The sequence below is a fragment of the Vicia villosa genome, linkage group LG4 (genome assembly GCF_029867415.1).
Source record: "Vicia villosa cultivar HV-30 ecotype Madison, WI linkage group LG4, Vvil1.0, whole genome shotgun sequence".
In the NCBI taxonomy this organism is placed as follows: domain Eukaryota; kingdom Viridiplantae; phylum Streptophyta; class Magnoliopsida; order Fabales; family Fabaceae; genus Vicia; species Vicia villosa.
In genome coordinates, this window is record NC_081183.1 from 145,868,510 (window position 1) to 145,934,918 (window position 66,409).

The 66,409-nt window shown below is 35.8% G+C and overlaps 2 protein-coding genes, 1 long non-coding RNA gene and 1 other non-coding gene across 5 annotated transcripts; 2 read left to right on the plus strand and 2 right to left on the minus strand.

Moving 5' to 3' along the window:
* The first annotated feature begins 8,544 nt into the window (after positions 1 to 8,544).
* Positions 8,545 to 9,836, plus strand: LOC131598023 (uncharacterized). Its single transcript, XM_058870672.1, has 2 exons — positions 8,545 to 8,944; positions 9,060 to 9,836. The coding sequence occupies exons 1-2, from the start codon at positions 8,545 to 8,547 to the stop codon at positions 9,446 to 9,448; spliced, it is 789 nt and encodes a 262-aa protein (XP_058726655.1). The 3' UTR covers positions 9,449 to 9,836.
* An 8,124-nt stretch (positions 9,837 to 17,960) lies between these two features.
* On the minus strand, positions 17,961 to 18,060 carry LOC131600920 (small nucleolar RNA snoR109). The gene has a single exon (XR_009283522.1). It is a non-coding gene; the product is annotated as a small nucleolar RNA snoR109 (small nucleolar RNA).
* Positions 18,061 to 32,835: 14,775 nt separating this feature from the next.
* Positions 32,836 to 39,316, minus strand: LOC131595406 (putative disease resistance RPP13-like protein 1). Of its 2 annotated transcripts, none has more exons than XM_058867748.1 (4): positions 35,380 to 39,316; positions 34,543 to 34,657; positions 33,471 to 33,788; positions 32,836 to 33,360 (listed from the first exon to the last, which is right to left on the minus strand). In XM_058867748.1, exon 1 carries the CDS (start codon positions 39,138 to 39,140, stop codon positions 35,391 to 35,393), a length of 3,750 nt encoding a protein of 1,249 aa, XP_058723731.1. In that variant the 5' UTR covers positions 39,141 to 39,316; the 3' UTR covers positions 32,836 to 33,360; positions 33,471 to 33,788; positions 34,543 to 34,657; positions 35,380 to 35,390. The 2 variants fall into 2 exon arrangements, with proteins under 2 accessions (XP_058723731.1, XP_058723732.1); XM_058867749.1 differs by having other exon boundaries at positions 33,471 to 33,872.
* A 25,086-nt stretch (positions 39,317 to 64,402) lies between these two features.
* Positions 64,403 to 65,433, plus strand: LOC131599870 (uncharacterized). Its single transcript, XR_009282939.1, has 3 exons — positions 64,403 to 64,542; positions 64,993 to 65,039; positions 65,139 to 65,433. It is a non-coding gene; the product is annotated as an uncharacterized LOC131599870 (long non-coding RNA).
* The last annotated feature ends 976 nt before the right edge of the window (positions 65,434 to 66,409 follow it).

The following is a 66,409-nucleotide window of genomic DNA, read 5'->3' on the forward strand; positions in this document are numbered from 1 at the left end:
GATGATGGAAGCGATTTTTGTTGTGGCCTCAATCCCATGGTGATGGATCGGGTGCGAGTAGCTAATTCCCATGGTGAGAGATTGGAAAAGTGTTACCTATGGTGATGACAAAAAATTTGGTGTGCTCCGGTTCCAAGAGGAAATCGATCCTATGGTGGGGATCATGAAGGGAAATGAACATGTGTGTTCAACTTGGTACCACATGCATTAAGTCAGTTGTTGAGTGCATAACATTTTTGTGGCATTGCAGAATTTTGTTGGTGCTATGTCGTGTGTTGATTTATGATAGTATGTGGCTTTCATGTTGATTATTTTGAAGAATAGTTGTATTTGATGTTGATGATGTTTTGGGGTGTGAGAATTGTGATATGTTGATGTTGTGATTGATTGTATATAATTGTATCAATCTAACTTTTTCTTATGTCTTTTATAATTGATTATGATTAATCACTTATTTTGTTTGAATGTTTCATTTGCACATGTAGCGCGCAGATACTCAGGAGTAGATCCCGCAAAAGTAAGTGGAAGCTAGGCATTGAAGTTATTCATAGTTTATCGTTTTGTGTAGTGGATTATGCTCTGATCATGTAACATCGGGTTGGGAAGACGTTTGATTTTCAAAACTATTATGTTGTTATGTTAGAATCAAATTGTAATTATGTTGTTCATATGCTATATGATGTTTTGAGTTGATTATCGATAATACTTTCTTTGATATTATTAAAGTTGGAGCTTAAGACTCATTGTTAAGTGTTGTGTTACCTTTTATGATTATTTGATGATGATTTCGCTGTAAATGTTTTCAGATGAGTTTTGATGTCGTGTAAACATCACAGGTATAAATATTAGTTAATTGAAATACTTTGTGTAACTCGTGTTACGGAGCAAGATGTGTGTATGTTTTGATAACGTGTGACACTCTTGTGTCATGTTTTTAATTAATATATTCATTAATTTCATGTGGGGTTTAGAAAGGTGTTATAATCCTTAACTAGATTTAGAATCTTTATTCAAAGTATTAATTGCAAATTATGGAAAACAATAATCAACATACCGTTTAACCCTACTCACCTAATAGATCGAGAAGTAGTTGATAAACCCGTTTCTCTTTGGACCATAGAAGAAAAGAAAAAAATCAAAATATATTTCAAAGCCAAGAACTTTATAGAAACTAATTTAGTTGGTAGTAAACTTCGTTATATCTACACTTGTAAAATCGCAAAAATATGTGAGATACTCTTGAAATAATATATGAAGTTTCTCCAAGTATCAAACAAAAGGAGATGAACGCACGAGGCGAGAAAGATGAATATCAATAATAGTGATCAAAGCAAGAGTTCTTTAAGGATATCTCAAAATTTATGATATGTAATTATTAGTTAACCTCATAGTAGGTTGAGCGGATATGTCTGTGATGGACTTACCCATCTTGTTGTTTGAACTAACTGATGCATCCAATGATACATAGAGAAGGAAACACTGTAATGTGTTAGTGTTTCCTTTAATGGAAGTTTTATCAAGCCCTTTTGCTAATTGAGGTAGTACATTATTTTAAAGTTGAAATGATCAGAAAAATATGATTAATCATTTAAAATAGTGGATTTAGTTTGGTTCATCTCAATAAATTATGTTTACTAACAAAAAAAAAGTAGAGTTTCTAAGTCGTTTGTAGAAAGGAGGTGTAAATAAAGCCAATGAGAGGTGCAAAAGAAAAGGTAAATCCAGCAGAAGAACTCAAAACCAAACATGTTGAAAATGGGTTAGCTAATTGATTGGAATTATGACCCAATCGATTGGATTATCTCAAAATTAAAAAATTTTGAAATTTGGCACACACTACAATAGCTAGCTAGTTATGAAAATAATGCAACGGTTATGGGCAACAACTAACTCTAAATAATTGAAGCTTTCAATAGATAGGCACATTCATCCAAATTATTGGACATTGGCTATAAGTTGAGGTAACTATCTCTTCTTTTTCACCCCATCCTATCTTCACTTATGCATTGCATTATAAGTATTTTAGATCTCTTAAATCATCCATCATCATGTCAAATGGCTGATATGAGAACTTGATCGTCTCAATCATCGCCATCATATTTCTATAATGATTTCTTCAATCAAGAGCAGGAGAACGCTTTAAATCAGTACTTTGTTGATAAAGAAGTATGCATCTCTCACTAATTGGATGAATAACTCTTCAAATATTGCCTCTTTATAGAAGCCTTCAACTCTAGAGGCCTAAGAAACTTCATCATTAAAAAACCTCAAGAAAGGTATCCCAAATTGGTAAGAATTTTCTATTTAAACCTTCAATACTCAAATTGTGTTATTAGCGTCAAAGTCAAGAAGCCTCCCATAGCTCTATCTCTGGAAATTTTGCACAGGCATGAAACCTACCTTTCATCAATCAAGATTATGATCAAAACGAAAATGAAGGTAATGAATTCAACTTTTACCTTTATCTTCAATCCCTTCTAATTAATCTATCTTATAGGATTCCATCTCTATTCACAGTCTACATTTTAAGCACGGATAATAGATTGATTCATTATACAATGAATCATGTTCTTTCCCCCGAGGAAAAGTAACTCCAGCACCATCGAAAAACCGGATGTTCCTGCAGTTTGCTTTTTGAAAAATTAAGTTAAGAAAATGTGGGTAGATTCTACGCTTCATCACATGTTGGATAGAAAAAAGAAGAACACCATTTTACCCTATGTTGAATTAATCACAAAAATCCTATAATACATTGGCTTTGATTTAGAAGAAAAAGTACAAAAAATATGCACTCAAGAATAGGTAAACGCATCTTGAGCAAAATAGGATATACCATTCTAGGAAGAGAAATTGTTGTACTACCTCCAAAAAGGACAAGACAACAAACAAATAATGACCTCCTTCCATCCTCTTTAAACATTCTTAATGATATTTAGGATGATCAAAGAGCAATGCACTCAAATACCAACATGCTTATCAAGAAAATAAAGAAAACAAACCCCATATCTTAAATAGTGTCAATCAATGATGATGATGATGATGATGATGATGATGATGAGATGCACTAATTGCTTGTTATATGCTTTTATTACTTGTTCTTGTTTTGCTGCAATTACCCTATTGTACTTTCCCTTGAATTTAATAAAATCATGTGTTTCCCTTTCCTGGATGTTTATTTTCCAATATGTTTGCATATTTAAATTTGTTTGCAAATGCATCTTTACCCGCCTTTTGAGTGTTGTAAAACACAAGGAATAATGTCACACACACTAAAACAAGTATTAAAACTTATTTCCATTAAGAAAATATTTCTAAAAATGTGTTGGAATCGTCCCAGTTGAATTGGGAGTTGTTAGAAAAATCAGGACAATTTTTCATATTGGTCAATCGACTGGCACTTATATCCAATAGACTAGGTTAGTGCAAAAAAAAGTGCCATAAACATTTTGGACAGTGTCTTAATGAACACCCATGACTCTATATATTTTTATTTCCTTTTAAAACCTTCTAAACATTTATTTTAAGCCAACCAACCGATTGGAACAGGATGCCAACTGATTGGCTCATTAATTTTGGCCCAAATTTTTTTCCTTTTTCCTGCCACCCTCTAGCCTATAAATAGAGGTCCTTTCCCCATTTTTTAACATCCAGAATCGTGAGTTGTCATATCTCACTACTCACTCTCTCACTAAAAATATTTACCCACATTCTCGCACTTAGAAGTTAGTCGTAATGCTTTCGAAAAAGGTCTTTTGTGTGGTGATGAATTATGTATTCTAGAAGGGTATAATTTTAAATTCACCAAGGATCATTATCTTGATTGAATAATTCATCCATTAGGGACTGTTTGTTTGGTTTCAAAAGTAAATATGTGAAAAAGGTTTAGTTTTGGGGATTTAGATTTTGAGTCCTAGGTTCGTAATCCCAACCCAATTTAAAAGCTTACTTTGAGTCGAGATCAGCTTTGATTAAAATCTCAAGTTGGTTTGTGGTTATCCTGTGTAAAACCTCGGTTCAGTTTGTTAGCTTAGCCAGATCAAAAGCTTTCATCCGTTCGAGATCGATCGGATTAAAATCTCACGGGTTCGAGGTCAACCTATTCAAAACCCTGGTTCGGATCGAGAGCTCGTCGCGGGGTCTAGTGTAAAATCTTTTTTTTATCATTGATAAGTTTTCTTTGTTTAGAAGGAAGACTTATCACTTTTCTCCCGTGTTCATTCTTTGGCTGAAAGTTAGCTTGGAACTTCATTTTATTTGTATAAGGGAGTTTGAGAGTTCAACCTACTAAAAGCTTTTAATATTTAATAGATACTCTCAAGATCAAATCTTCGGGACAAAACTAAGTCTTCTTAACTTAACTTGTATGATTCATGGTGTCTTCTTTCTTCCCTTAACTTTTACTATATACAAATGTGTCATTTAAATGTTTGCTGCTTATTTAAAAAATGTCTTACAAAATATTTTAAAAATCAAATAATGTTAAAGAAAGTTTTTCAAACCAAAGTTTTTCTTAAACACACAATTCACCCCCTCTTGTATGTGGATTCACATGCCCAACAAATTTGACAAGGGCTATAGGTACGAATTTAGTTGTAATAAGGAAAAATACAATGATTCTTGAAGAATTGAATGACGTCATTTGTAACATTTTTGCCAATGATGTCCCAATAGAGTTGGAAGAAGATTACACCAAATCCATTAGGGCCAATTGCACTATCCCTTTTAAGGTTCATCACAGCTTCCTTAATCTCAATAGGAAGAGGAATTAAGGTAAGAAGGATGTTATAATGCTTAGAGATCAAAGTGGGGATTGTTTCCTCCACTAAGAAATTCCCCTACAAAATAATAAATTTTAAAAAAATATTTTTGTAGTGGTTAACCACTCGAGTTTCTATTATGGATGCATCAATTGTGTCAGTATACTAAATTGTTATATATGTGATCATGTTGGTTTAATTTTTTTAATTTTTGCATGTTTATGGAAGAATTTAGTGTTCCTATCTCCATTAATACACAAGCTAATTATGGCTTTTCCCGCCAAAATGCCTATTTTAGATTTAAAGCCTCGTCCAGTTTTAGTAGAGCTTTTTTTTTTGCCTTGAGGTAGGAGCATCTCCAATAGGGAGAACTTATTTCGATTGATTGAGTTATTTATGTGGGACCAAATTGCTACATTGCATTTAAGCAACATCTAAGCAATTTAAACTAATTTTACTCCAATGGTGATTTCAATAAGCAATCTATATGTGGTCCAATCAATTTATACTTGGTCCTACAAAGTATCAAGATTAATATTATTAAATGATAAGTAACACACTTTTTGGATTGCTTCATGAAGCAATCTACACATATATTTAAGCAACGAGAACGCCACGTGTATCGGCTCTAATGGTAAAAATGCTAAGTTCTGGAACTTATAAATCCTAGTGTGCATTAAGCAACCTCCATTGGAGATCGTCTAAGTCTGTGTATCCTTGATCTCTTATACATTTTTGGATGTTGGCAACATTCTTCTCAACTATTTTGACTTTTTCATTAACATTACCAAAGCAATTCTTGTTCCATTCTTTGAGTTTAAATTTAAGCAGCTTCAAGCCTTCAACATCGTTATAAGGATGTAAATGGAATAACCATAAATCTTGGTATTCCAAGTTTGAGCAATGATGTCTTGAGCAATGATGTAAATGGAATAACCATAGATCTTGGTATTCCAAGTTTGAATTGAGAGACATAATGGACCTTATTAACTATAAAAGCTAGAAGAATGGGATAGTGGTCAGATTTGCTTTTCTTAAGAGTATTACAAGAAAAATAGAAGAAGGTGTCGATCCACTTGAAGTTATAAACCATTGTATCAAGTCTTTTTTCAGTTAGGACCCTACCACTTCTAACATTACTCCAAATGAAGTGGTTTCCCAAAGTAGGAAGATGAATGAAGTGATTTGAGTCAGACCAATTGTGGAATTCCTCCATTGAAACTTTGATAGGACAACGGGCTTCATGGTATTCATTTGCTTCAATGACTATATTGAAGTCCCCAATGAAGCACAGGGGAATATCAGGGATGATTGGAATAACATTTGTCCAAAGGTTCCTTCTTATGATATAATTTGTAGAAGCATAAATTGCATTAAACCAAAAATGTTATCACTGTAAGCAATCATAAAGGATACATGTTGGTCATCACACCTAAGGACAGTTGGATTGAGATCCACTTTACAAAGACACTAAATATTTGGAAGAAGATTGTGTCTCTAATTCATTGCAAACAACTTTAGGTTTAGATTCTTTAATCACTTTTTTAGGGAATTTATTGGAATTCATCCATGGTTTAGCTAGGAGTGTCGCATCTGGTTTTTTTTTTTGACAAAAATGAGCCTTTTAGGGCTAGTTTGTAAGAGACATTAGAAATGCCTCTAATGTTCCAAAAGAGACACTTCATAGGAAAGGATTTACAGGACTAGGTAAAGACCTAGTGATGAGTTTTCCTTTAGAAGCTTGCTTCTTTGTTTTCTTCCTTGATGCAACCAATTTGAACCCTTCAATATTATGCTCTTCTTAATGATTTGCCAAATTAGTCCAGGAGTTTTTCAAAAATTCTTGGACCATAGATGGTTCTAATTTTATATGGGTTTCTAAGATTCTTTCATCTTAAATGGTAGCATCCACAAACTCAAATTATGAGCTGCTAGGGGAGTCTAACTTCGCAGTCTCTTGAATAAGAGGTAGAAGTTGCTTGTCTAATTCACTTATTTACCCTACAGTGCCACCAACCTGTTTCTTGCTAGACAAGTCAACTACATGATCCTTACTTGATAAACCCTAAACCAACACCTAACATAGTGACAAAAACCCTATCAATGATTGTTTATTAGAAGTTGACTCAATGCATATTGAAGTGCCATGTTACTTGCTATAGCAAAATAGTATCTTCGGTCTCCAATATTCCTAGGACAAACCATATATGTGAATCCATACATGTGTTGAAGTTGGGTTTATGGTTGATGGGATGAAATCATTTGTCCATGGAAAAAAGCTTTAGAATTCATGGATTGACATTCCATTAGTTGACTGACCTAACTCATATGACGTCTTCTAGGAATGAAAAGGAGAACTCAAATAAGCCCTTTCCTAAATATGTTTTCCCCACTTTCCAGTGGAGGTCCATGGGTAACTTGACACACAAGTTAACAATAGTTGGGGGAGTGGACCCCTTGGGCCATATGATTCTTCCATTAAGGCTGTGTTTGCAAACTTCAAAACCAAACTAATACTCATCCTCATAAATGAAAATGGTTATGCGATCACCTTTGACATATGATATCGGCAACTAGCTCACTAGGATGTTGCAAAATGCAAATGTTATTCACAACTTGAGCGAAGGTTTTGGTGCTTTGAGTTTTCTTGACATCTTTGTTGATTGCGATGACTAGAGCAACGATTGTTTCATAGAACAAGAAGTGAAAATGTGAATATGGTATGATGGAATCAATGAAGAAAGATGAAGAACAGGTAGATCAATAATGTGTTTCGTTTCTTCTTTTTTGTCTGAGCATATTTTTTCGACAAATTTATTTTTCATTAATAGTCTAAAATAAAAAACTAAAAAATGAAAGAAAGTGAAGTAATAAGTACCTAAAAGTTTACTAAAATTCTACTTTTGTTCCAAATTATATGTTTTTGGCATTTCACGGGAATTAAGAAACACAATTATTATTTTATGAAAAGGTGAAAAGAGGTACGACTTTATAAAAATGTCCTTCAACATATTGAAAAACGAAATTAAAAGAATTGAAAGAAGAAAGATAAATAAATAAAAGAGAGTATATTAGGCAAAAAGTCATTAATGATCTATTGAGATTGTAACGTAACTTATAATTTAGGATAAATATTTTTAGCAAAATGACTTATAGAGAAAGTATAACATAAATATTTTATTGATGTTATAAAATTATTTATAATGTAAAATTATTTTTTAAAAACAACTTATATTATTTTAAACAGAGGTAACAATATTTAAATGATTGTTAAATGAGGGGATGTGTGTGGGCAGGAATTGGAAACCACAAGAGCATGCATTGCAGCTCTAGTTTAATGTAAGTTCTCAATTCTTCACTGTTAACGTCATGGTTTTCTAAGTTTTCTCATAATGTAAATAACATGTCCACATGCTTTCCAAAAAAAAAAAAAAAACATGTCCACGTAATGTCAAAAAAGAAAAATAAATAAAGAAAGCAAAAGAGAGTAAGAAAAGCGTGAAAATTTTCTTTATCGGTTTAATAATATTAGACACGTTGAACCTGGACGCTTTTTGAGGTCAGGTGCATTCAAAAAGTTCCTAACTAAGCCTACATTCATGTTACACTACTTTGGAGCTGAAAAAAATCCTCCATCGTTCCCTATCTCAACCGTAGTATAAATATGACAACACTATATCCCATTAGAACTATACAAATAAATAAATTTATTATATTCATCGTTTGTATATTCTTAGTGGTGTGGTTTTTGAATATGATAAATCTTCCAGTGAGGTTTCAAAAAATGATGGATGCATTTGATGCTGATATGGCACTTTCAGGTGTGAAGCGCTGCAGCGAGAGTAGCGGAAGCGAGCACTCGCCAGAGAGCTTGCCAGAATTGTCTGATCTCGTGTTGTCTTTTATGGAAGACAGCGAGAGATCAGGAGGAGGAGGAGGAGGAGGAGGAGGAAAAGAAAAAATTGTTCGTGATGAGACCGGTGATGAGGAAGATCTTGAGAAAATTGAAATGTTGAAGAACTTTCTTGATGGAAATGAAGATGTTGAAGAGGATGAAAGGGATGATAAAGAAAGGATTAGGAGAGAAGTTGAGGTTGCAATTGGAGGACTTGTTGGAAGTGATACTTCATTTCCTGGATTCAAACGTTGGTTGATGTCTCAATTAAGGGAGAAAGGTTTTGATGCTGGTGAGTAATTAATGCTATTCTAATCCTTCTAGTAACTTAATTAACGTGTTTTATACTAGTTAATTAACTCTTGATTATTTATTTTAATTCTTGATTTGTTTCTCTTTGTATATAGGACTATGCAAAACCAAGTGGGAGAAAAAAGGAAAATTAACAGCAGGTGATTATGAGTACATTGATGTAAATCTTTCCGGAAAACGTTACATAGTTGAAGTTTCTTTAGCTTCTGAATTCGAAATAGCTCGTCCAACAAATCAATATTCTTCTTTACTAGAGAGTTTTCCACAGATTTATGTTGGTAAAGTGGAAGATTTCAAACGAATTGTGAGATTGATGAGCTCTGCAATTAAAGGATCAATGAAGAGAATGGATCTACATGTAGCACCATGGAGGAGAAATTTGTACATGCAAACCAAGTGGTTTGGTTCTTACAAAAGAACAACTAATGCAGTTGGAACAAGAAAAGAGTTGTCACATTTTTCAGCTGAAACTTTTTTTCCTTAAAAGTTGATGGGATTTGAAGCAAGACATGTGAAAGTATATAATTGTAGAGATGATTATGTGAGGATTAATAATGAGTTTAGAGTTGGACACTTGACTGCAGCGTTAAATTCTGATAATTTTGGATTGTGATTATAGATATGTTTGTTCTATTTTGTATAGAAGTGCTTTTTTTGTGGGTTGAAGAGTACTATTAAGTGATTTTGTCATGTGCTTTGCAAAGAGAAGGACATAAATTGTGCTAGAGAATAAATTTCTCTCATGTATAGGTATTATTTATTTTTTTTTGAATTTTGGGTAGATATACCAAGCAATTGAGGTTCTTATTTTTAGTAATTTTTTGTTTGTATAAGATAAATTTTGTGTAAACCATTATATAGCTCATGATTGGTTTCTTGAGGACAAATATAAATTTAATAATGAAATATCCAATTGTTAAAGAAAATTGGCAAGTCCACACGTTACTCGCTTTCGCAATGTAACGCATTTGTTTGGAAACCATTTTAAAAGAAAAGTTGTTACTCAGTTGACTCTGAGGCACTTTCGTCATCTCAAAATCAGATGTCCAAATTTTTAAATCTGACATCGATTATATTCTTTTAGTGTTTAAGCAATGTCTATGTTTTCCTACTTTCGTAGTGAACGTTTTGCACTAAAAAATAGAAATATTGAAACTAAAAAAAAAATCTCGTTATTTATCATTGAAAAACTTGCATGAAGTTTGTCGAATTGGCAGTCCTTAGTTCCCGAATACTATGATAATTTATCCAAAAATATTCAATACATACTCATTATAACAATAAATATATATAAATATAGAACTTGAAAATTGCAATGAATATACAACTAATCTTGCTCTAGGAGATTTTAAGTACATTAGTGCAAGAAAGTAAAAGGCAGAAAACATATAACAAAAAGCTGAAATCTACAAAGTGGAATTGTGTTTTTTCAAGATTACAAGAGTATTTATTAATCTAATTACAAAAATATCGGAGTATATTTGTGCAAATGGCCTTAGATGTTTCTTTTGCAACTATTGTAACAGCTGAGATTTAAAAGGTAAGAGAAAGCAACAAGAAAAGTGAATCAAATATTGTCTTCTGGTGCGTTACAACCAATAATCGCCATTACGACCTAACCATAGTTCCCTCTAGTCATCATTATGGCGCTATAAAAAGAAAAGGAAGGGGGCACCCACTACATCCAGTAACGGCCATTACGGCTTGGTCGTAGTGGGCTCTAGTTTTTTCTCAAATTTGTCATAGTTTGTTCTTTTTATCTGAAATCCAAAAGCAAACAAAAAACACAAATATAGAAGTAAAAATGCAACAACAAAAAATAAACAAAGTTTAACTATTTAAAAAACTTTGAATAAAACACACAAAAACATGGTAAAGAATGCTACTGATCAAATCTTCACATACTTAATCCATTGTTTGTCCTCACTCCTCAAGCAATTTTCTCAAATAAAAAGGATTCGAGACAAGATATTTTTGCAAAATAGCTTTTAGAAAGAACTTGTATGTGTACCCGTATTGAAATTCATGGTCCACTAAATCAAAAACTAATTATTTCAATATTTGTTTGATTCTAAGGGTATTATGAAAATACATTATAGAGTCTCCCTCAAAGAAAATAGTTCCACCATAGACTTGACCTTAAATCTATGTACCTAATTTTGTCGCTTTTCAAACACATAATTGATCATATTAATGCATTTCTGGTTTTTACATAGAATTTATCACACACGTGTACTTACTTGAATTAAGAAATATTTATTTTTTCGGTCTTAGGAATGAGCTAACTTTTGGGAAGGGAATTTGATTTAGGATTGCCCGACTTACTTCTATTAGACATCATTTATTCATTATATACACATACAAATTTTTATTTTTATTTTCGGGCATTAGGATCAACCAATATTGGGCTGAATAACTATGCGAGGGTTACACAACTTAGCAGGTGTAATTGCCTTTTACTATATTTATTTATCTTTCACATTTTTTTGTTTTATTTTTCCTCACTGAAACAATACATGGTGTGTAGAAATTACATGTCAGGCCAATTTGTATGAACTAAGAAAAAATTTCATCATGCTAACAAGGCAACGAGTCAAGTTAAATTAAACTGAAATGAAGTCGGGAGGCTCTAGCTATTAGAACAAGACTGGTTTATCAACTTTCCTAAAGTCCTTAGCTTCAAACTTAATTTTTCAGAAATTTCAAACTTTCTTAGTGCAATAAAATAACAAAATTTTTTAATATATTCAAATGATTTAACTTAGGGAAGAAATAGATCAGAAACATAAACATACAGACAAACAAACACAAGGTACAAACTATGATAAACAAAAAACAAAGTAAAAAGCTAAGATAACCCCCCCCCCCCCCCCCCCCCCAAAAAAACACGCACGCTTAAACTAAACATTATTCCTAATGTTTTAGAAAGTAAGAAGTTCAAAGTATTCACAAGATCATGGTGAATATGGGAAGTGACCCTAAGACAAATGCCACTAATAGATTGCCTGAATCATTTGATTTTACCTCTACTACTTTTCGACTTGTCTTTGTTGCTCCCACCCTTGTCTTAATAATTCTGCCTCAATTCTCTACTTCCAAACCTGATTTTTATTTGTAGATTTTGGTTCATGTTTGGTAGGTAAAGGAGGATATGGCACAGTGAAGGCTTCTTGCATTGGGACATTTGTTAGGGGCTCTTCTAGAATGGAAACATTTTCTTTTGATTGATCTTTGGAGAACCAGATGCCATGTGCATACAACTAATTATTTTTATTGCTCACTTTCACCCTCCTTGGGTTAGGAAGCTCAATCATATTTTCTTCACATCCCGCACTATTTATAGTCAACAAAGTGTGAAATTCTGGTACTTACAATACAAATGTCAATACTGATGTCTCAACACAAAACACAATGTCATAACACATGTTATAACATCACCTGCTGACAGAAAATAGTGCTAAAAACAGAAGATTATGCAGAAAGTAAGTTGCAGAAAAGTAACAACACAATCAATTGTTAACCCAGTTCGGTGCAATGTCACCTACTTTGAAGGATACCAAGCCAGGAAGGAAATCCACTATGATTATATTAGTTTAAAGCCTAAACAATCTCAATTTACAACTTCTCGCATAATCACTACCTTGTGTGACTTCTACCTAGAACCCTCTACCTAGTACCAGTTTACAGTTGCTTGCCTTTCCACCTTGATAACTTTGTTCTGGCTTGATCTATAAGGTAATGATAATCCTTGATTCTAGGATTCCTCACTGTGAGAGGAACAACTAGATATTTGTGTAGATCATTAGTTTTCTTGAAACCAGGTAACTGGATAAGATGTCTTCTAGTATGGGTTGTTTTGTTTCTGAAAAATAATATATAAGACTTTTCATAGTTGATCTTTTAACCTGAAACTGAACAAAATCTCTTAAAAACCTCAATAATACGGTTTATTTGTTTTTTGTGGCTCTACCAAACAACTATAAGTCATCAACAGGCCTTAAATGATAAATGAGAGGGCCTTTTTTCACATCTTTCATCATTTCCCATCTGACAACTACCATTCCTTCCATTATCACATACGACAATTTATATATACAAAGAAAAAAAAGGTAAGGTGAGATGGGGTCTCCCTGCCTCAAGCCCGTATGATGTTTAAATTGTTTACACTACTCCCCATTCCAAACAACACACATTCTGATATACATGATTTAAAACATAATCACTTCATTGAGCTTATCTGGTATACCTACTTCAGACAAAGTTTTTCAATAAAGCTCTAGCTTAGCATATAATAAGCTTTTACTAGGTCTACTTTAATAGCAAAGAAAATCTTGAGAATTTCTTTGGCCACCTCCCAACCTTCTAGCTCACCTCTAGTGAAAAACCCAGAATACCCCTGACTTCGGAAATAAACTTCCGAAATGCAGGAAAAAGGTGTTTTCGGAGATGCATCTCCGAAAGCGCCTTTTTTTTAAAAAAATTTGACTTATTTCGGAAATGCACTTCCGAAAACACCATTTCGGAAGTTCATTTCCGAAATACTGCGCGTTTTGCAGATTAAGCAAAACAGCCCCCTCCCCCTAATCATTTACCCTAATCTTCTTCCAAACTCACACCCCAAGAGATTTTTGTGCAAACCAGTTCCAAGCTACCTCAAAGGCTCCAACTACTTGCTCTATTACATTCAAAAGTCCTCAAATCCATTCAATCGGTAAGCATTTTGATTTTAAGATCTATGATTAAAATGTATATTAGGGTGTTTACAAATAGCAAAAAATGTATTAGGTTAGGTTTATACTGATATTTATGATGTTTAGAATGTGTAGACATAGGTTTGATGTTTGGTTTTGGGGTCTGCCATGGGAGTTGCAGAAAACTCCATCGCAGGGGTGTTTCGGAAGTTCATTTCCGAAAACACCTCCATCCCAGTTTTCGGAAATGAACTTCCGAACTGTATCAGAGTTTCAATTATTTTTGTTTCTTCTTTTGTCTCGCATATTAATCGATTTCAATTGTTTACAGGAACATGTCAGGCAACCAACCAGCACGCATCAGACAGGGGAGAGAGTCTCAAACTGCGTCGGCTAGACGCGAGCGGGCGGCGGCGCAGCTGGCGTCGACCCAGGGACGGGGGCAGGGCCGGGGACGCCGTGTGCGAGTTCCCGTGGACGTGGGAGAGGGTACATCTGCTTCAGGATCTAGGAGTCGGCTGGCTCGGGTATCTTCTTCCCGCCAGCGAGAGGAGGAGGAGGAGGTGCCAGTGCCATACTACGAGTCGGAGGGTGTACCGGAGGTTGACCCTCCAGCCGGGGAGGAGGATGAGCAGGAGGATGGCTATCCGGGAGGGCCCTTTGACACTTCCGTGCTGATTCACTACCACGATCACGTCGCTCGGCGGATCTGGGAGGGAGAGGTATTTTTTAATTTAACCGTTTATTTGTCACCATTTTTTATAATCTAACCGTTTATTTGTCGCTTATTTAATATATGTCCGCTTATTTAATATATGTCGCTTATTTGTTTTTTTTTGTAACAGGAGAGAGAGCCGCTGAAAATGGTCAACCACGCCCGCAAGATTTTCGGTCTGTTTAAACCAGCAGCTGAGTGGTTTAACGACCATGTGCGAGGTTCAGGGCTCAGCGGGCTCTGCATGACGGGGTACACCACGATCAACACCGGCATGCAGGGGGCATTTGTGGAGCGCTGGCACAAGGAGACGTCCTCTTTCCACTTGTCGGTTGGGGAGATGACGATCACCTTGCACGACGTGCAGTGTCTTCTCCACCTGCCGATTAGGGGGCCGCTGTTGACCCACTCCAAGATCCAGAGGGTGGAGGCCATTGAGTGGATGATGCTCTACTTGGGCATGGAGCACGAGGTTGCTCACTATGAGTGTGCCACGACTTCTGGGCCTCATGTCCGGTTCACCACACTGAGCACTTATTTTGAGCATCATCTGGACGCGGCTGCCGAGGCTGAGGGTGCGGGTAACGAGCTATTCACAGAGTATCACCGCGGCTGCGCTCTCCGGTGCTGGTACATGCATGTGGTAGGCGCTGCATGCTTTGTGGACAAGAGTGCCAGGTACGTCGATGTGACCTACCTCCGCTACTTCATGGACCTGGATACCGTTCACCAGTGGAACTGGGGGGCAGCTACTCTAGCATACCTCTACCAGAAGCTGAATGAGGCCTCCAACTGGAGGACGAGGCAGTTGGTCGGATCCTGCACACTGCTTACGGTACGTTTTATTTTAATACATTATCGTATTTATTTATTTATTTATGTTTCGTATTTATTTTTAATACATTATCGTGTTTCTGTTTCAGAGCTGGATCATCTCCTACTTCTCCCGCATCCACGGCTTTCACATCGATCCTGCGTACGTGGACGTCATGCCCAGGGGCGCCAGATACGATCTCCAGAGGGGGAACGATGCGGTGGGACCATACCGTCTGTACTTGGACCGCACGATGCACGACGATGTCACCTGGAGGCCGTTCGTCGACTACGCTCAAATTGTCCCCTTTGACGGCATTGCTCTATATTCAGGCTGGTTGGCATGCGGGACCGGCATCATGGTCCGGTATCTCCCAGAGCGGTGCATGCGTCAGTTTGGATTCGTGCAGCGGATACCCAGGTCACCGTTTGAGGCTGCTCCCGACACAGTGACCCGAGTGCAGCTCACTGCCATATGGGCGGAGTGGCAGCATCATGTGGTACCGCAGGAGTACCGTCTCACTCGGGTCACACAGGACTGGCACAGTAAGGAGGGGTACGTCACATGGTTCTACCGGGTGTCCCATCCTCTACTGAGACCCGACGTTCCCGGCGCTCCTAGGTCAGCACATGAGGAGATCCTGGAGAACCAGCAGGCCGAGGATGACCACGCCATTGATCTCCTGCCGATCTGCCAGCGGATAGAGATGCTTGGGCGGGACGCCTTGGATCGGGGTGTCGTTCTTCAGGGCGGTCCAGACGCAGTCGCCGTGATGGAGGCGATCGTCACTGATGCGGGCCGTGCGGCGGGGTACAGGCGGCAGAGGAGGGCTCAGGGTGAGAGGGTTAGGCACATCCAGTAGTGGTCGGGTTTATTTATTTTTTGTTTTCGGATTGTATATTGCGCACACTATTACTATTTGGTTCGGCTTGTATATATTATTTGGATTTTATTTATCGTATTAGTATTTTCAGTTTATCTGTTGCTTATTTTATTTGGCGTTTGCGTTTAATTAAAATGCGAGACTATTTAAGAAAAAACATTAAAAAAAAAAACACAGTATCTGCATAATTCGGAAATGAACTTCCGAATTCACCCATGAGGTGTTTTCGGAAGTTCATCTCCGAAGACACCCCCCATGAGGTGTTTTCGGAGATGAACTTCCGAATTATGGAAATTTTTTTTAAAAAAAAGCGCTTCGGAAGTTCATTTCCGAAGTAGGGGTATTTTGGGATTTTCGCTGGGGTGACCCCCATAGGGAGGTGGCTAAAGAAATTTTCAAAATCTTTTTCCCTTTCAATTGATTCATAATATGCATCATGTCACATGCCACTACAATATTCTCATGTATGCACCTTTCAAGGATAAATCCTTTTTGATGAGGAGACACCAGTTTGTCTATGTAGTCTTTTAGCATATTCACTATAATCATATTCAAGATTTTGTTGATTGAGCTGCATAGAGAAATTGGTCAAAATTGATTAGGAACTTTAGGAATCAGACATAGGTTAGTACATTTCACTTGTGCATACCATCGAGTTTTCCCATAAGTTCTTGGTGAAGTTGCAGACACTACCTCCTGCCACATGCCACGAGTTTTGATAAAAACCAGTCGGGTGTCCATCGTGTCTTGAGCCTTCCAAGGGGCCATATCACACATTACTCTCTTGATTTCCTCATCCTTTAGATCTACATTTAGCTAATTGATCTTATTATCTTCTAATCTTAGGCAAGTAATATGCGTTTGAAACCATGCAAACGCATCAATTATGAGTAACTTCTTATATCCATCATTAAACATCTTTTTGATTCTATTAGCATCACCTACCCAATCTCCACAAGTATCTCTAATAATTGTTATAACTTTTTTCCTTCTCCTTTTCACTGCTTTGATTTGATAGTATTGAGAATTCCTGTCACCGTCCACTAACCATTGTTCTCTAGATCTTCGATACTAGGCTAAATCCTCTTAGTGAAGAATTTTTATTATCTCTTGTTGAATAGTTATTTCAAGATGTCATAAACCATTGTGGAAATATATTTCGATTCCTTCCGATCTCTCAATCAATTGATCCTTTTTCTTTAGGATACAAGGGTATGCACCTTCAAATTATCTGCATTATGTCTTACTTTGAAGAGTATGCCCCTTCAAATTATAGCATTGATTTAAATCGCATTTTTTAGTTTGTGGTTTCTGAATCTAGTGTTGATCAACTTTTAGTTGTCATTGATGGTGTTTGCTTATGGAGTTAACATGTGAAACCTACTTTGAATTTGCTGAAAGAGCAATAATAGTGGGAGTTGAAATAGGAATGAGTGATTAAGTTAGGGTATTTCACATATCAATGATTAAAAACATTCTAAAATATGGTGTGGAAATAGGAATGAGTTGAAATAGATTAAAAATGAAAAGATAAGAATTTAAGAGAAATAATAGTGGGAGTAAATCACAAAGAAAAATCTTTTAATTAAGAGTCCAATAATGGCCATCTATTTTTAATTAGTTAGTAATTGTTTCTTTCATTCAGAAAAGACGTTGGCAAAAACTTGAAGATATCGTCGATATGTAGGCAACATTAGACGCAAGCAGCTATAAATCGATGCTATTTGCTTGGAAAGTTACCCTTTTGAAAAACAAAATTGGTTCAATGTAAGAGAAAGGTCTTCGAAAAAAAGCTAATTCACATGCTCTTTCCTTTCTTCTACCTTTCTCAAATTAAAACTCAAAATGGACACAACAAAAATATAAAAAGAATAAAACTAAATTTGGAGGAAAAAATGTGAGAAACTCGGTAAGCAGATTTATTGACAGAAACCCAAACAGATCTCACAATAACCGGCCAGTAAGCTTCTTCGATTTGATTTAGCTACAGCCGCAATGGCAAATTCAAGATCTAGGGTATTGGTTTATGTTACCACCCTTTTCTCGGTACAATGTAGCTTTCTAAGTCTAAATAAAATCAAAAAGAAAAACAAATCAAAACATAATAAAGAAATATAAAAAAGTAAGATTCAAACAAAACTGAGCTGTTACTGAAAAAATTGAAAACCCAAAAAAACAAGAATTTGAAAAATTGTGGCTACAACTTCAGATCTGTGTTAACTACGAGCCGGAACCCTAAAACATGAGGACTACTGTGGAGGAATGGAGCGTATTTATAATCATGGAACGAGCTCTGTCCCGAGGGAAGATCGTGACCATTCATCTGTAATAGATCGAACGGATATCAAGAGTTAGTACAAATAAAATTAATGGAATGGAATAACTTTAGGCTCTAGTTGCCTGTAACCTGGTCTACCGTGAGCCATTATTTCTCACCGTTAGATATATTATTATTTCATTCGAGTATTGATATTTTAGTTTTTGAAATATCGTAAATAATATTTTTGTGTTTGGGTTTACAGTATAGTAAAAGTTCATTTAATAAACTTTAACAAAGTAAGTTATGTTTGAACTTTTGGGTTAAAGACTTATATCTCTATTAGCATTTCATCAAAATAAATATTGAAAATTTTTTATGCATCCATATATATACTCGTAGACATGCGGTTAAATTTTTAAAATATTCGTATATTTCGGATATTCGTAAATTGTTTGGATATGCATGTCCGAAAAAACTCAATATTTATTAAAAAATTAAAATTAAGGTGAATCAATTGTATTAATGCTATAATTAATTGTATTAATCAAAATATATAATTAAATATATGGTTAAATAAGTTTTTGGTCCCTCTAAATATTTCAAATTTCGATTTTAGTCCCTGGAAAAAATTTCTTCAAAGAATGGTCCTCCTAAAGTTTTTCGTCCACACTTTTGGTTCCTTCTATCAACGTCTGTTAACAGAAGCTGATGTAGCACACCACGTGGTAATGCCACGTGGCCAGATGCTAACGTGTCATGTCACATGGCTAAGGTCAGCATGATACTTGAACCCATAAAATTTCACTAATCGGTAGTTAAAATCGTAGTTAATTTGTAGCAAATTTATTGCAAGAATTCTGATTTTCTGAAAAGATGTCGTTTGTTCATTCTCAAACAAATTTTCACATCAAATAGGCTCACTAGAAATTAGGGTTGGACAAAACCCCGAGACCCACCCAAAATCGGCTTTTTCCGATCTGAATGATGAAACGGACGGTTTTGATTGGATATCGGATGAAAAAAGTCAAAATTTCGAGTACATGTGGATAGTAACAGTCGATCTCGGATATTAAAGATAGATCCAGCAAAATCCAAATCGACCGAAATAGTGATAATGATACTAGTATAGTCATTTAAATATTATTATATTTACGTCCAGTCTAGTCCATATGTCTAATACTATCTGCCAACATGTAATATATGGAGTATGTACTTTCCTTGAGACTACAAATGTTCAGAGTTTCACGTGGTTCGTTTATTCATTTTCTCTTTCCTATCTCCAAAGTTAATTATACTTCTTTCAAACCACGCAATCTTTGTATCTCTTCCTCCTCTCAATAATCTTGAGACTACACAAAGACATAGTAATACAAAAATGAGAACACGATTTCCATTTCAAATTCAAGCAGAAAACTCATGCTAGGGGTGGCCCTGAGCACGGGCTCGTGGGGCGGGAGCCCAGGGCCCCATAATTTTAGGGGTACAAAAAAAAAATTTATCCCTATGTATATTAAAATTGGTAATTTAAAAATACTTACTAGAATTTTTTTTTTTGAAAAATACTGGCTAACAAAATTATAGAGCCACTACAAAGTCAAAGTTAATAGAATAATGTAATTTCTCATAAATAAAATATAGAGTAGAATAAAATCAATTAATTCCCCTAAAATAAAATCAATTAATATGTCTATAATTTTAGCAACTAAAATTGAAGAGTTTTTTGTAGAATTTTTGAAAGTCTATGACACAACAAGTCAATGATTGTTTGAAGAATTACAAAATGTATTAGAAACTCTTAGTCTAGATATTTTAATAATGTGAGAGGACAAGGATATGATAATGGATCAAACATGAAAGGTAAACATCAAGGTGTGCAAAGAAAATTATTAGGTGTTAACCCTAGAGCATTATACACACCATGGGGTTGTCATAGCCTTAACTTGACATCTGATTCGAGTCCCGTTTGAAGCTTCGAAGAGCTAACGAGATGAACTTTATTATAAAAATGGTTGCAGCAATTGTAATAGATTCATTTGTGACAGTATGATGTTGGAAAGAGGTGAAGTTTGTGGTTACGCTCGTCCTTGGAACTGGACTAGTTCGTTGGTGCCGCACGGGACGTCAGTGTCAGAGTGAGTGAATTGAAGCGGTAATTAAGAGGTTTGTTGAGAAACAATTTTAAGGATTAAGCGTACCATTTGATGAGCTTCGGTGATATCGTAAAGAGTGTCGCTGCATGACGTAGATGTGTGCATTTTCGGATAAAGTTGAAAATTCATATCTTGAGTTCTGTGTATAGGATTGATGTGCCGTTTGAACCTACGCAAAGGTGAAATTATATTCTACCTTATGGAAGTGTTATAAATACAGTAGAGGTGATCCTATAGGGAGGGGTTTCAAATTCGGTTATGGAAGCGTGAAGCTTGTTCAATAGGAACGGTTATTACCGCAATTGTTCAAAACAAAGTTAAGTGGAACCTGTTGTTGAGAATTAAGTTGAGAGAACGAGGTGTTTGATATTAAAAATGATTGGCTAGTTGGGCTTGTCAGTTTGGTAGTTGTCTATGCACATTAACTACTTGTCGCAGGTTTGAATGCTGGCAACCGGATATTAAGAATGATTGTTGTGCCGATGGATTTTAAGGAGAAGCGAAGTAGTAACGAAGGAGAAATTGACTTTGAGAAAGATTGAAGTCGTGTATGAGATGCCAAAGTGGCGACACACGTAGAAGAAGAATCATAGAGAATTTCTATCACTAACTCGATGTGAGGAAGATTTTGTTGGGATTTCGAGTGGAATAATATTTGGGCGCGGAATATGTTATATGACTTAGAGTAAAACCACGAGTTATGAGTGTTGTTGAGGTCTTTTGCTAAGATGAGGACTTTAGTTAGGACGGGACGAATCATGATGTATGAGTATATTAACAATTCTGGAGTTGGGAAATAATTAACAATTGGATAATAAGCGAGTACGAAGCAGAATGGGTCATATGTTTGGATGTTAGTATCTTATCGACGAGATCGAATAAGAAGGAAGTTGTGAGAGTTGGAAACCTTGGAGTGAATTATTGGACTATGACGATGTTATGAATTTGAGTGCAAATTCTTAAAGGACGTTATTATGTAGTAACGACGGTTTATGCTTAAATATGGTTGTCGGCGGCTTTGGCTAATATGCATAAGGATTTTACTTATGCACCATGCATAAGTCTACATAAGCCATTGAATCATGTTTTTAATCCAGTATTGAGTATTGAGTATTGAGTGGTGAGTATTGAGTATTGAGTAATAACAATTGATGTCTAGAATTTGATCCAATGATCCATAATAATCTATGCATGGTGCATAGATTTTTATCTATGCACGGTAACTGCACCCGTTGTCGGCTATCTATTGACAAATTGAGGACTTGACCACCCTTAATCTCTTGTTGATAGTAGACAGAATCATATAGGTGAGATAAGCTTGTCTTGTTGCCTTAATAGTAAAAGATGCGATGGATATTAAACTATGAGAATAATCGCGCACCAAGTTGTTGAACTTATGAAGAAGTGGATATGAAAGAGTGAAACATATCGGACGATGACTTAAATTGGGTAATCAGAGTTGTGCAGCAAAAGCGTGATGTAGCGCAGTTGTTATGAGTACTATTCGTGGGTAGTAAAGGATAGGCCTTGACCTATATGTTTGACTTGGAAGATTGTGGATATAGGATGTCGTAACGGAGCATTAGAATTCTTTGAGTAATTGCTGAAGTATTAAGTATGTGATTATGGATACATGTAGTTAATGAGTATGTATTCGGTGAAGTTAAGACGTTGAATTGATACTATACGATGCTATAATGACTTTTTTACCGTTGTTAAGATGTTGTTGGAGATTTTTGTATGTGACGAAGATGTATGGCGAAGTTGCCTTATGTTGGTTATGTGGCTATGGTAATGTCACTATGAGGGTGGTGCGACGATGTAAATATATTTATGGTTACTTGATTGATAATTGACATGTACAGTTTTAAGAATGAAAATTGTGTAAGTGATGGGTATTAAGAATGTCGTTAAGGATGATGTGATGTTGAATACTCGAGTATAAGGGTATTATGGTTGTTACTACTTTGTAAGTTGATGTCCCAAGTTATTGTTGGAATAATTAATAGGTTAGTGACAGTTATGTTGGAGAGGTACCGGAACGGTTGACATATGTGTAGTCGATTTGAGACGTGCTAAATGGTTGTTATGTTGGAAGGTTAGACGTGGAAGTGAAGTTGAGGATGGTTGTGTCGGATAGATTTTCGAGGACGAAAATATTCTAAGTGGGGGAGAGTTGTAACGCTCGTATCTTGATTTATTATATTAATTGGATTATTTTGGTATTTATTGAGTTTTGGTGTATTTAGAGCGACCGAGTCAGTATTAATTCGGGATAGCGGATCGAGAGTTAATCGTGAATTTTAATATTTTTAGTATTAGAAATATTATTGGAATAATATTTGGCGTTTTGAGAATTTTCCGAGTAATTAAAATTAGACCGAGAATTTGAGACAAATCGTAAAAAGGTAGTATATTGTGTTAATTAAGTTGGATTGGTTGATGTTAGTAAATTGGAGGTGTGCCAAGAGTAAGCCCAATGAGAATAATACAAATTGATATCATTTGGATAATTGAATAAAGGGGAAATAATTATTAGTGGCAATATAGCACACGAAGGAGTTTTTAGTAAAAACAAAAAATAGAAGCAGAGGAAGAGAACAAGGGTTGGGTGGTGATACGAACAAATTGCAGAAAAGAAGAGAAACTGCAGAAGAGGAAAGGAACCGGAAGAATTATGCGAAGCCGGAAGCTTGGATTCGACCGGAAATTGTAGAGCGGACTCCGAATATAAAGTAAGGGTGTGGTTCTTGCTCTATAAACGGGGATATGATAGACCGTATGTGGGGTTTAGGGGATTGATATTATCTCTTTGTTACGGTTAATTTCGTGATATGTGTGATGATGTTCTCTGTGAATTGTATGAAATACTATGTTGATATATGAGTATTATTGATTTTGTGTTGTCTGTGACGATTAGATTGAATTGGTAATCGATGATGATGAATTTATATATTTTGTATGGTGAATGATTGGTGATGCTGCGATGATAATTGTTATGAAATCAAAACCTGTGTTGAGTTGAATATTGAGACCGGGGTGATAAACCAAGACTGGGAAGGAAAGAAAAAGTATAGGGACGGGGGGCCCTAAGAGTGGGACGGGACTCCCATGTAAGTGGAGTAGGGAAGACCCCACATGTGCTTGTGGGGCGGGCGCCTGGCCCTTGGGGGAGGGTGCCCTGGTCCAACCAAGTCCCTTTTTGGGACGTGTAGCTAGTGTGAGGGACGGGGTTCCCATGTTTCCACTATGCTGTTGTTTTTTTTAATACTTAATTTGAAAATGTGCATTGCTTTAGCATATTAGGTGCTTCGTATATTAACTGGTTAATTAGGTACTCCAAATTGAATTGCTAAAGAAATTAATTAGTAGCATTAGAACAATTTAGAAACGACTCAATTAACGGTTCAGAAGCATATGAATAAAAGTAAAATAGGAAACAGTGGTGATGCTAGTGTTAGCAGCAAAGTCTGAAATTGTTTGCATAATAATAATAATAATAATAATAATAATAATAATAATAATAATAATAATAATAATAATAATAATAATAATAATAATATTTAGCAGTAATAAAACAGTGCTAGTAGTCTAATAGCAGTGAAATATGAAGTATGAGAAATCATTAGTAGGAGGGGTTTGACTCAGTAATTCTAACAAAGAGTCAGTAAATTAATTAAGTACCAGAAAGTGAGAAAAATACTTAACGAGCAAAAAATGGGTAAATTATAGATGGAAAAATATATGGTGGTTGGGATAATATTCGGGAGTCCGGAAATAGTCCGTTAGTCGTTGTTTTGTGATGTAACGTGTTTTCTTTTGTGAATGTTGTGACGTAGTGAATCGTTAAATTCACGGGAATTTCCGTTGTGTTGTTCGTGACGATTTGTTGTTGATTGTCGACCATAGTTGTTGACTTGTTGTGTATGCATTGATGTTGACGTGTTGTGGTGATATCAAGTTGTAGGCCTATGGCCAGTGACAATGTGATGCCATGATTTTGTGATTACTGCGAAATGCAGGAAATAAAGTGACTTTGAGTTACCTCTAATTATTGGTAACATTTGTGATATAGGCGTATGCCTCGTGACGATGTTGTTGTGATTTGTTTTGTGATGATGCATTCATTGAGTCTCATGATTGCATGTTTGTGACGGCCTGGATTGGCAAACAGTGACGAAGGCTTATGCCTGTTTTGATGCCTCTATTTATTGGCAATTGGCGATGGGGGCTGAAGCCTTGGGTACCACATGCATGTGCATTTGTTAGAGTCGCATTTCATTGATGTGATTATGAGTTTATGTGATTTGATGTGTGAACTTATGTGAATTGTTGTGATCTGAATATGAATTTATGTGAGATATTGTGACGTTTGTTATTTTGGTTGAAATAGCGAAGTAAATTAGACGGTAACGATTATACCGCAAAGTGATGATTATTATGACTTGAATCGTAAATATACTGTTTATCATCACCCTGTTTATATTGTTTGATATCTCACCCTTTTATTTGTTTCGTCGTTACCTTTATACTGGTAACATGCAGGTGATAGCTTTGATGAAGATTTAGGCGCTGTGAGTTGAGTCGGTGGTCGCTCTGATACGTAGCACTCGGGGGGATAAACGCGTGTTTTAATTAGATGTTACTTGCTGAATTTTTAGTGATGTTTTATTGTTGAACTGTAACTTAAAGCTACATTGCGAAGATGCTATGATTAAATTGAAACTTTGTGAAGTTTTATAATTCCGCTGCGAGATTAAATAATTTTGTTTAATGAAGTGATTTTGAGGATTAAATTAAATGTTATAATTGTCCGCTTTAATTATACATGCTATGTATGTGTGATGAAAGCATGTATGCCGTAAATGATCTAAAATGATGAAATGTGACATCTCAATTGTTGATGAAAATTTTGAATAACTCTGATTTTTTGTTAGAATTACCGAATAATTTATCGGGTAGAATTGAGGTGTTACAAAACACATAGGTTATTTGTTTAAATATCGTGGTACACGTATTTCATGGAGATTTTTGAAACATACCATGACAGTCGATTCATGCTAAAGTTTTAGAACAAAACTTATTTCATCATAGTTTATTTTACTCTAGGAGTGGTGATATATACTAAGCCTTCAACAAATCTATCATATAAGAAAATAAGATGTTCTTTAAAAGCCTAAAATACCCTTCTTGCTCAATATTGTGCCACGTGGATACCTTAAGAATCAAGCTCTGTGTTTTCTACCAATCAAACAAATCTTTTTATTTATTTCCCAAATATTTTATTTTTCTAATTTATTTTATTTCTTTTTTCTCACGAACAAAAATGGTTTCCACGATGATTCATCCTCCATATTCCACTATTGAAAACGGTTTCTACCTCCATTAATATTTGAACCTCTTCTTCCTTCTACCTCTAATCTTCTTTCTTCTTCTTTTTCTTCTTCGCTCTACCTCTTCTTCTTCTTCCTCTTTTTCTTCTTCGATATACCTATTCTTCTTCTTCTTCCATCTTCCTCTGTTTCTTATTAAAACCAAATCGAAACAAGCGATAATATACTACATCGATTTATGATTTCAAAAACAAATCCATCTTTAAAAATCATATAGACTCTGTTTCGTTGTACGATAATTTCTTAACATTATCTAAATAGGGTTTCTTATTTTTTTTGCATTAGGGTTTATGGTTTTCATTTCATTACTAATAATTTTTCTATTTCTGTAGATTTTGTCATGAAGATCGGAGAAATAGTTGATACAGACAACATGACGTTGGAAGCCGAGAAATCTAGCGGCAGTGGACTCTTCATTCCCGCAAAGCGCGGAGGGTCTCAAAGTGATGCTACTGCTACTGAACCATCAATTGCAGGTTAGTTTCCTTCTGCTTTTATGTTTGCATATCCTGAATTTTAAATTCAAACCCTAGAGATAGGTATAATTTTTTCCAAATTTTTTATTTCGGCGGTATTTCTTCGTTGTGTGTTCATTCTTATACTTACCTTTATAGGGTGGTTCACGGTGGAGGTTCAAAACTATATGTTCATGATACTGAGAAATAAATAAAACAATAATGTATAAGATGCTTGATTGTATTAAATTTAAATTTAAATATATTAAATTACATGTAATTTTCAATTATTTCATTTGGGGTAACTTTCATTTTAATATAATTGTCATTTATTGTGTTAATATGCTCTGCTGGTTTATCATTTTGAGCAGGCGGTGTTAGAGACGCTGAAGATCAATTCGAGATATGGTGACATATGAATAAAGCGCGTGAGCTGTTTGAAGAAATGCCGTAGAGAGATAGTGTTTCATTATCTTCTATGATTCCGGGTTATCTTCTGTGTTTCATTATGTAATTATGTGTTTTTACTTTCTATGAATCTTGTATTTTAGACACATATCCCTGGTTTGCGGCGGGACTAAGAGCATTGGAACTGCTACTTAAGTGGATGGCTTCTAATCTAGCCTTGCAAGTATTTATTTACTATGGAGATTTTTCAAAGGAAGATATGTACAAGGTTGGTACTAGATATTTATTTATTTCAGTGTCGTCAAATAAAAACTATAGCGTATAGCATAATTTGAACAAATCACAATTATTCCGCGATACGTTATTTGATATAAAGTACTGTCAAATAGTAGCTATAGTGATACTATAGCACTTTATCATAGCAGAATTCGACGAGACTTTTATGTTTTGCGATCCACAATTGGTCATTGATTTATTTATGCATTGTTCATTTTCCCCCTTCTCCCATTGGAAATTGATAATTTAATCGTCTTTCTATATCTTTGCATATATGTCAAGGTGGTACTGAAGAGTGGGTAGAAGATCCAACAAATCAAAACATGTTGTTCACCCGCAATAGAGTACGAATGGCACTGAATCATTTGTCATCTTGTAAGTTGTGTTGATGAGTATTATGATTCCGTTAATAGTATTTTAAATAATCGTTTAGTTCTTCCGGCCAACATTGTTTTCCGAGTTGTTCAAATGATGGTTTCTTACATTTTCAGTAGCATTCAAGCATAACTCCAAAGAGTGATTTCTGCATGTCAAAAAACACGTGCATGTGTCGATCAAGTTTCCCGGAGCTTGATACATCATGTTGTGATTATCAATGATGTGAGTATCACTTAACTACTTATTCTATACATTGCCAATTTTTATGTCATTTTATTCTATGGAATTTACTCTCATTCTGGGATTGTGATTAAATTTGCAGCATGGATAGGTCGCTATTGATTTACAGATTCTTTGTCCTTCAAAAATTGAGGACATTGCTTATGAAATTTCTTTCCAAAGAGTGATTTCTGCATGTCAAAAAACACGTGCATGTGTCGATCAAGTTTCCCGGAGCTTGATACATCATGTTGTGATTATCAATGATGTGAGTATCACTTAATTACTTATTCTATACATTGCCAATTTTTATGTCATTTTATTCTATGGAATTTACTCTCATTCTGGGATTGTGATTAAATTTGCAGCATGGATAGGTCGCTATTGATTTACAGATTCTTTGTCCTTCAAAAATTGAGGACATATGCTTATGAAATTTCTTTCCTCGGTCTTGCAGTACCCTTCTGATCTTACATATGAATATTTGCATGTGCATGTTCTTCTAATCATAATAATGCTTTGCTGTTAGTTTTGATGCGGTTTTGGTTTAAGTGCAGGTTGATTTATTTGCACGGTTCGGTTTGACTCGATGTATAAACCGGTTTGTATTGATGAGTTGCCTGGTTTGGTTTTGGTAAGGAACCAGTTTGTAATGATATGTTGATGATTTAATTTTATCATTTTCCCCTTTCTGAATCACATCTTGTCGGTTAATTGTAGCTAAGATCGGTAAGGTGATTCAATATATATGTAATGTTTATGTGTGTATTTGTATATGTATTCCAAGTGTTTGACAATATGTTCGACCCATGAGAATTTCTAGGAGTTGGGTGTGTTTGAATACGGATGGTTTCGTTGAGTTTGCATCGCCATATCGTTTTAATAATAGTTGTTGACTTTTTTGGTTGAAATGATTAAAAAGTTGTTGGAATGATTGGAAAAGACGCAAAGGCGGGAGGGAAGGGTAATGGAAAGCAGGCTGCAAGTGGAAGTGATGAGAATGCTTCTAAGGGTAAAGGAAAAGGTGGGAAAGCTGCAGATGGCCTTGATTCTTGTACCTATGTCAAAGGTAGAAAAGTTTTTCTATTTTCAAGCACCATTGTAACCATTTATGATCAGTTTCTTTCCTTGTAATTGACTTGAAATGATATTTATTTCTAGATTTTTCCTTAACACAACAAGGAGTGTCTTATGTGAGAAACAAGGTAAGATTAATGAAGCCTACAAGAAGCTGCAGGATGGTCGGCTTAGCAACGGATATAAGGTTCCTCCGACAGAATTTGCAAAGGTATATACACAACTTTTACGGTAAGAAAAAATGTATGTCAATTTGTTGGATGGAATGATAAATAAGAATCAAATTTAATCTTGAGATAGAAATATTTTTGTCTATTCAATTGTTTATGACTGATAATAATTTATCGACCTCACAGGTAGCCCAAGAATATTCTTGAATCAATACAATTATTAGGATCTAGATATTACAATTGTAGATTATAGCACAATGAATGTGAGTTAATTTAAGAGTTGTTCATATAAACACTTCTAGATTAGTAGTTTGCATATCATCCATTTCAGTATTTTAGTAATTGAAATCGATTGATGCATGTCGGGAGCAATGGTTATCTCAAGGTATTGTGAAATGAAAATGGATGTTTATGTTAATCTAATGAATTACAATTAGCCTACGCTATCTAAGATGAGAAAGCTTGGTTGTTGTTGGATTTTGGAAAGAAAAAACTAGCTTTCATAATGTAATTAGCTATTACAATAAAGATTAGTATTGTTAACTTTGTTGCACTATCTAAGCACCCTATTCTTGTATGTCAAATAATATATGTTCAATCATGGATGCAGGAAGGTAACTCTGTGTTCCTTCTTTTTCCCGTGTAACAAAATTGATTTTTGTTGCAACTATAACTATGTATTTTAGTAGAAAAAGTTATATTGCTCATCTTAGTCATTAACGGGAAGAGTAGTCTTAGACTAATAGACCCAGGTATTGGGTGCATTTCTTTAATATTTTTGGTTCCTAGAATAATTTTTGAGTGTTGATGGATCTTGTGGGCAGCACATAGAATCCTAAAAAAACAGGTCAATTATCAGGTGCTTTGCTCTTCTCATCGATAATATTTTCCTTCTTATATACGTTTTCTAGCCGCAACTGATATTAGCACCATTTGATAGTGTAATTTAGATTCATATATTTCAGTTTCCTATTTATTTTGTTTAACAATTTTGCATTATGCTAACTGTTTTTTTCTCACTAAATAGGAAAAACCTTTGCCTCCTTAGCTGAGAGATATGCAGTTGTGACAGATAAAGTTGTAAGTATCTCTTTTTAGCACTATTTCTTAATGGAAGAGTTAATATAACAGTGATTGAAAAGATGTTGGTAGAAATTTATTTGCTCATAGTTTAAGAATAACAGAAAGAAAAGGATAACATCGACTCGTGAGAACTATCTGTATGAAAGATGCACATTTCATGCTAAGATTATAAAAGTCATATATATTAAGTGACTGACTTGTATGATTTGGCAGGCGCCACTGCAATATGTAGATAGGCTTGATTTTAGTGTCTCAGAGAGTGATGTCAAACCGATCAGAGTTTGATTTACTAACGAGTAAAGGTCTCTCCTTTTGACGAGAATGATGCATCTAATCAATGTCTCTGCCTCAGCAGTCCATAGGGATCAACTTCCACTTCTCTATCATTTTGGCTATTAACATGATTGTTGTAAAGTAATATATATCCATTATTATGAATACAATACCTAAATAAATTGTTGGATTTGGATTGGTCACAAATTCAGAATGAGTACATCAATAATTGTTGGATTGAGATCAGACATTGTTGAAAGCATATAATTTTTGTTTTTAATTTTAAGAATTTTGAAATACCAAACTTGAAATATGGATTGTCCAATCTCGAACCAACTGCTACTGATGTGTTGATTGCGAGAATACTTTGAACTTATAACTGCAGCAAATCCAAATCAAAAGTTGTGGACTGTACCCGAAGGAAAAGTGCTTGAATAGTTAAGTATTGGCAAGATCTTGAACTCGAAATTGATATATGAATTAGTTTATCTGGTTGGTGCATCAGGTTATATGTCTCCATAATGTTGATATTTTAACATGAAAAAAAGTCTTTATGCAAAGGAAACAGTTACAAACATAGTATTGTATAACTGCCAATTAAAAAAGAAATGTTTGACACACATTTAGGAATTATAGTGTTAAGTCTCTCTCTTATAAAGTGATTTTAGAAAGTTGTTGAACAATTAATAGAATCTTTTAAAGATATAAGAATTTAACTACAAGTTTAACAAAGAAATAGAGAGTCCTAAAATAATAAACAGCATGAAATTATTGAAAATTAAAAGTAATTGAATTGAATTCAATATCAAATAACTTATTATCTTTTAAAAAATTAATAGACTTTAAATAACATATCTTTATCACGAAAATATCTTTATCAATTTTCAAATCTAGAAATTATTACATTAAAATAAGTAAATGATTTATTTATTAAATTTATGTTTATATTAAATTAGTGTTTATTAAATGATTTATTTATTAAATTTATGTTTATATTTATAAAAAATGTTAGGAATAATTTCTAATATTCGTGCTTATATTAAATTTATATATATTTTTTTTTACATTTGTCAATATGCAGCAAGGCAAGGGTGGACAAAATCGATTAAACAGGTAGTAAAAAAAAAAGTAAACGGGTGGGTTAAAACGGGTTGTTTGGTTTTCGGATAAACATTGTTGGATATATATGAACAAAGATGGTCGAGTTCAGATGAATAAACTAAATTCGTGACAAACTTAAACCAACTGACATTTTACGTAATATCAACCTTTATTAAAAAAAACCAACTATACTATTTTATATTTTCTTTGTAGAATGGATTGGACCACTTTAATAAGATTTCTTATTAATACTACTAAATTATTTAATATATAAAATATGAAAGTTATATATATAGATATATATATTAATGATATTTTTTAAAGATTATTAAATAAAATAAATCTATTAAATCTATTGACCGTTTTTCCTTAAAAAATATTTATAAATAACTATGGATGTTAATAATAAGAGGAAGTGCACATATTTTATATAAATTAAAATTTTTAATTATATATTTAATAAAATATTAAATATTGACATGAAAAAGTGAATTACTAATACAAATATGAAGAAAAAAAATATCTTAACAGGGGTCACACAAAAAATAGAACATGGTAGATATTGTGTATGGCACGGGTCAAAATCATTGATCTGCCTCACAAATAAAATGAGGTTGGGGTGGGGAGGCCCACGACCACTTCACTTTTAAAATTAAAAAAGTATAAAAATTTATATTAAATAATAATAATAGAAATATGAAATTATTAATCAAAATATTAAATAATAACGGGAACATGAACTTATTAATCATAATATTAAATGATAACGGGAACACAAAGTTATTGATGAAAATATTGAATAATAACGGAAATACGAAGTTACGATCAAAATATTAAATAAGCTTAAAAACAAATTTACTATTGATTCAAATATTTTTATAAATAATGACCGAACATAAACGATGTTGTTGATTCAAATATTTTTATATATAAAAATTATAGACACCGATTTATTATTTTTTTAAAAAAATAATAAACTTTGTTTGTAAATTTTTTTGTCTTTCTATTATTTTATTTTTACTACATTTTAAAAATAAATGTGTGTATCATACCAGTACTCGTGTGTACGCACGAGTAACATAGCAATACCGTGTGAAAGCACGGGTAATCAGACCAAAATTCATCTGAACACATGGATAACATAGTAGTACCGTGTGAATGCACGGATAAACAATCCAAAATCCATGTGGAATAAAAAGCAATAATCTGGGATGAATTATGATAGTGATGGTAGTTGGATACCAACTTGTATGATAAGTATACATAGAAATTAATTATTAATAATTATTTGTATAATTGATGCATATATAAAAAAAATGCACACTTCATAGATATTTAAACGTGTTTATAAAAATATATGTCATTTTAGTTACATTTCTAAGTTTTTTTGTTAAACGCTCTTATTGATCTAAATATTTTTATGGGTACGAGACATTTTTCTATACATTCAATTATTATTTTTTCACGGGTACCAGATATTTTTCTATATATATTTAATTATTATTTTTTCACGGGTACCAGATTTTTTACTATACATTCAATTATTAATTTTTTACGGATATCAAACATTTTTCTATTAAAAAATATATATCTGAAAAAAATGCGCGTCCCGTACCAGAACCCGTGCGAACGCACGGGTTTGTTACTAGTTTATAGTGTAATGTTATAGCCCATTTTTATTTGTTCTGTAGAACCAAAAAATACTGCTTTGGAAATACCTTTTGGTCAAATGATAGTGTATTTAAAACACGACTTTTTACCACCCGATTCAAAGTAAGTACGAGAAAGAATCTTCTCAAATAACACCTCCACATAAGCTGGAAAAAGTGCTTCTAGCTAAAAAGCCACCCTAAGTTTCTTAGTTTTAACTATTAAGAATGGCGTTAGAAATCACAACAATGCAGCTTATACAAAAACACTGCTGCTCTTTGATTTTTATAAGTATGGTTCCTCTACTTCATCCAGCGCTAGTCGGCAAAGTAGTTGCTGCAAAATCACTCTGACTGAAAATTGATGCTTGTAGGAGTTGCTCAAGCTATTATCTCCATTTCTAAATCATGTAATAAAACCAGAAGAGATATGCTAGTAAATAATAGTCCCATTGCAAAGTGAAGCTAAAGAAATAGTAATGTTAAGAGTTATCATAGAGGAAATTTATACCTGAGATGCACTGCTTCCATCTTGATTCCAGTCACACAATCACCCTTCTATTTTGGCATCAATTTGAGCTTGTCACATAATGTAACCTCAAGTTTTTGGAAATAGATTGCAGATTTGGAAGATTTTGAATTTTTATTTCTTGAAGGCCATCCATAGTGTTTTTCAGTTGTGGCAGTGAACGAAGTTTCTCACAATCTTGCACGTCCAAATAAATGATATTAGGAGTGGGTAATCCACCCAAGGAAAATGACACCAGTTTATCACAAAACTGTATTGTGATGCTCCTAAGAAATGAGACACTCTGCTGCAACGCGTTTTCTGCAATGAATATCGACTTCAGATTTTCACAATCTGAAATACTCATAGTTTTGAGGACTGGGTAATGAATCTTTCGTTCATCATCTATAACACAAATAGAAGATTCATCACCCACAAAGGAAGAAATAGGAGTTCCATGCAAAACACCACTGGAAACACCTTTTAATCCAAGATTCTGTTGTCTCAAACATTCTAATCTTTCAAATAATATTTGCATTTTTTAAAGATAAGCAAGCAGCTACAAAAACAGTGCCCACTTTTTCAATATAAAAAGTTCAAACCACAATCAGATCTATGGAAGATTACTTAAAATGTTATTTTGCATGTGCAAATTCAATTCAACGGCTCTTCTATTCGTATCGACTATCTAGCATGCTTGGTGGATAATATGCTTTCGATTTGCATAAAAAAAACAATTTTCACACTTCCTTTTGGTGATGCCATGAGGGTCGAAAAGAAGAAACTCAAGGAATACACTGCATTTTGAAAGACCTAGTAGGAGTCATTTTAAATTAAAATAGTTCACCACGAGTAAATGTATGATTTAGGTTTACAAGCCATTGATGAAACTAGTGACTTATCTAGATTAAAACTTAAATATAGCCAGTTAGAAAATATAACCAAAGATACAAAACTAAGATTTCCAAGGTGGCTACAAATTTATTTGAAATTCATGTGCCAAAAAGGGACTTCAGGCTTCAACAAAAGTCCCTTGCATGACTGAGCTAACATAGATTAGGGACAGAAAGAGTACCTCTCTATTTTAGCCAATATTGTGATTTCTCCTTCCCATGCACTCCTGGAAGAAAGAGATGCCGGCTACTGCCATCTGTGCAAGCCATCAATTACACTTGAAGCCCTTGGTAGATCTGCAAACAAAGTAGAGATAAAATAATTTGAAGACAAAGACTAAGCCACCAAAAATCTGGAAGATAAACTGGTAAACAGCTTTTAGGATAAATGACCTCCATAGAGATACCGTGTCAAACTTGATGATGCTGTTCTATTATTATAGGACAAAGCAAGTAAGCAAAAGCAAAAGAGTTAGGCTTGGATGAGATTTTTAACACACTGACAAGGATGTTAGTCAATTTTAGCTAAGGGAGAAAGTTCTAATTGACTAACATAAGGAAAAAATATGAAGTCAAGACAGTTAGATAAACACAAAAATGTGTAAATGCATAAATGAATGATATGTATTAGCCTTATAGAATAGAGAAGAATTTAAACCATGTTAAAAAAGTTTGATACACTCAATGCATTGAAACCAACTCATTAAAATATATATGAAGTCATATAAACAAAAAGAACACCCAACATATTTGGAGTCAGTGGTGTTTTCTCCTTTTTCATATGTTCCTGAACAGAAAAACAATTACTGGACTTGGTGGCAGGTTTTGAGGTGAATTTGGCTTCTTAAAATAGCAAGATTGGGAAGAAGTAGTGGAGACACAATACAATTTCATGATTAAAATAATTGAGTTAGTGCTAATGCTATAATATTATATTTTGATGTTACTACTGAAATTCACAGTAATTGATGATAACATAATATGGAAGAAACAAAATGAAAAGTGTTTCAAAGACTCACCCGAATAAGACTCATGTGATCAATTCGTCATCAATAATTATGGAGGGAATGTGAGCGATCTTAAGCCACTCTCTCCCCCGCTTTTTCCGCAAACTTGCCTCCAGTAATGGACAGCGAGTCACACTAAATACTGAAAGAGAGGAAGGAAATCCTTTCTTTGGCAACGACTTGAGTTTGAGAGCGTTCACAATCTCAAGGTTTTGGAGAGAAGTCAGATTTTGAAGCCACTTCCCATCAATTCTTGTAGTGTTTAGACCACATATGCATAGTTTCACAAGAGAAGTGGGTAGCAATGGCCCCATCAGCGCGTTCACCGTATCATTGCTGTTAATTCGCAACACTGAGAGACAAGTGAGATGTTCCCAAGTTGGGTCAGTATTCCACATAATCTCTCCAACAAAGCCAACAGTCAGCTCCTTCAAACTAATAGGCAAATTATTTATGACAAAAGATCGAAGATTTGGTAGATTATCAATTTCTATTTCTTGAAGGGCAGTTAGATTGTGCATTGCTTCTGGTAGTGAAGAAAGCTTCTCACACTTCCACACTGCAAAATAAATGAGGTTTGGAGTGGCCAATCCACCGGGGGGAAATGACTCTAATTCATTACAATCCCATATTTTGATGCTTCTAAGAAATGAGAGACTCTTATGAGATGCATCTTCTGCAATTAATATTGATTTCAAATTTTTACAACCCTCAATAAACAGACTTTTGAGGACAGGGAGAACACCCAAGGTAAATGATATCATTGAATTACAGCTATAAGATATTTTCAATTCCTCAAGTGATGTGTAATTGTCCAAGTATTCACATAGAGGGAACTCTAGATTTTCACAGTTACTGATTATGAGAAATTTCAAGGTTTTTGGTAGGTTGTCGGTTGAGAATGACATCGGAAAAGAAAATCCATCTATGGTCAACTTTCGAAGAGAATTAAGAGGGAACGCCAGTTGCCCGAATACATGATCTGACGATGGCATTAATTGCACCAATAGAGGACATTCTCTTAACTCAAGTTCAGTTAAGGAAGGAAATGTGTCAGCTATGTTTCCTACTCTAAGTTTCGGGCATTTAATTAGTGACAAAGTTATTAGAGAAGGAAACTCTGTAGCCATACCTCCAATCGAGTTCCATTCCTCCCACTCTTGCATATCCTCAAAGTGTAGAATCTCCAAGGAGGGAAATGGTTGAAATGAAGAACCATCAGTTCCATAGAACTCAATTCCAATTGTCTCTACTGAATGCATCCCTTTAATAACGAGTTCTTTCAGATTACTCAATTGTCCAAGGGGTGGAAGCCATAAACAATCATCACAATTTGAGATCCTTAAATAAACCATGTTTCTAAATAAAGAATCACCCAACCAATTTGGAAAGCTGATTCCACCATAGCCTTTGATGGTGAGACTTTTCAATTTTGTAGAGGGTTGCAAATATTCAAGTACAACAATTTGAACTTGTGAATCTGAAAAAGCACTACCACAGTCCCATTCTAAAGCTAACTCGTCTATTTGTTCTTTCGTCATCATATTGGCTAGAGAAGCTTCAAAGGGGTCATTAACATTTTGTAGTTGTGAGATGGAAAGTTTTCCCTGTAGGTGGGGAAATTTTCCTAGCTCTGCAACCTTCAATCCACCATTATGTTTGCTAACAACAAAGTCAGATAAAGTTTGGAGATTTTCTAGTTTGGCAATTTGTCCGGGCATCTCCCTCAATGCAGTGCCACTGACGTCAAGGTGGCGTAGATTAACCAATTTTCCCATGTCCTCTGGCAATTCAGTGAGCCTTTTACAGCCTGACACCAATAAGAATTGCAGATTGTAAAGCTGGCATGTTGCTGATGGCAACCTTTCAATCATAGTGTAAGAAAGATTTAAGTACCGCAGGTATAACAAATTTCCAATAGAGTTGGGAACCTCGTTGATACTCCTGTAGTTTGACAAAGACAATATGCGTAATTCTTTCATCGTTGGCAGCAAGTCATGTACTACCTTGTTCGATAGCAAACAAAGAGGCAATCGTTCTTGTAGTGGCAATGCTAGAAAGGTTCGCAAATCTTTTAATCCATACAATTTATCAAATTTATAAAATGAGTCATATAACTCTCTATTGTATGACAAATAATGCACCCTTTCATGTAAGATTTGATCGTCAAACCTGATGCAATATGGAAATGAAACCATTGTAGCTAAATCATGAATGAGGTTATTCATTTCAAAGCTTACTTCCTCATCATCAATAGATCGTTGATGTATCAATGACCTTGAAACTAGCTCATCAAAGTATTCTTCTCCAACTTTTTTCCAGCTTTCTTGACCTGTGGAAAATTTGACTATGCCTTCTGCAACCCACAATTGAACTACCTTCCTTTTTTCTAAGATGGACTTCTTTGGAAAAATTGAACAATATGCAAAGCACAGTTTTAAAGGATCCGAAAGATAATGGTAGCTCGAATGTAAAGCAGCTTTTAACTTATAATCTCCCAACTCCCAAATGTTACTTCCTAGCACAAAATCCCACTCATCATTTGGAGCAAATTTGGCGTGAAAAAGAGCTCTGCCAAGTACTACTGCAGCTAGTGGTACTCCATCACATTTTTTTGCTATTTTCCTGTCAAATTCATCCATTTGTTGTTGATAGTCTGCTCCAAATGCAAGTGTGGTAACTATAGACCAGCAATCTTTACTTTCCAGAGGTCTCAAATAATGAACAAAAACAAATGTCTGCATGGATAGTGCAACTCTTTCATCTCTTGTTGTGATGACGATCCTACTTCCTGTTTTCCCCACATTAAAGATGTCCATCAGATATATCCAATGGACAGATTTTGCATCCAACACGTCATCCAATACCAATAAAAACTTTTTAGTGCTTAAAATTTGTTGCAGCTTCACTAATAGAATATTCTGGTAAATGGTCTTTGCTTCACTGTTGTCATTTGCTTTTGTATCTAAAGATTCAAGAGGTTGACAATCCGCGTTATCGCTATTGATTGATTGTGAAGAGATGGATTCAAGAATGGTAACAAGAACTCTGAAGACATCAAAATCTTTCGAGATATATGCCCACACTCTTAACTCAAATTTTTCCTTTACTAGAGGGTCATTGTAAAGGAGTTTAGCAAGGGTTGTTTTACCAATCCCTCCCATACCAACAATGGAAATGATTCTTATTTTACCATCACCATCACTACTAGACAACAAAAGATTTTTTAGTTTGATTTTATCACAGTCTCTTCCATAAATAGAAGATTCATCAACTAAAATAGAGCTTGTGGGAATTTCTTGAGAAAAACTGCTAGAATGGAAAACAGCTAACCCGCCTTGTTGTAATGCTGAATTCGACCATTCTAATCTTTCAATAAATTTTTGCATTTTAAAATTAATCACACTACTACTCCGTTTGAAAGGAGAAAAAATAGTTTTCAATACTAGGGAGGAAGCAGTTGGGGTTTCATACTCTGCTTCCGCTTTGCGCCGCAATGCCTCGGTGTTGATTTCGTCAAACAAATTGGCAAGTTCAAAAACATCATATCTCAGCGTATTCAACCAGTTCTTGATATCCGGATTGGTGAAGTGTTGTTCTTCGACATCATTGAGTAAATCTTGAACCCATGTCAGGGTTGTCTTCAGCTTTTTCAAGTATGAAACATCAAGCTTTGTGCTCCGGAAGTTGTCCACAAACTCAGTAGAAGCAAGCTTTTCTAACAACAACTTCACAGAATTTGAAACGAGTGTTCCTCTCACAATAGTCGCCATTAGAAGAAGAAGAAGAGCTTGAGAAAGAAATTACAACAAAACTACGCTCCTCTTTGATTTTTGCAAGTCCTGATTTCGCTGGTCAATGAATGAATACTTCGAGAAAGACTTGCTCCCACAATAGTCGCCATTAATTTATTTTTTAATTAATTTATTAATTTGTATGAGTGTGCCTAAATATAGAATATATGGTTTGTGTCAAGTTAGAATTTCTCTCGTAAATCTTATCTCATCACTAAGTTGAGTATTTAGATCCTTAATCAATCGTCCCATTAAAAGTGAGATTACATGATTGAAATACGAGGGGACCATTTCATAGGAGTGATTGGGTGTTTGGGTCTTGACAAAGTTCAAGTGTATATTGTGAATGTCTACGCGCCTTGCGATGAGGCTACTAAGTGAGATTTGTGGAAAAAGTTGAGTGATTTAATTAACTCTAAACCAGATGCAAGATGGTGTGTGATTGACGACTTCCACTCAATTAGAATGGAGTCAAAAAGGAAAGGTGTGGGATTGTTCTCCAGAAGAGAAGAGATGCTCGATTTTGACGATTTTATTTCGGATGTTGCATTACTAGACTTTCCTCTTAGAGATAGGCGTTTTACTTGGTCGAAGCTAGATGATTCTGCTATGAGTCGGATTGACCGATTTCTTTTATCGGGCAATTGGGTTACTCAATGGCCTAATTGTTCGCAATGGAGACTGGACAAAGGTCTCTTCGGTCACAACCCTATTATTATTTGCGAGAGAACATTAAACTGGGGTCCGAAACCTTTCAGTTTGTTCAATTGCTGGAGAAATTTAGAAGGGTACCATAAGTTCGTAGAAGAGAAGTGGAAATCCTTTGAAATCCAAGGCTGGGGTGGTTACATGTTGAAAGAAAAGTTCAAATTGATCAAAAGACACCTTAAAGACTGGAGCAAGTCTCACGTGGATAATTTAGATAACAAAATCGAAGAGGCCAAAAAGAAAATCAATGAGATGGACAGGTGAATTGTCAATTCTATCTCTGAAAGATAAGCGTCAATTTAATTGTTTGATCTTTCAAGAATGAAGGCTAGTATTTTGTGGCAAAAGTCTAGGACAAAATGGCTAAAAGAATATGTGAATACAAGATTCTTTCATAGGTGTGTGGTAAATAGAAGGAAAATCAATGAGATTACATGTTTAGAGACTCAAGATGCAAAGCTAGAAGGAGTTCAGGAGGTAAAACAGGAAGTTTTCGAGCACTTTTCCAAGATGTTCCAAAGCAACAATGAAAACAGACCAATCCTAAGGGATGTTGAGTACAAAAGGATTAGGGTGAATGATAATGCTTTCCTAACAAATGTCTTTTCTGAGGAAGAAATTCGAAGGACAGTATGGGATTGTGATAGTTCTAAGAGTCCCGGTCCGGACGACATTAACTTCAGGTTCATCAAAGAATTTTGGGAGGTGTTGAAAGGTGACTTTTTTAGGTTTATTGGAGAATTTCATTCAAACACTAGGTTGGTTCGAGGAGTGAATAATTCCTTTATAACCCTAATTATGAAGTGCAAGAACCCGACAAAATTGACCAACTTCCGCCCAATTTCGTTAATATGATGTATGTATAAGGTTCTAGCTAAGATGTTTGCATACCGCTTCAATCTCAATTTTAGTAAACAGAAGTCCCACCAAAGAATTTTTGGTCGAAAAAGGTTTGAGGCAAGGAGATCCATTGTCTCCATTACTATTCCTTTTAGTTGCCGAAGGTTTCAATCTTATGATGGTAAAAAGCGTTCAACTGAATTGTTTCGAAGGATATCGTATTGGGAATGATGAGGTGAGCGTGTCACACATCCAATATAATGACGATACAATTGTATTGGGGAGCATAAGCTAGAAGAACATATGGCAATAAAGGAAATATTACAATTATTCGAACTAGTGTCTGGTCTTAAAGTTAATTCCGATAAAAGCTCATTAATAGGTGTGAACATTAACCAGTCTTGGTTAGATGAGACAACAGGGTTGCTGAAATGCAGAGTTACTACTTTACCTTTCAAATGTCTAGGGCTTTCTATTGGTTGCAATCATTAGAGGGTGGGTGAAAGGAAACCAGTGGTAGACACAATTAGGAACAGGCTGACCTCGTAGAACAGTAACCATCTCTCAATTGGTGGACGTATAATTCTCTTAAAATCTGTCTTGTATGCTCTCCCAGTTTATTATATTTCCTTCTTCAAGGCGCCGACAGGTATTATATCTAAACTTGAATCTCTCTTTAAAAGATTTTTATGGGATGGTGGGGCAGAGAGCAAAAAAATCAATTGGGTCCAGTGGGACAAGGTATGCAGAGATAAGAAAGAAGGGGTTGGGTTAAAAAAATATAAAGGCCTTCAATTTAGCTTGAATAGGAAAGTGGAGATGGAGGATCCTTAGCAAAAAAGACAAGTTATAGGTTAAAATACTAGAGTCTAAGTATATGAGAAATGGTACAGGTTCGTATAGTATCGACAAGCTTACTTCACTTTGGTGGAGAGACATCCAATCGATTGATAATGAGGTTGAGGGATTTAAGTCGCTTTGGTTTGATGAAAGGTTGTCCAAAGAAGTCGGAAACAAAATGGATTATTTGTTTTGGCATGACCGTTGGTTAAGAGGAAATAGACTGAAAGACGTTTGCCCAAATCTTTTCTCATTAGTTGTAGATAAGAGTGCATCGGTGACCGACTCGATTAGGAGTGATATAGGTGATTCAGAGTGGATCGTGAGCTGGACTAGTCCTTTGGAGTTTAGTAACATACAACTAGAAAGTTTCATTAGAGATATGGTGGGGAAAATCAAATTGAAAGAAAATGTCAAGAATAGGTGGAGGTGGTCCAATAACAAATACTCGGTCAAAGAAGCTTACTCATCAATCTTAAATAGTTCGGATTTAGGTAATAATGAGGATAAGGATTGTGCAATTGCTTGGTGCAATCTAGCCCCTCTTAATGTGTCTACATTTGTGTGGAGACTTTTGCAAAATAAAATTCCGACTAGGGATAATCTAATCAAAAGAGACATCTTAGTTTCATCTCAAAATTCATGTTCTTTCGGCTGCAGAAAGGAAGAGAATGTCGCTCACATTTTCTTCGAGTGACTGATAGCCTCGTTGACATGGAGAGAGGTCCTAAAATGGCTAAATCTATCTGATGTCCTTCACAATGATGTTTTGTAAAATTTATATCACTTTTGCGGGCTATTTAGTAGTGGAAAAATCATTTCAGAGATGGTTACCGTAATTTGGTTCGCGTGTGTTTGGTCACTGTGGAGGAATCGAAATGAGAAGATCTTTAGGATTATTGGTGGAGAAAAATCAGCACTCTTCGAAGATATTTGATTGCTATCTTGGAAGTGGGTCAAGAGTATGACGTTCAGTTTCAGTTACGAGCTCAACCACTAGATGGCATATCAAAAAGAGTGTATCATGGGAAGCTCTAATTGACTATTTGGGATCTTGTCGAAAGTAATATTGTTCCGTAGCAGCAACTCCATTTTTAATGTTAGTGACCTGTCTTGTTTCGAGCATTCGACAGCTACGGCGTGTTTGTTGATTTGTTGTCTGCTGTTGTTGGTCGTTTAGGATGGTGATGGTATGAGGTGCTTTGATTTAGTAGAAGTTGTGTTCTGCTGGAAGTTAAGGCGGTTGACGTGGTCTTGCTGCTTTTCATTTTTTCAGACTGGAAACAGGCTACTGCAGGCTTGGATGTGTGGATTTGTTCTTGTTGTGGTGATGCGTATCCGCTGGCTAATCAGGCAGGATCTGATTTCAGTGTCGATTCATTTCATTTTGGGTTTTATGTTCTTATATTTGTGCAGATTGTGGACAATTGTTGTTGCAGATTGGTGATAGTCTGTACTGTGACATTTTCCCCTAGTCAGGAGTTATATGCATTATTTGTTTTCTTTGCATTTGCTTATTCTGTAATTGATCTTTCTATAGTTACTATGGGGCTAGCAGTTTGGTTGTGAAGTGGTGTAATGTTTGCACATCTTGTGCTTTATTATGTTAATGCATTTGGATTTTAAAATAATAATAATAATAATAATAATAATAATAATAATAATAATAATAATAATAATAATAATAATAATAATATGTGTTGTAAAGTCTCGTGACACATAAGTGTTAGATTTAAGAATTGGGAAAAATTCTCAAGAATCATAATGGATAAATCTTACTAAGGGTAAGAACCGAAGAAGTCCATTAAGGTTTTGTTTTGAGGAGATGGGAGGGGTTTTGAGGAGATGGGAGGGGAGAGGAGGGGAAGAAAGAACTTCTAAAAATAATTTGTTTAGAAAATATAGAAAAATATTTGACATTTTAAAAAAATAACTTTATATAAAATGATAAAAGAGTATTTATCATTATTATATTTTTAATTTTTAGAATACTATAACACCATACAAAATATTTGGAAATTTTATGTAAGCCCTCCAAAACCTAGTTCAATATAAATTTTGAGTTCGTCAAATTAGAGTTTTTTTTTGTGTTAATGAAAAGAATTGAAGGATTTTGGTTGGAAGGATTTTGGAGAGTTTGCTTTTATTTATAACACATAAAATTTTTTAATTTGGAGAACTCAAAATTTGTATTTATCGAGAGTTTTGGAGGCTTAAATAATTTTCCAAATATCTTTTATACTGTTATAGTATTGTGAAAATTAAAAATATAATAATGATAAACACTATTTTATCATTTTATACAAAATCAATTTTTAAAAAATTATCACATTTTTTTTCTTTATTTTATTAAAATTCGTTTTCGAAAATCTTCTACTCCCTAACTCTCCAAGCTCACGTACAAAACCTAAGTGAATCAATATGCTTTTGTGTGTTGAGTTATTTATCTTGACTTTTTACTTTCAACAATGAAGTTTGAATTCCCTTTACACATTGTTGACGCATTGTTTACAATTTATCACACTAGCACTTCAAAAATTTATGAAGTGAACTATGTTTTATTTTTTTCCAATTTTCAATTTGAAAATCAATTACTTAAAGCAAAAGTTAATTTTAAAATAGTCACAGATCAATTATCCTTTATTGTAACTATTATTTCCAATCTAGGAATAGATGAGCCACAAAATTTTTGTTTAAAAAAAAAAGATGGGCCACAGATTTAGCTATACCATATCTATCCGTCCTGATAAGCTATTGCAAGATCAACTTTGCCAGTTAACCAACAAATTTCTTATTGTTTCTTTCCAATCATTGATGACAAGCCCATGTGTTTACTACTAATTCACAAACATTCAAAAACCCAGAATATTTGTCACCTATTACAATTTTGCATTTGCAGCCTTTATACTAAAATAAACTTTTGATATTTGCATATCTATTGCTTCCCTTGATGCCTTCTCATAAGTTTTTAAGACACATTTTATGGTTCAAATACCTCTCTTATTAAACAATTGTCATCAAATCAAATAAAATGTGTGTGAGAGAGGATTGGAGCTTCTCAATCAGGGATGACAATGGACAGAGTTTGGGTAGGATATTATAGTATTCGTTCTCATATCTACGATTTAAAAAAAATTATGTACTCGAGTTCATATCCGCTCGGGTATTAACGTTTGTACTCGTACCCTATGAATATCTATATACATACCCATACTTGTTTATTCACATTTTAAATAAAAAATTATCGACCGATTAAAATTTATCATGTCATTTTAAGTTTTTAACAATATTTAAAGATTTTAAAAAAAACCAAAGATGTTATTATTGAATTAAGAAATAAACACACACTTATATTAAAATGCATACACATTTAATAGTAATGTATTTAATAAAATTGATAAGTGATTATAGTTGTCATTACGTGATTTTTCGGAAGATATTCAGGTAAATCGGAAAGAAGAATGATAAAATATGAAGAATAGAGTAAAAAGTCACTACAAGGAAGATACAAATACTTGGTGAAAAATATGAAGAAAAAGGAGGAAAAAAACTCATTTTGCCACTGAATTTCTCACGCGCACGATGCAACCCATCACAGTGCGATACTGACTTGTTGCAGTGCGATGGTCACTTTTCAGTTGACACGATTTTTGCTATTTATTTACAATTTTGGCCACTTTTTCAGGGGTTCCGAATTCTGAAAAGAAAGTGACGGCTATGGTCATTCATTAAGCAATTTAGAAGCAATTTGGAGTCATTGGAGAGAAATTCTTTGATAGATTTTGATGATGGATACTTCTTCACTCATCGTATTTGTTAATTTATCAATGAGTAGCTAAGTTTCTCTAGATTAGGACTTTTTAAGATGAATCTTGTTTTTACTCTGTTGGATCACATGTGAAATTTTGGTCTACAGATTCCAGATATCCTATGACTTGTTAAGACATTTGATCTAATACAACATACAACGAACAAATTCCATGAAAGAAAAACGATGCTGGAAAGTAATTGAACACACATGATTGTTAACCTAGTTCAGTGTACAACAACACCTACTTTGGGGGCTACCAAGCCATGAAGGAAATCCACTATTAGCATTATCAATTTAAAGTTAAACATCTATAGTTTACAACTCCTTACTTAATCCTTACCCAGTGCAACTTCTACCTAAGAACTTCCTAGATAAGAGAAACCTCTCTCACTTCCAATCACCACAGTGATGTCTCACAATAACCACCCTAGTTACTGATATTGATGGCCCTTTACCACAATCTTCAATTACAAATAATACACGATTAAGACTCCCTTAATCAGCAAATACTTGATCTTGCTTAAAAGTTTTATCAAGAACAATATCTTAAAACACAAGCAACAGACACACTTAGACAAATGCATCAATGATACCTAAGTGATGTAACAGCCCGAGCCTTCGGCGTTCCCGGCACTATTACCTCACGATCTTCTTTACTCCCCTCTCTAGTAAAGTTTTTGCCTTCCGTGGGAATCGAACCATGTACCCTGGGGTTCAAGTACATGTTCAATCCATTCCCACTACCAATTGAGTTGTAGCTCAATTGGTAGTGGGAATGGATTGAACATGTACTTGAACCCCAGGGTACAGGGTTCGATTCCCACGGATAGCAAAAACTTTACTAGAGAGTGGAGTAAAGAAGATCGTGAGGTAATAGTGCCGGGAACGCCGAAGGCTCGGGCTGTTACAAGTGACACACGTGCATTCAATACTTAACAGCTTATGAATGCATGGCATAACTTACAACTCAAAAATCAGTCTGCTAGAAATCGGCAACATATTCTCCATAAAAATAAGACTTCAATCATTAGTTTCCTAAATATTCTCCATATTTAGAAACCATGAAAATCTTCAAACTATATAAAATCTTTTATCCTCAAATTTAACGCCACATTGGATTGCATAATATACTCCAAATATTATGCATCTGTAACAACTTAAGCAGAATCCAAAAGCCCAGATTAACTTCTAGTCACGATGTCGGATGATCCTGCATAGGACATATTGTCCAACATATTACACCAGATGCAGTTGATAGAACATCTTGTTCAACATAAAGTTCAGCATATACATTCAGCAGTTTAAACATTCTATCTAACATGTTACTGTCTAATTTGTTTTACTAAAATTAATGTCAATCATACTATCTTAGAGAACTATCAATCTCCCCCTTTGACAAATTTTGGCTAAAACAAATTTACATATTACAATCATATTTCAGCAAAGAAAAACATAAATGTCCGGCAGTGTTCTAGAGTCCTCATGCACTCCTCAAGTATAGCTTCTCCACTTGAGACTTTAGTAGCAGATCTAACTGTCAGAGAGTTAGTCTTCTTCTCATTCATATGAAGGTTGTCAGGACTTCATGTTTGACGTCTTTGCACAAAATTTTGAATGAGATCCATTTTTCCATACACCACAGACCAACAACCTCAAGAAAGAAATAGAAAGTCCTGAAGTCATTTGGTGTACATGAGGAAGAAGATAACTGACACTCCCCATCAATATGGAAACCAAGTCTTACCACTGATAGAAGTATCCAATTTTCCCTACTGATGGATAACTCTTCTAAAGGGCATAAGAGACCCTTTAAGCAGCATAATAGGAAACTTAAGAAGCAGTCACCAGTCAACCTGTGTAACATAACACTAGACACAACTGTGTTCATAACTCAAATCACAAGACACAAACCAACCATGACTCATGATGGAACATTTTATTTGACATCTTTGTAGCCCCAGACATTTTGATGAAAGAAAGGAAACATACCCAAAACAAGCCCCTAAGCATATTCTTTCTCCCCCTTTTTACCCAAAATATGACAAAGAATGTCGTCACAGAACCATACCCAGACAATACTCACCCGTACCCAAACAAATGCCACGACCTTATTTAGAAAGCGAATGACACAAAATGAGTAAAGATAAAGGAATGACCTCTTTAAATAGTTGGGCAGTTACGTAGGAAATAACGATCCTTGTTAGTAACGATGGTCTTGGTCAAAGAGAACGTTATTTGACGAAGATAACGTCATCACAAGTAACTATAAACCATCCAAGTCAGGTTTGAATGCTTTATTGACTCTGGACCGGTTCCCTTTAAACGTTGGTTCCAATAAATATGCATGCACATACACTTTTTATACACTTCTGACGTGTTTCTTCATTGCACCGTCCATAATATTCCCTTGTTGATATTAAAAGGCCCAAGTCTTGAACAATGTCCTAACATCTTTTCAGATATTGTATGCTTTCTCTTGTTTTCTCAAGACTCCTTCAGTCAAGTATTAGATGGTTTGCAAAGCCATCATGTGACCTGAAGTAAAATATAATGCTTTCTACTAGTCATTTTTCAATACTCAGTCAGAATATGTGACATATCCCAAAGAAATAAGATATCATGTGTGACATTTCCCATGCTCCAAGATGACCTTTACTTAGTCACGCCTCAAGTAGGAGAGAAAAATAAATTTTATCATGCATAATGTTGTCCCTCAAAGTGTTCCACAGAGACAAGTGCACTCATGATTTAATCAACCAGCTTCTTATGACTAAAATCATACATGTCCTCCTAAGATCACAATAGAAACAAGTAAACAAAACTTGGTAGTCCTTAAATCAAGACATGTTGTCTGACATTATAATCTTACATGAGATACATCATCTCCACAAGATTGACCAGCACACAAGACCTCAAGGTCAATAATATTGAGGCAAAAATCCATGTACAAGACTTAACTCCCCCTGTCTTGGACAAAAAAAGCTCATACTGATGATGAACTTTAGAACACCAGTAGAAATCTCATGAAGTAGACTTTACACACTCCTCAGACAAATACTCAGATCTCGTCAAAGTATTTGCAACCAGTCATATGCACACCTTTATCATAGGAACCTTTTCTCAAGTTCCTATCTCCATAGCCTCTCTTGGATTCTCACACAAGGTAAAGCTTAATGCTTGACAGTCTCCTTCAGTACACCACTAGTACAAGAGGATTCTTCAACATGACCAACATTCACAACACTATTCTATATTAGGCCAGTGACTTGTCTTCATACTCCATTATGAACTCTTGTACAACTTCCTTTTCTAAAGGAGCAGACCAACTAAAATGATGTTTCAACATTTGTTCATACATTTGTCTAAATCACATGGATTTAACCGTTTTACTAAGACTTTAGAGACAACATCCATAGTAATCCAAACACCTCTCTTGAAAGGAACCCAAAAGCTCTCAGCATCAGCTGATCAACCTCCACGATCGGACATAGTAACCTGCACACCATAAGAAGCTTCTTCTTAACGACACAATTCCCATACCTCTTGTCTGAATTTGAGGTGTTAGGTGCCATTCTTCTACACCTAAAGAGGAGATTCTCTCTAACATGTATCTGGAATAGGCTACAACAACCAAGGTATTGACTGATCATACTACCATAAACAGACTGTCCAAGATAAGTCAGCTTCTCCCAAAATCTTCAAGACGCAAGGATTCTCTTCAATCTTTTTTTAAGAACCATGATCCCTTGGTCCCTAATAGGATTACCAACTCCTTATTGCTCCAAACAAACTTCTGAAATGCTCATCCTAGGTGGTTTGGATGAAACTTCAGCAAAATACCAATCAACCACTTAGGTTGATATATCTCCATATCACACAGCCCATTTGATTATCTCTTTCACTACACTAGAACAAGAGTTCCATGTTCTCATAGACTTGATAATAGTACCAAGTTTGAGTAAACAACCTCCATCCTGTTTATGAGACACACTACTAGACATATTGAGAAAAATAAATTCTCAACACCAGGATGTCAAGACATTACATCAGACATTTCTTCACGCCTCTTTAACTCCAGATTAGGGGCTCCCTTCAATGGCTGTTAATAACACCTTATAGAATCATACATTCTTTTCTCCAAAATCAGCACAGTCGTTAAAAATCCCTCCACCAAGAATAAGAGCTCAGCTTCTGTACTCCCATCTACTTTTATCAGAAATAAACTGACCCAGGGAGTAAATAATATGTTGATCATATTTTGACCATCCCAATTTTCTAATACAAGTTTCCTGGATAGAAACTTCTTAAACACACAACCCGGATGCCTCCTCTTCCACATCAAGAGAAGGTTCTAAACCTATGTGATCAACATACATTCGTTTAGCACCCAAAGCACCTGCTAAGCCACTAGAATATGCACACCTGCTGATATGATGTTCCAACATCTAGTAGAACACCATTTCCCTTCTCACAGAATACACTGCATTCCTTGATCACCTTTTTGGTCTTTAATGGAAGTCCATCTTCCAGCAACACCAAAGATAGGTCCATTCTCCTAGTTTACCCAAAACTAGGAATAGACGTGCAGGTGTATATGATCACCATTGGTCATCTCTTCTCCAGTTTCTCATTAAGCTCATTGATAAGTGATTTTATGAGTGAACTTTGTCGCAGGCTCGCGAAAATGAACAGAGTCGCCACCAATATATTTATCCCAAAGAGGGAAAGGAATATTAGAAAACCTATAATAAAGAAAGGATAAGAAAAGGTCTTGCAACCAGAGATAGGGTACGGGAGTCTGTTACGCGAGGGGAAGGTACTAGCACCCCTCACGCCCATCGTACTGTTAGGTGCCAAATTGTGTTTATATTTAGTTTAATTAATGGCACCTTTCGACCGTTTTTATCGGATATTCGTACAATTCCCTGAAGTTTTAGATAATTATTTATAGTTTATAATATTAAGCTTTCATTTTATGTTAATATGTGTTTTAGTTATGATTGTGTAGGTTTTGGCCAATTTTGGGATGTTTGGAGCTTGTCTTGATCTTGACAAGAGATTCACTGGCAGAAGTATGCGCGCGTCGCGCTGGGATGTGGGCGCGTCGCGCCCTGGGCAAGATATTTTGGAGCTTCCAGACAGAGAGTTGCGCGCGTCGCGCGCATGGGCGGTTTATAATTTTAAGTGTAATGGCGCGTAGCGCGCTGGAGGGCGCGACGCGCCCTGGACAGAATTCAGAAATGCTATATAAAGGGGTTTTCAGATATTTTGTGTTGGTTGGTTGATCTTGAGAGCTAAAGAACACTTGTGCACTGTAGCAAACAAAGAATTGAAGATTGGAAGCTTTGATCGTCGATTAATCGCCTTTGATGCTTGTTGATCTTCATCCTTTACTTCTTGAGCAAGCTACCATTCTCATGGATAGCTAAATCTCTTTTGTATCAAGATAAGATGTAATCTTCCTAGCCTTTTGTATGTTTTTCTTGTGAATATATGTGTATGAACAAGTGATGATCAATATAGATGGTTTAGTTTGTTTATTAAAGCTTTTCCTTTGGTATAAATGTTTGAGACATCAATGTTTGTATCTAGACCTAACTAATCATCTTTCAAACTATAAGTTGCAGACATGGATTTAGAGTTTGATGTTTACTAAGTATCGGTTCTTAAAACGTTATTTGTATTGTTTAAACGGTGGAGAAATCGTCGGTTAAACAATACGGTAAATCTAACTATATCGTTGCGGACACGGACGATATAGGCGTCGATACGTAATTATGTTGATCGTTACCATGTTCATATACGTATATTTATAAGGAGACATACAAATTTAGGTCGATGAAATCGAATCTTGATACATTTTCTTTAACTTAGAACTTTCATTAATTTACTCTTTGCTACTAAAAGAATTGAATGACCTTTTGCAAACCCAAATTTAAAGTAACATTAACTCAAGACAAAATAGGCTATAGAACGGCGGTGATATCGCAATAATCCCTGTGGATACGATAATAACGAAAAGTACACCACAATACTCTTTCAACAAAATGGCGCCGTTGCCGGGGATTGTTGTTTAGATATTGCAAGCATTGCAATAGTTTGTTTTGTATTGAGTCTTATAATTAATATCTTGTTTCTAAATTTATTTTCCTTGTGTTTGTTAATTTGCTTGGTTAGTTTTTCAGATTACAGTTTATGCGAGGACGTGTACCTGCAGATCAACTCCTTTTTGATCCTGAGATTGAGAGGACTGCTCGTAGAGAGAATAGCAAAACTCGTAGGAGGAGACAACTAGCTAGGGAAAGAAGACAACAACAAGAGGCATCTTCTTCTTCAACTCCGGTTGAAAACTTAGTTGAGGGAGAAATGGCAGGAGAGATTCCTAATGTTCCAGTTCGAGGGCCTTGTGTTAATAGCCCTCGACTCAATGCACAATTTGCTCGTGATCAGGCCAATGGAAGAAACTCCGAGATGAAGACGGGGTTACTTCAATTATTATACCAAAATCCGTTCACAGGGGCAGATCACGAGGATCCATTTACTCATCTAACAAAGTTCTACGAGATCGCCGGAACAATTGGTGCTCCGGAAGACCAAGAAGAACAGGTGTTCAGGAGACTTTTTCCTCATTCCTTAATTGGAAAAGCTAAGGAATGGTACCTTGATCAACCTAATAATGTCATGACAAATTGGAACGAGTTAGAAGAGAAGTTCTTGGATCGGTTCTTTCCTCACAATAGGTTCATGGAAGCGAATACTTCTATTGCGGTGTTCTCTCAAGGGTCGAATGAATCTCTCAATGAAGCATGGGAGAGGTTCAAGTCCATGGTTAGAAAGTGCAAAGGTCATGGGTTTGATGAGTTGTCTCAAATCCATATCTTTAGAAATGGACTCCAACCTCAACCAAAAACTCTTTTAGATGCTACCGCGGGTGGTTCGTTGATGTCAAAAACTGCTGCAGAAGCGATTGCTATCATTGATAGAATGGCTTTGAATGATCATCAAGGGCAACACAACCGTAGTGCATTGCAAAGAAAACCGGGAGTTCTTGAATTGAATACTAGTGATGCAATACTTGCTCAAAACAAGTTATTGACACAACAAGTAGAATTGCTCACTCAACAAATGTCAAAACTCCCTCAACAAATCAAAGAGATAAATGGGAGCCCTTCTAAAAATCAACATGTGATGTGTTGTGAATTGTGTAGGGGTGACCATCAAACAGGTTTTTGTCCTCCACCGGGTGAAGAGGTGAATTATGTGTCTAATCCTAATCAAGGATATGGTGGAAGACAACAACAACAACCTTACAACAATAACCAAGGTTACCAACAAAGAGGTAATCAAGGTTATCAACAAGGATGGAGGCCGGAAGCGGGCCCATCGAATCGTCAAAATCCTTATCAAGGCGGTTACAATCAACAACCTCAACAAACAAAGCTTTCAATCGAGGACACTCTTAGTCAATTCATGCAATTGCAAATTGCAAGCCAAAAGAGTACGGATGCCGCAATTAAGAACCTTGAAACTCAAGTCGGGCAATTGTCAAAGCAACTTGCCGATCAAAACAAAGGTCCTTTTCCGGCTACTACACAAGAAAATCCTCGTGAGCATTGTAAGTCAATTCTAACTCGTAGCGGTAGAAATATTGATATGGGTGTAGGAGAAATAGTTGAGGAGGAAATTGTTGAGAGTGAAAAAGATAGGGTGATTGAAGTAGAAAAAAATGTTGAGGGTGATTTAGTTGAAAATGAGAAAGAGAAAGAATTAGTGGAAAAAGAAACTCTTGAGAAGGTTGTAGAAAAAGAGAGAAAAAAATTGAGTGTGAGTGAGAAGGGAAAGAAGAAGGTGGATGATTCTATACAAGTGAAGAAATTACCTTACCCTCCCGGTCCGTCAAAGAAAGAAGATGCAAAGCACTATGCTCGGTTCTTGGATATTTTTAGCAAGTTGCAAATTAATGTTCCTTTCTCCGAGGCATTAGAGCAAATGCCGATGTATGCAAAATTCATCAAAGACATCATCACTAAGAAGAGAAGATTCTTGGATCCAGAGGTAGTAACGGTGAGCTCTTGTTGTAATGCGTTAATTCAACGCACTACTCCGATAAAATCGAATGATCCTGGGCGGGTAACCTTACCGGTGTCTATTGGAAATGTTCACATAGGCAAAGGTTTGGTAGATACCGGTTCTAGCATTAATTTGATCCCATTGTCTATGGTGAGAAGATTAGGAATCAACGATTTGAAGCCGACAAGAATGACGTTATCATTAGCAGATAAATCCACAGCTCATCCTCATGGAGTTGCGGAAGACTTGCTTGTCAAGGTTGACAAATTTTGGTATCCTGTTGATTTTATTGTCATAGACATGGAAGAAGATCCTGAGATTCCATTGATCTTAGGAAGGCCTTTTATGAAGACGGCCCGAATGATGATAGATATTGATGATGGCTTAATGAAATTAAGGTACCAAGATGAAGAATTATGTCTTGATCTCTTTGAAGCCATCAAGCATCCTAATGATGAGGATGATTGTTTTAGAATCGATGCTACCGAAAGGGCTATTATGAAAGTGGAGAATCAAATGCACTTGTCGAATCCTCTTGAGAAGACTTTAATGGAAGCTCTCGAAGTTCTCACCAAAGATCAAGAGAAGGAAATTGAAGATTGCTTGAGAAATTTAGAGGCTTGTGAGGAGATGAATCCATTTGAAACTCAAATTGAAGAGTTGAAGGATGAACCTAAAGTTGAAGAGCAAAAGGTGGAGTTGAATGTGTTACCATCTCACTTGAAATACGTGTTTCTCGGTGACAATTCTACTAAGCCGGTTATCATTAATAGTGGTTTGTCTAACAAGGAAGAGCATCGATTGAAGGAAGTGTTGACGAAGAATCAAGAAGCAATAGGATGGGTTTTATCCGACTTGAAGGGTATTAGTCCGGCCTATTGTATGCATAAGATTATGTTAGAAGATGATTTTCGGCCCGTGGCACAACCTCAAAGGCGACTGAATCCAACCATGAAAGAAGTTGTTAGAAAAGAGGTTGTGAAGTTATTAGAGGCGGGGATGATTTATCCCATCTCCGATAGCGAATGGGTGAGCCCGGTGCATGTGGTTCCTAAGAAGGGTGGATTGACAGTTGTGAGAAATGAGAAGAACGAGTTGATTCCTTCGAGAGCGGTGACCGGGTGGCGTATGTGTATTGATTATAGGAGGTTGAACCAAGCAACAAGAAAAGATCACTTTCCATTACCTTTTATGGATCAAATGTTAGAGAGGTTAGCCGGAAGAAATTTCTATTGTTTCTTGGATGGTTATTCGGGATACAATCAAATATCAGTGAATCCGGCGGACCACGAGAAAACTGCTTTTACATGTCCTTTTGGCGTTTTCGCTTACCGAAGAATGCCATTTGGACTATGTAATGCTCCTGCAACATTTCAAAGGTGCATGCAAGCTATCTTCTCTGATTTGATTGAGAAAAGCATTGAGGTGTTCATGGATGATTTTTCTGTGTACGGGTCGTCATTTGACTTGTGCTTAAAGAACCTTGATGTGGTAATGGAGAGATGCATTGAAACAAATTTGGTTCTCAACTGGGAGAAATGCACTTTCATGGTGACGGATGGGATTGTTCTTGGCCACAAGGTTTCTTCAAAGGGTCTTGAGGTCGATCCGGCAAAAATTGAAGTTATTGAAAAGCTTCCCCCTCCGGTGAATGTGAAAGGCATAAGGAGCTTCTTGGGACATGCTGGGTTCTATAGAAGATTCATCAAGGATTTCTCCAAGGTCGCAAAGCCTTTGAGTAATTTGCTCAACAAAGGTATGGAATTTAATTTTGATGAATCATGTCTAAAAGCTTTCCTAGAACTTAAAGCAAATTTGACCACCACACCCATAATTGTCGCTCCTAATTGGTCGCTTGAGTTTGAACTCATGTGCGATGCGAGTGACTATGCGGTTGGTGCGGTCTTAGGCCAAAGGAAGAACAAACAATTCCATGCTATACATTATGCGAGCAAAGTTTTAAATGAGGCACAGGTTAACTATGCCACTACCGAAAAAGAATTGCTCGCAATTGTATTTGCATTGGAAAAGTTTCGCTCTTACCTTATTGGTTCTAAAGTTGTGTGTTATACTGATCATGCCGCAATCAAATATCTTCTTACCAAGCCTGATTCAAAACAAAGGCTTATTCGGTGGATTCTTTTGCTTCAAGAATTTGATCTTGAAGTGAAAGATAAGAAAGGTACAGAAAATTTGATTGCGGATTATTTGTCTCGGTTAGTGAATACCGAGGTGACAAACCATGAAAAAGAGGTGAGGGAAGAATTCCCAGATGAAAAACTGTACATGGTACAAGAAGTTAGACCCTGGTTCGCAGATATGGCTAATCACAAAGCATCTGGCTGGATACCGGAGGATCTAACTTGGAATCAAAGAAAAAAGTTTTTAAACGATGCTAATTTTTATGTTTGGGACGATCCTCACTTGTTTAAGTTGAGTAGTGACAATCTTTTGAGAAGATGTGTCGCGGATGAGGAGGCAAAAAGCATTTTGTGGCATTGCCACAATTCGCCTTATGGTGGTCATTTTAATGGTTTGCGTACGGCCACAAAAGTCCTTCAATCGGGATTTTGGTGGCCTACTTTGTTCAAAGATGCTTACCACCATGTTGCCTCATGCGACAGTTGTCAAAGAACTGGTGGAATAGGGAAAAGAGAGGAAATGCCCCTCCAAAGTATTGTAGAAGTTGAGGTATTCGATTGTTGGGGCATTGATTTTGTTGGACCATTCCCTTCCTCAATGTCAAATGAATACATCTTGGTAGCTGTTGATTATGTGTCTAAGTGGGTGGAAGCGATTGCTTCACCCAAAGCAGATGGTAAGACCGTGATAAAGTTTTTGAAGAAAAATATATTTTCGCGGTTTGGCTCGCCAAGAGTATTAATTAGTGATGGTGGATCTCATTTTTGTAATGCTCCGCTTGAAAAAGTGTTGGAGCAATATGGAGTAAAACACAAGGTAGCTACTCCATATCATCCACAAACTAATGGGCAAGTTGAGAGGACCAATAGAGAGATTAAGAGAATTCTTGAGAAAACTGTGTCTAGCTCTAGGAAGGATTGGTCAATGAAGTTAGATGAAACCTTGTGGGCGTATCGGACCGCTTTCAAAGCACCGATCGGTCTTACACCATTCCAAATGGTGTATGGTAAAAGTTGCCACCTTCCCGTAGAACTAGAGCATAAGGCATATTGGGCCTTGAAGCTTTTGAATTTTGACCACAAGTTGTGTGGAGAGAGAAGAAAAATCCAACTTAATGAGTTGGAAGAGATGAGATTGCATGCCTATAAGTCCAATTCAATTTACAAGGAAAAGACCAAATTCTATCATGATAGTAAGGTTAGAATGAAGGACTTTAAGGTAGGGCAATTAGTTTTACTCTTCAATTCCCGGTTAAGACTTTTCCCGGGAAAGTTGAAGTCTAAATGGTCCGGACCGTTTTTGGTCAAAGAAGTGAGAAGCCAAGGGGCTATTGTGATAGAGGACCAAAAATCAAACCAAGAGTGGGTAGTAAATGGTCAGAGGTTGAAGGTGTATCGGGGAAGCGATTTTAATCGTGAAACTTGCGTTTTATCGTTTGGCGATCCTTGATTGCCTTTGACCGTCGAGCTGACCGACGTTAAACAAAGCGCTCTTGGGAGGCACCCCAAGTTGTATATATTCACTTGTATTTGTGTTCTTTATGCAGGTGGGATTTTTGAGTTGTCGTCGAGCCAGAAGCGATCTACCGGTATTTTTGGGCGTGCTGAAACAATGCAGTTTTTCTGCTGTTTCTGGTGTAGCGCGCGTCGCACCCATTTGCGCGCGTCGCGCGCTTTGTGAGTTCTAAGACCCCTTCCTGGCAGAGATGAGGGCGCGTCGCGCCGGTTCTCCGCGCGTCGCGCGCTGTACATATTTTTGAAAAAAAAAAAATTTTGGTTTGGGCCTACCCATGCTGGGCCCGACCCGGTTTCGTGGCTGAAGAGGTTCTTAGGGTTGTTGGAGGTTTTGCCTCCATTCTTCCCTTTCTCCTCTTTGTTCAAAGAAAAGAAAAACAACTCACACACTCTAGTTCTTAATCTCTTGCATTTTCCTCACTATTCTCGTCTCTCTATTGTCATCATCATCAAAGGTATGTTCTCTCTTCCCTTCTATTTCCATTAGTTTAAGTTTTAGAAGTTTAGGTTTTTAGATTTAGGAATTTTGAAAAAAAACTAGGGTAGAAGACATCTTTTGCTGCATCTTTTGCCTGCTGGAACCCTTAGAAGGGAGGAGAAGCAAGTTCTTCTCTTCTGTTTTGCAGAAAAATGAAGCTTTTTTCTGGGTTTCGCAGAGCGCGCATCGCGCCCTGTTCAGCGCGCGCCGCGCCCTGGGTTCAATTTTGAAATTTTTTTTTATGTTGTCTGTGCTGTTGTATAGGTCTGTTTGATGATTGATGATGACTGTGGCTTGAATTGTGCTGTTAATTTTGAGCATGTGCTAGCATTATTTCAATTGTTGTGTGTTTTGTTTGAATTGCAATTGTGCAGGAATGGCACCCTTTTTAAAGAGAAAGAAGACTAGTTCTGGTGAGGGATCTTCCTCACAAGCTGGCAGGTTTGATCGGACGAAGTTTCTAGGTCCGGAGCAAGAGGCGAGGTACCATGAGCTTGAAAGCCGCGTTGTGTGGAGTGAACGAACTGTGGTTCCTATTGACCACGGCCTCTTCCAAAGGGCGTGGACTGCTTTGTCTGAAACATGCTGGGACAAGTTGTTCACTCCACCACAATTCTATCAGGTGGAGATTGTCAGAGAGTTTTATGCAAATGCCTTGCCTCCGAGCAGTTGGTCAGGTACTGAAGCTTACCCGTTTAAAACATGGGTGAGAGGTAAGGCCATTGATTTTAGCAAAGAAGCTATTTTTGATTTTCTGGATAACCCTCTTGCTTTGGTAGAAGAGTGTGAGTACCATCCCAGGTTGAATAGAGGAAATTGGGATGCAGACAGCATTAGGGACAGGATTTGCAGGACTGGTTTCACCTATACTCTGACTAAAGCTGGGCTGCCAAAGACTTTTACTCGTGGTCAGTTGACGGAGGAGGCTCAGTTGGTGACTTCGGTGGTCCTTTACAACATTAGGCCACGGAGTCACACTTCTTCCCTCACCATTGATACGGCAGGTTTGGTTCAGGGTATTCTGAATGGTGATAACATTGATGTGTCCAGGATTGTGGCGAATGAGCTGAAAAGAGTCGCCCTGAATGGGACTCTTCATGGAGATGGGGTGAAATGTAGGTTGATTTTTCCTGGTTTAATAATGGGTTTGTGCAGGAAGGCTGGTGTCCGGTTCCCAACTGGTGGGATGATCCCCATGGATGGTGTTATAGATGATATTTTTGCTAACAGGTATTGTTTGCCTGGAGGTCGTCCTTTTGGTGTTGCTGCTGGTGCATCTGACCTTCCCGATGCTTCTCAAGCTGTTCCGGTTGCTGCTGCACCGCCTGCTGGTCCACAGTATGGTGATGCAAGTGATTGGAACTATCAGATGCATATGGCGCATCAGAGAGCGTTTTTGTTTTTGCAGGATTCTATCCGGCAGCTTTCTCTGCAGCAGCCTGTTGGTTCCAGGGATGATTTATCTGCCTATGCTTCATGGCCTGAGGGCAGGCCAGATCCTGAGGAGGGGATGGAGCAGGATGATCCGGAGACTTCCGATGAGGAGTAGTTTTGTTTTACTGTTTTATGTTTTATTGTTTTTAGTTTTATGTTAGAACAATTTTTAGTTACTTTGTTTTTAATGTTTATAGTTTTGTTCCATCCTTTTGGATGAGGTACTTTGAAAGGCTAAGTTTACGCCTTTGGATAGTTAACACCTGTTTGGTGTGGTTTTTATTTTATATAAGTTCAGTTTATTTTATTTTTGCATTTATTTATTTTTAAGTAGTTTATTTTAGTTTAGTGTTTATATTTTAGAAATAATGGTTTGATAAGTTGTCCTGATGATTAATTAGCTGGAACACGAATTTTTGTTGCCACGATGAAGTTGGATGATGCAACACAATTTGAGTGGTGATGATATAAGTTGAAAACTGTACGCGCAAGGTACATCCTTTATCATTTTTTTTATCAAGTACCTTCGATTCTGATGCTTTTAATTGTACAAATTAGTTGTCATTAATTTCTGTGGATAAAATTAGTTCAATTGTGAATCACTTTAGCCTAGCTGTAGTTGTGAGGAGACTTTCCACTGTGTATATATATAAATTGTGCTGGATACCAGCAATGTGCGTTTTAACTCGTTTTTATTATGATTAATCTTGCATTGTTATTAAATTGTGTTAAGCATGAAAGTGATCAAGGCGTTTTGTTCTGCACTATGAGAAAAACTTCCAATCCAAATATAACCTACCCGGTGAGTGTGTGAGTATTTGCTAACCACTTTGAGCCGTTTTCCAAGATTCTTATCGGTTAAGCTTATGTTGTATATAGATCTCTATACCGATTTTTGATAGAATCTTGATGACTTTCTTTTCTTTCTACCTTGAACTGTTGCCATTTGATATGGTAAGGATTGATCCCTTTTTGCCTTAGAATAGGGAGCATTCTTAGTGATGTCTTGGTAATATACAAGTTGGGGAGAATGAAATAAAGGTGTACATTGGTGAGGATATATCAAAAGATAGTGCTCAAGGGGTATATATATTTATGTATATAATAAAGAAAAAATAATAATAATAATAATATAAAAAAAAAAAAAGAAAGAAAGAAAAGAATTCTGTGACCCTTGAGCAAGTAATGAATAATGTGGTAAACTTGGTTGTTTAGGTTGTGATAATTGAATTTGAATGCTCTCTCAGGTTTTGACATTATCGATTCAATGGCCGTGAGATATGAGACACTTCCTTGTTAACCAAGCCAAGCTACAACCCGAAAGTCCTTAGTGATTCATGCTTATACACTTTTTATATATCTTATGCTTAGATGAGTTTATAATTAATTCGGTATGTTTGCGTCATTGTCTGGTGAGTGTTAGGATCCTCCATTTTTGTTCTCTCAGTAGAGAAATACGTAGGTGTGATTCATTCTTGAACTTCTTTTGCTTTGTGGAATTTCTGACATAGAATTTGTATATAGGATTAGCATTGCTATCATGGTATTTTGATGAAAACTGGTAAGGATTGATCTTTGTGTACTTTTGGAATTTGAACCATTCAATTGTTCTTGTTTCTACCTTGTTGTTTCATTTGTGATATTTTGTGTTCCCGGTAATTTATCATTGTTTTGTTTGAGGACAAACAAGAGTTTAAGTTGGGGAGAGTTGTTAGGTGCCAAATTGTGTTTATATTTAGTTTAATTAATGGCACCTTTCGACCGTTTTTATCGGATATTCGTACAATTCCCTGAAGTTTTAGATAATTATTTATAGTTTATAATATTAAGCTTTCATTTTATGTTAATATGTGTTTTAGTTATGATTGTGTAGGTTTTGGCCAATTTTGGGATGTTTGGAGCTTGTCTTGATCTTGACAAGAGATTCACTGGCAGAAGTATGCGCGCGTCGCGCTGGGATGTGGGCGCATCGCGCCCTGGGCAAGATATTTTGGAGCTTCCAGACAGAGAGTTGCGCGCGTCGCGCGCATGGGCGGTTTATAATTTTAAGTGTAATGGCGCGTAGCGCGCTGGAGGGCGCGACGCGCCCTGGACAGAATTCAGAAATGCTATATAAAGGGGTTTTCAGATATTTTGTGTTGGTTGGTTGATCTTGAGAGCTAAAGAACACTTGTGCATTGTAGCAAACAAAGAATTGAAGATTGGAAGCTTTGATCGTCGATTAATCGCCTTTGATGCTTGTTGATCTTCATCCTTTACTTCTTGAGCAAGCTACCATTCTCATGGATAGCTAAATCTCTTTTGTATCAAGATAAGATGTAATCTTCCTAGCCTTTTGTATGTTTTTCTTGTGAATATATGTGTATGAACAAGTGATGATCAATATAGATGGTTTAGTTTGTTTATTAAAGCTTTTCCTTTGGTATAAATGTTTGAGACATCAATGTTTGTATCTAGACCTAACTAATCATCTTTCAAACTATAAGTTGCAGACATGGATTTAGAGTTTGATGTTTACTAAGTATCGGTTCTTAAAACGTTATTTGTATTGTTTAAACGGTGGAGAAATCGTCGGTTAAACAATACGGTAAATCTAACTATATTGTTGCGGACACGGACGATATAGGCGTCGATACGTAATTATGTTGATCGTTACCATGTTCATATACGTATATTTATAAGGAGACATACAAATTTAGGTCGATGAAATCGAATCTTGATACATTTTCTTTAACTTAGAACTTTCATTAATTTACTCTTTGCTACTAAAAGAATTGAATGACCTTTTGCAAACCCAAATTTAAAGTAACATTAACTCAAGACAAAATAGGCTATAGAACGGCGGTGATATCGCAATAATCCCTGTGGATACGATAATAACGAAAAGTACACCACAATACTCTTTCAACACGTACTCGATGGTATCCACCTATGTTTGTTCTATTCTAAGGGTGTGTAAATCTATAGCTTAATCACTAAGGGAATGCATGCAAATGAAAGAAAAAGAAACACGGGGAAAATAAGGGTTATAAATAGTTGTGCTCGCTTAGGCCCCGCGACCTAATGCCTACGTATCCTTTTCAGGAATCAGAGCGCCGTAGTTCGGCTCACATGTTTTAGTTTGTTTTTGTGTTTTTTAGTTGAACAGTTACATTCGCACTCCGCTGCTCGACCTCTGGAGTCTTAAGCTGGGAATGGAGCGGAAATAACGTGTCCGATTAGGAGAAGGAATGCCCTGAAGGCAAGAGAAAGAATGCCTCGGAGGCAAGAAAGAGAAGAGAGAAAGTTGGTTTGTGTCTTTTAGATGTAATTCCATGATGAACAAAACCCAATACAAGGCTTCGCACCACTTCATTACTTTGATTTGGTCTGAGCCTTTATTAAGTGTTTTAAATGTTTTTGGTTGAGTGTTTTTTAAGGGAATTTACTTTGCGATTCGAATCACACAAAAATGTATAATGATCGAGAAGCAGATTAGGGAATGAATCCCACTCACTTCTATCCCATTATGTAATGTTCGAGAAACAGATTAGGGAATGAATCCCACTCATTTCTATCCCATTAGTTAATGTTCGAGAAACAGATTAGGGAATGAATCCCACTCATTTCTCTCCCATTAAGTAGTGACCGAGAAACAGATTAGGGAATGAATCCCACTCATTTCTATGCCACTAAGTGATTGAGAAACAGATTAGGGAATGAATCCCACTCATTTCTCTATCACTTTCTTAATGTGATTCGTATCTCTATTTGTTAATGTTTTATTGTCGAAAAGAAAAAGAAGAAGAAAACTAGCCTAAAATGAATAACTAGCTTAATGTTATGAAGGGAACTTCTAAGTCCTAATGTTGTCATGGTTTCTACCTAAAGTTAGGAATTAAAGAGACATGAAAATAGAGTCACAATTATAAGCAAGGATTTAAGAATGATACAATGGTACAAAGTTACACACAAGCATGAAGTAACAAGTCAAAATATAGTACAAAATGAAGTAAAATACTATTATTTTTATATTGATTTTAATGAGAGGAATTGAATTACAAATCAAGTAAAAGACTAAAACAAATAGCCTAAAACTACTATTTTTCTATGTAAAAAAAAAGCCTAAAATTCTAACAGATTTGATGGTTTTTATTGTTTTATAACTTAGAAATTAGTAGGAAAAATCAAGTGAAAATGAGACTTAATTCTAATTAGAATACAAAAGAGTCAGGGGGGTGTAAATTGAAATTATAGGAGCAAAGAGTAAATGAGGCGCAGGGCCCATATGATTGGTCCAGAAGAGGTTTTTTTGTTATTGTTTCCAGTACCAAAAACGTGGTGCTCTGGGCCAGAGAGGGTGAGAATATGAAATTCACTATGGCCCAAGATGTTGATGATCCATGGTTAATTAGATTTTGTTTGACTATTAACTAATCTAATGTTAATTCTGCAATTAATCCTAATTAAAAAAACAATTAATCAATTGATTAAAAATAAAAGAGAAATGAATAAAATTAGGGTTTGTCTTATGGCCGTTGAACTCTCCTCACCCTCGCTCTCGTATCATCTCTCAGACGTGGTCTCCGGCGGATAATCACCGCCATCGCCGCCACCAAACCCTCTTGCCCAACCTCTAAACTCATACCTAGCCTAAAAACTACTCTGAGCTCGAATCTGTAATCGAAGTCTTGAGAGGAAGTTTCACATGTCCGAATCAGAGAAAGGAGAAGACGAACCCTAAATTCTAACGGTCGAGTGTCCGAACGGATATTAAGCAATTTGAGGCATAAATCACATCACGGTTCTCTTGAATCAAGTATACACACGAATTTGTAAAGAAAACAATCAAAAGGAACCTGAATTGAAGGCCAACGGTGGAAGAACGAAAAGTCAGAGGAGAATTCTTTTATGAGCTCCTGAAGGTGCGAAATAAACGCAAATGGCAGAAGATTTCTTCAGGTAACAATTTCTGATCTTTGTTGCTTTTGCTCTTAGCCGATTCTTCTTCTTCTCGTATTCCTTTCTTCTGTGCGATGTTGTCTTTATTGATTGATTTTTCTGTCGAACCGTGTTGTTACAGTTGCGTGTTGCGTGTTGTTGTGTTCTTCGTGAGTGTGAGATGAAGATTGCAGAAATGCTGAGGTATAGCTCCACCTCTATGAAACTTCAATGTGAAGATTCAAAGGGTATGTCGAAGGAGCTCTTGGTGTAGGTTTTGACGATTGCCGAGTGTGAGAGAATTGAAGAGTGTGTGAAGGTTGTGAAGATGATGGAGGAGGAGAGATAGGATGAAGATGATGATTGAAAATGGTGGAGTGAAGAGAGTGAAGATGAATGAAGAATCGTGGGAAGGTTGAGAAGAAGATGAAGAATGTTGAAGAGTGAAGCAGAGAAGTGGTGGAGGATTGGTGAAAATGGTGGAGGAAACTGAAAAATGGTGGAGCTGTTGAATATATAGGTTGATGGAGGGAAGAGAAGTTAGTTATAGAGTGAAGAGATCTCAGCCCTTGATTGAGTAGGTTTGTTACACAATGGATGGAGAGGATTGAATCTGTTTCAGAGGTAAAAATCTATTCCCTGCATTCTCTTTTCTTGTTAACTGAATGGTTATAGTTAGTTATATCAGTTAGTATTCTGTTAGAAGTTATAACTGAATAGGTTAAAGAAGTTATTGTGTTAGGAAAGTTAGTTAGGTTTTGTAATGACAGTTATGAGTGTTAGTAAATCTGTTAGGAGTGTGTATGGATTCTATTGAAATTGCGAAACTGTTGAGCTTGTGGATTGCATGGTAGTGAACTTGCTCCATTTATTTGTTAGGTTTTTTTTTTAGGATTGATAAACCTGCTGAAGTGTCATAAATACTCTGACTTTGTACTGAACTGCTTATTTGTTGCCGAACCGATGTGCTTTTCCCATTTGAATTCTAGGTTCTTTTGTTTTGGCTTTTGATTTCTCATGGCAAGGGCTTTGGTTGTAGGATAGGATATATGCTGATTCTGTTTTGTTATGCAGGGCTGTTTCGACTGAAAATGGTGTAGGGACTGTTTTCTTTTTGAACTGTATGGATGTGAACATTTGGACCTCTATTTCCTTTTTTGTTGAAATGTGCAGAATGCAGTATGAACTAATGTGGAATGGATTTGGTTTTCAATGTGCAGGTTTAGACTTAGCGGGATAGAAGAGCCTTGAGCCTTACACTTGAAGCATGGTTGAAAGTTGGAAGACACGTGGCTTGGAACTTGAAGAAAAGATATGTAATACGGAATCAAAGAGGCCAACACAAAATCGATGGGAGTTTAGGATTGGAGACAGTAGGCTAAGGGCACATTTTGTGTAGTTTGTCTTGATGGTGTAATATTTGGAAATGTTTATATTGGAAATGGCCTTGTACTGAAATAGATTTGAAACCCAAAATATGTAATAGTTTATCTTGTAATTGGAATAAAACTTTGAAATGTGTTGAATTTGTAATGCAAGGCGATCTTTCTCAAACATGACGTTTGGACATGTATTTTCCTTCTTCCAAAATTCAAATTGTCCTTTGTTCTTTAGAACCTTGAATGAGTATCAACAAATATGATGAAAACCATAAGTCTTAGGAAGAACTGTGCTTGAAAAGTCATCCTCCCATGATTGACTTTGATAAAAAAGTAACAATTCTATCAAGTATCTTCTAGCTTGAAATGATTCATAAGTTCCTTCAATTTTCCAATCTTTCTCTTAAATATGTCTTGTAGTCCTAATAATCAGATAATTCATTCTTCAACGAGACTTACATGAATTAGGCCTTACCTAATGATGAAAACCTTTAATCCATAGGAACAGCCATAAACTCTCTAAGTCCCAGTTCGAAGCACAGAGGAGAGCCAAATGAATAAGTTTTATTTGATATGTACACCTCAAGATCAATATGAAGCCTTAATAATTCAAAATCTTTCATCCCAATACCAAGTTATTGATTAATGATGAATGACGAGTTAGATGACCTAATGGAGATTATGGGATGCATAAGCCAATTAGCAGTAAAATTAGATGGGCAAATTTTGGGGTGCAACAGCTGCCCCTATTTAATCGTCTTAAACCTGAAGGTGAGATTGGCGCTAGCCTTTCGAGCATTCGAGGTAGAAGAAGATTAAATACTAAGTGAACCTGAAAATTTGCCTGATGAGATATGATCCACTGGAGAAAAGAATGGTGTCAAATCCACTGAGGAAAATCGTATCAATTCTGGATTGATCGAATTAACTCTGGGTTAGGAATGAAATACACATCAACTCTGGGTTGAAAAAGAAAGGTGGGTCGACTCTAGCTCGAAGAATAAAGGGAAGTCAACTCTAGGTGGGATACGAGGTAAATATCAACTCTGGGTTGAATGGAAAAAGAGAAGGATCAACTCTGGGTTGAGTAAAAGAAAAGATAACCGTCAACT

Excerpts from the sequence above, each read along its gene's own strand:
- LOC131598023 (XM_058870672.1), top strand. The coding sequence starts at position 8,545 with ATGGATGCATTTGATGCTGATATGGCACTTTCAGGTGTGAAGCGCTGC. Across the intron at positions 8,945-9,059 it reads GGAGAAAGGTTTTGATGCTG|GACTATGCAAAACCAAGTGG; the intron begins GTGAGTAATTAA and ends CTTTGTATATAG.
- LOC131595406 (XM_058867748.1), bottom strand. The coding sequence starts at position 39,140 with ATGGCGACTATTGTGAGAGGAACACTCGTTTCAAATTCTGTGAAGTTG.